Here is a 60,787-nt window from a genome sequence, read left to right as displayed (position 1 = left end):
CTTCCATCTATGGGGTCACACAGAGTCGGACACGACTGAAGTGACTTAGCAGTAGCAGCAGCAGCCCTATCCCAGGAGGCGTCTTCTAGTCCTAATGTTCTAAGGAGCAAGGAGGCCATTAGTTAATAAAAATGCGATCACAAATACTGGAAAGATAATCTTATGTGCCAGTCACAGGCTTGACAGCACAAATATGTCCCTTGCGTTATTATACATTAAATTGGCAAAGTCAGAGAATAAAGCAAAATAAATACAAACTGCAGCAAGAAGTATAAAGGCAGCAAGAAGGAAAGGAAATGAGGTGTTTGCGGAGGAGGGGAGACCTTACTCTGTAGGTTGTGAGTGTTAGTCGCTCCACCCTGTCCGACTTTTTGCTACCCCATAGATTGTAGCCCATCAGGCTCCTCTGTCCGTGGGCTTCTCCAGGCAAGAATACTGGAGTGGGTTGACATTCCCTTCTCCAGGGGATCTTCTTGAACCAGGAATGGAACCCTGGTCCCCAGCATTGCAGGCTGATCTTTACCATCTGAGACACCAAGGAAACCCATACTTTATAGGCTGGTTACATAAAAACCCTTGAGTGTGTTGAGAGAGAGGAGTGTGGGGGGGTGCAACATTTAAGCTGAGAGCTGGAGCCCATACAATGAGAAAGAACAGACCTTTCAAAAAGAGAAAGCAGGAGAGACTGTGCCAAGGCCCTGAGAAAGGAAGGCTTGTTTATACTGGAGGAACTGGAAAAAGACTGGTGTGGCTGGACAGTGGTGAGAAAGCGAGAGAATGGCGCTTAGATCTCAAATCACAGGATGGGATGAGGGTCCTGGTTAACACATCCACGTCCACGAGAGAGGAGTAGGCTGCCTGGGAAGACCCTAGTGCCCAGGCAGGAGGAGAACCGCAAGTGAAGGCGAAGCCTGCTGGGGGCACTCACGAGCAGTCCCGAGGCCGTCCTCCACCAGGGCACCTACCCCCATAGCACCGCTAATCAGCCCTTCAGCCTCGTCTGGGGACGCGAGCCCCAGCCTTCGAACAGGGTCCCAGACCTATTCCTAAGTAGAAAACGCCTTTCTCCCACCCCTCGGCTCCCTTCTACCCACCAGCGGGTGGTTGGCCCAGTAACCCCGCCATCTGCAGTTGGATGCTCTGCCCTGGGATACCTTCCAGTTCTTCCAGGGTCCTCTCTATCCTGGGGCCTCCTCGCTTGCCCCATCACAGAACCCCATCCTCCACTTTCCTCATCCAAAGTTGGGCGTCCTCCCAACCCTGCCTCCCTCCAACACACACACAGACATCTGGGATTTGGAGGCGAGCCTGGGCCCATCTCTACCTATGGAGAACTGGGTTTCCTAGAAGCAGCGCCCTGTTCGGGCTTCTCCTGGTACATTTGCAGCCACTCACCGACCAATGAAAATCGGGAACAACCTCAGGTTTTCTTTCAGTGGAAGGTCTTGCTGGGACCTATAGCCAATGGAAAAAGGGAGAAAGCAGCCCCAGAAATGCTGGGAAAACTCAGGGCATGCAATCACAAACTGCTGGACTTGGCGCCTGCAAGCGTGAGTAGAGCCTGGGGGACACTCGTCCCTGGATCCTTTGGAATCTTCTGGAATCCTGGCACACCCTGGCGGGGATAACCTTGGAGTCTCAGGGCACTGACAGAGGTGGATTCACTTGAAGACCAAGACCCTCCCGAAGGCAGATGTAGGGGGAAAAGATGAGCCCACCATGGAATACTTTCTCCCTGGTGCCCTGCTCCCCAACACTCACACATCAGACAATTGAAGATGCTTGGGCCAGTGGGGTCCCCAGGAGGAACCTGCCTGGCACCAGGGAAAGCAGAACCACAGTGTCGGTGCAGAATCGCCAGACCCAGAGCCTGAAACCTGGCCTCCCTGCAGTCTTGCCAGCCACAGACTGTTCATTTTATTTTATGTGCAGAGCAGCATATGGGATCTTAGTTCTCCCACCAAGGATCAAACCTGTGCCTCCTGCGTTGGGAACCTGGAGCCCTAACCACTGGGCAGTCAGAGAAATCCCAACCCACTACCCTAGAGCGGTTGGTGGTGGCCACCTTCTCCAGCAGGGTTTTCCGGTCCTAAGAAAGCCTGTGGACCCATCCCTCCCTCTTATGGTTCCTTCATCTCCTTGTCCTGATCAGCCCTCTGCTTAGAGGGCTGTGTCTGCTGGGCAGGGAAGGCAGGGGAGGGGAGGGTGGGGGCTTGGGGGGCAAGTAGTTCTGCAGCTCTTAATTCTCTGCAAGGCAGGCGATACACCTGGCTCTGGGCTCGTGGACCCTGGAGGCTCCTCTAGGCCCTAGCAGTCTCCCTCCAGGCTCTACTCGGGGTGCTTATTACCTCCTGGGGGTTGGGAGGCAAGAATGAAGGGGTGATGGAAGCAGCCTGTCTGGGGGAAGGCAGCACCCCGAAGCAGGGGTCAAGGCACCAAGGCTGGTCTGCAGCTCTTGTCAGCTGTGTGACCCAATCTGGACAGGTTACTGGTGCTCACCAACACTGCAAACAAGGGTGATAATAATAATATTAACCTGCTTGAAATGTTATGAAAATTGAGAAGATGGACCTAAAGTGCTTAAATAGTGCAGCTCCAGGTAGCATTCCACAACCATCAGCTATGATAGTAAAGGTCATTGTTACAGTCTGGACTCCTTGGAAGAACCAGATGCGTTTCACTGACAGTTTACTCAACCCAAGCTCCCATGTCTCCAGTGTCCTACGCTGTGTTTCAAAGAAAGACTGGCTCCCAAGAATAAAAAGTGAAAAAATATTTCTTCCCATGTTATCGCCACCCCAGTATGAAGAAATCCAAATGGAAAAATTGCCCACCTCCTACTGTTCCTAACAAATCATTATTTTCAGTCTTTCATATTACTCCTGGCTTATATGCATGGAATTTTGTATTTTTATTACTTATTATATAAGTATTTCCCTGGCTGCATGTAAGTGTACTGCCTAGTATTAATAACAATCATTTTAATGAATGCATAATATTCCACTAAGTTGATATGATTGCTTCACTACATCCTTATTGTTCATCTCCTAAGATGTTCACAAACTTTCATTAGTAATGCTGCTATGTAATCTTTGTTAATAGAACTTTTAAAGTAAAAGTTTAACTTATTTTAGGAAGTTCCCTGGTAGGCTAGTAGGGCTTCCCAGGTGGCTCAGTGATAAAAAAAAATCTGACTACCAATGCAGGGGATGCAGGAGACACAGGTTCGATCCCTGGGTTGGGAAGATCCCCTGGAGTAGGAAATAGCAACCCACTCCAGTATTCTTGTCTGGGAAATCCCATGGACAGAGGAGCCTGACGGGCTAAAGTCCATGGGGTTGCAAAGAGTCGGACATGACCAAGCATGCATGCCCACACTCTACGCACTGGTGGGCTAGTGGTTAGGATTCCAGGCTTTCACTGACATGGCCCAGGTTCAATCCCTGGTAGGGGAAACTGAGGTCCTGAAAACCAGGTGGAGCAGCCAAAAGTAATAATTATTATTATTTTAATATTTTAAAGTTTATTTCTCCAAAAGCCATGAAAATCCAATCACCAAGACTCACCTCATATATATATTTTTTTAAAGTAGTTTTTCACATAAAAGTTAAAATACACAAATATGAACGTTATTTGTAATCCCATCAGTCAGAGATGCCTTAGAAGCATATCCTTCCAAACTTTTTTGAATATAAATATATATCGATGTATAACCTGAAAGTCACTAGGATTATTTTATTAGGCTCAGGAGGTTGGGGAGAGCCTGGCTGAATAAATTCTATCTTTATGCTTTGAGGATGGTTAAAAACACGATCCACAGGCACTAAGGGTTTTTCTAGAGATCTTCTGGCATTCAGATTAGAAGCCCTTAGAACCTGGGACATAGGAATCTTCAAAAGACCTGAGAGAATAATCTTCATCTGTGGATAAACACCGACTCAAGATAAATTCATCTTTAAGCACCAGGAAACCAAAGGAGATGACCCCACTTGCTCTATGAACTTGCTTGCAATCCTGCTCACTTACGAGATCTCTAGACAGAATCTCTGCTTCCTCTCACAAGACTTACAATCTAGGGGAAAGGAACTATTTATTTTCCAGGCAGGAGCCCCCCAGTCTTTACAGATAGGTTTGGGGATCTTAAGCCCAACCCCACGAGGCTGTTCACTTTGTCTGCACTCCCTGTGAGAACAATCTTCAGGGAATTCAAAGAAGCTAAAAATGGACTTGCCGAAATCCTTGTGCTGTTACACTCATAGTTACGGTTTATTACAGTGAAAGGATACAGACTGAAATTAGCAAAGGAAAAGGGTAGAGAGGATGGAACCCGGGAGATACCAGGCAGAAGCTTCCAGTTTCCTGTCCAGCTGTCCTGTTCCCATTGCACAGACAGTGCTCAATTCTCCCAGCACCAACATGTGACAGTATGTGTGAGGTGTTGCCAAGGGAGGCACACCAAGATTTTGGTATCCCAAGTTTTTACAGAGGGCTCAATCACGTGGGCATGCAGGGTCTGTATAACTGAACTGAACTCTTTAGTCTCCAGCCCCAGACACCCAACTGGCACAGAATGACCCAAAGGCTTCATCACACAAAGCTACTCTTGTCAGGCAGGAAACTCTAAGAGCTCAGACTTCATTTCTCAGCCACTGGTCAAGGGCCATTTCTGAAGTCCCTTAGAATATATGAAGTTTGGGCACTTAAGTCCTGCTGGGTTAACCTTTCCCTGAGACTTACTTGTTTACATGTCACCTTTTATGATTAGCTCCATTTTTACCGAGTGAGTTGTTTTTCCCCAGCTGGGGTGGAGGGTGTCATACCTGCTGGGGGTTTGCAGAGTTCTATGTATTAACAGACTCCCAATAGTCACGTTAGTGGCCATAGTCCATAGGGTGGCAAAGAGTCGGACACGACAGAAGCGACTTTGCATGCCTACATGCAAGGCTGATTCTCCAACTAGATTGTAAACTTTCAAAGGAAATGAACTGGACTGTGTCTGCTTTTTACATAGCTTTTGATGCCTGTATGCTATGGTCTGCATATTTGTATCCCCTCAAAATGCATATGCTGGGACTTCTCTGATGGGCCAGTGGTTAAGAGTCTGCAGGCCAATGCACAGGACAAAGGTTTGATTCCTGGTCCAGGAAGATTTCACATGCCTCAGAGCAACAAAGCCCATGTGCCACAGCTACTGAGCCTGTGTTCTAGAGTCGGTGCTCCACAACAAGAGAAACCATTGCAATGAGAAGCCTGGGGACCACAACTAAAGAGCAGCCCCTGCTCACTGCAATTAGAGAAAGCCCATGTGCAGCGAAAATAAACAAATAAAAAGCATAAATAAAAATGTTGGAACCTAATCTCCGATGTGATGGTATTGTGATGTCATTAGGTCATGAAGGTGGGGCCCTCGTGAACAGGGTTAGTGCCCTCATAAAAGAGGCCCCCGGAATCCCTCACTCCTCCCAGCATGTGAGGTTGCAGCCAGAGCTGCTTATGAACCAGGAGATAGGCTTTCAGTAGACACCAAATCTGTTGGTATAACTTGATCCTGGACTTCTCAGCTTCCAGAAATCTAAGAATCTTAATGAATATCTGTTGTTAATAAGACACCCAGTCTATGATATTTTGTTACAGCAGCCCAAATGGACTAAGACACCAGATCAGGCCTCAGTATGGTATGTGAAAGTCACTCAAAGTGTCCAACTCTTTGCAACCCCATGGACTATACATGTCCTTGGAATTCTCCAGACCAGAGAACTGGAGTGGGTATTTCCCCTCTCCAGGGGAGCTTCCCAATCCAGGGATCAAACCCAGGTCTCCCGCATTGCAGATTCTTTAGCAACTGAGCTACAAGGGAAGCCCAATATATGGTATGCTAGGTGCTCAACAAGGAGATACCAGGCAGAAGCTTCCAGTTTCCTGTCCAGCTGTCCTATTCCAATTGCACAGACAGTGCTCAATTCTCAATGTTCAATATGAGATAGTCAATGAATGCAAACATTCCCTTCTTCTCTGGGTCTTTTTTACACCTCTTTGCTGAGGCCAGGCCAATGCTTTATAGATAGATGGGGAGAGAGAGAGAGTGCTCTGCAGAGAAATGAACTATAGCAATGAATAATCAGCACAGGACTTTTGTAAAGACTAAAGCTTTATTCCAATCAGGGGTCATTTACTTTTAGAAGCTATTTCTCTGAGTCCTTTGTGAAGCAGACAGCCTCATTGATGCTCGAAGTGATGTAATCTATGTTGTAGGAATTGATACAGGTGAAGTTGATCCGACCATTCTTGGGGATATAGATATGCTTTTCACTGATCAGGTATTCCACCTGTTGGGCTGGTGACGACCATAGGGTCTCAGATCCTAGGGTGGTCCCATCCTGCTCCCCTCTAACCCAGGGTGAATTATGGACAGTAGGAAGTGTCAGTATTTCTGGGGAGCCACAAGAGTCCCAAAGCAGCTCCACTTTCCTCAGGAAAGAATCAAAGTCTGAGGTGAAGCTAGGGACGGGTTACTTGGTCCATGAAGTTTATGCTCAAATACAAGCCCAAATCCAAGGTCAGAAACGAGAGAGCTGTCCCTTCCTAGGTACTTACAGTTGAGTCCAAGATAGCTGTGGGACCCTTTCTGCTCAGTGATGTGATCCCAGGAGCCAGGGGTTCCCAGAAGCCGGAGCTTCTCCTTCACCTTTTCCTTGGTCATCATGACGTTCTCTACAACCCCTTCCAGACTCTGTCTCCTGCCAAGGGAAGGACAGCAAGAAATGGAGAGCATAAGGTCTCCCCAGGCTCTCAACCTCTTCATTGCCTTTCCCCTCTTCTCCCTTCAAGAGTAAGCATCCATCTGGGATAGTTATAAACAGGAGGGTGTTTCAGCCCATATTAATGTAAGCAAGGGAAGCAGACTCTCCGGCCGACTTTGCCAGAGAAGCAGGTCCTTGGTGCTTCCTCATCTCCTCTTGCCAACTGAGAGCATTCAAACAATTCAATAATAAGCTGACCTGTGCCCCCAAAGAGCATCCCATTACCCACTCCCCCAACCTTCAGCATTGCCACTGGGGCTCCTCAGTGAAAGAGGCAACGTGGGCAGGAAGGGAAGTAGCCGGGGCATCCTGTGAGTCAGCGGGTCTGTGGGAATGCGGAGCCTCTGCCCACCCGTCCTGCTCCTCTCCCCGCCTTACCATTCTCCCTGCATAGCAGGGTTACAGAGGACAGAGGTGATGATGCGAGCGCCTGTGGTGGGAGGGTTTAGCCACAGGGCCTGCGCAAAGTTCATCAGCTGGGAGAGGACGCGCAGCAGGAGCTGGTTGTTGAGCGCCACCACCACGAGAGTACCCACTCCTTCGTCTGCAGCGATGGGACAGACGGCCTGTTTCAGCACTCCCACCGTTCCTGGGCAGTGCCCTCAGTCTCTGCCTCCAGCCTTGCAGAGGGGAGGGCTGGACGACAGGGCCCTCCACCCAGCCGCACCAAGAAGGCCCCATCCAGGGCCCAGGAAGTAGGTGCAGGCTCTTCTTGCCAAGAAAAGTAGCTGCAAGTAAGAGTCTTAAAGGTGGAAGGCAGCCCCTCCCTGTGGTCCAGTGGTTAAGAATCCGCCTGCCAATGCAGGGGACACGGGTTCAATTCCTGGTCCAGGAAGATTCCACATGCCACGGAGCAACTAAGCCCCTGCACCACAACTACTGAGCTTGGACTCTAAAGCCCGGGAACCACAACTACTGAGCCCCTGTGCCCTAGAGTCAATGCTCTGCAACAAGGGAAACCACCGCAGTGAGAAGCCCGTGTACTGCAATTAGAGAAAGCCCAAGCACAGCAACAGAGACCCAGCACAGCCAAAACTAAATAGATTGCAAAAAGTTGTTTTTTTTTTTTTTTTTAAGGTGAAAGGGCTTGAAACATCGCTAAGTCCCAGCCCCTCATCTTCCAGTTGAAGAAACAGAAGCCTCAGGGGTATGAGATGATTTAACCAGAGTCATCTTTAGCAGCTGAGCTGAGACCATACCACAGACCCTGACGTGTAGCTCAGTACCCTTCCCTCTGCCTCCAAGGCGCCCTGGGGTGCTCTGGGGCTCTGGGCTCTCTCCAGAGGGCAGGAGACGTCAAACGTGTCCTGTGCCCCAGGTGTGGCGCCATCAGGCCCTCCCTGCTCCCCCTGCCCATGATGTACCATAAATGCCAAAATTCTTGGATAGAGACTGGCTGCAGAAAAACTCGAAGCCTTGAGACACAAAGTAGTGTAAGAATCTAGCATCTTCCTCCAGGTCACCAGTGGATAAACCTTGATAGGGAATGTCAAAAAATGGAAATATCTCCTTGCTCTGTAGGATAAAAAGAGAACGAGAAGTGGGAGGGACTCCTGGAGGCATGGGAGGTGCTGAGACAGAGGAGAGCCGGGCGGGAGGTGCACTCACCTTCATCAGGGTCATCAACTGTGTCCACTGACTCGGGGTCAGCTGACAGTTGCCCATACTCCCGATCACAAAGACGCAGCCGTGCGGGGCATGCTGCAGGGAAAGACTCCTGTCGGTGCCTCCCAGACCACACAGGTCGTGACAGGGGGACGCTGGGAGAAGCCATCCTCCACGTGGGTTCCTACTAAAGGGCTGTGAATCTGAGCCTATAAAAGGTCTTGGATGACCAGAGTCGGGGTAGAGGGGGTGATTAGGAGAAAAGGGAAGCTGTAAACCAGGTCTGGGGAGACACTGCTGAGAGCGGGGGAACCTTTACCTTCACCACATCGAGGAACATGTTGGGGTCCAAGCACAGATGCACAGAGTCCCAGAAGGTGTGTTCATAAACTGTAAAGCCCATGTCCTGGAAGATGAGTCCATGAGGTTCTGTGGGAACACAGCACCCCCTGCCACCAGCTGGCACACGAGAAGTGGAGAGATGGGAGGCAGACACACCAGAGAATGGGGTCTGGGGGCAGGGGAGGGGGATGAGTTGCCAAAGGGAGGACAGGAACAGGAAAAGGACAAGAATACCTCGGCCCAGTGACCATTTTTCCCAGGACAGAGTGAGGAGGGAGAGCGGTGAAGACTGCAGGTAGTGGGGTGGGAATTAAGAACAGGGCGGGGCCAGGGGCTGCCACTCACCTTTTTGAGAAGAAACGATGTAAACTACCTGAGAATTCTGACACCAAGATTTGAGGAACTGAGCCCCGAGTTGGAAAGCGCCACTGTCCCCCACGGTTTGCACACCCCCTGCCTGCCAGCAAAAAAAAAAAAGGTGCCAGTGTCTCCCAACATTGGGGAAGGAGGACCTTGCTCTAGGAGGTCAAGGCCACGTGCTCCCACACGTGCACCTCCACTGACTCATCCATCCGGCTTTACTGAGCCCCTACTAGGTGCCAGACACTGTGGTGGGCACTTGGGATACGTAAGGGAATGGAATGAACCCCCTCCACCCCTTGCGGTGCTCACGTTCATACCAGGCATGGGCAGCCTTTGTCTGCAAAGGACCAGACAGTCAATATTTTATGCTAAAATGGCAACCCACACTCCAGTATTCTTGCCTGGAGAATTCCATGGACAAAGGAGCCTGGTGGGCTACAGTCCATGGGGTCCCAAAGAGTTGGACACGACTGAGCTACGAACACTTGATTGCTCGCTCACTCAGGTTGTAGAACTACTCAACGCTGCCTTTAGCATAGAAGGCCGCTCTTGACAAGACAAGTAAATGATTGTGACCATGTTCCAATAACATTTTTCTGGACACTGAAATTTGAATTTCATGTCATTTTCATGGGTCCCCAAATATCACCCCTCTTTGATTTTTCAACCATTAAAAATCATAAAACCATTAAAAAAAAAAAAAAGAGTGATGGTGATATCAGCACCACTTGAGATTTGGATCATTCCCTTCTTGAAAGAGCTGGCACCGCAGCAGTGGGGGCTGGTGTGGAGACCCCCGGCTTTGGGTCTTGATCCCGGCTCTGTCCTCCAATGCAAGGACTTGGGACACTCTGAACCTTGCAGGGCCCCTCTAAACTCTTTTCATGTTTGCGATTGTACAATCCCAGACCCCCAGTCTCTACTCCTCGTGTCTCAGTGAGCGAGAGAAGGGCCCTGCTTCTCACCCTGTTCTCCACAATGACTTGGCTGTTCTTTCCAAAGAGGAGGTTCAGGGAAGCCTGGACGAATGATTTCATGCCCATCACCGGCGTGTACTCATAGTTCAGGGAGGGATCTTGGGCAATCTGCATTCGAGTCTTGCGCACCACGGAGGACACCCAGGGTCTGCCTTTGCTGGTCATGCAGACTGTGACGGGAAGGGCAGAGGGGTCTCTGGAGGCCCACCGCGGTGCCTGCAAGCTTGTGGGCTCTGCAGACAGCCCACGAATCTGTCCTGGTTCTCCTGGGGCTTTGGGAAGTTGCCTAGGAAAAGACAACTTTCCTTTTCTTCCCCCAACCCCTTTATAAAAAACGATGTGTTGTTAGTGGGTATGTCTAATTTTCATCTTTTTGGAAAAGACAACAGAAACCTATGCCATTTTAAAGGGCAAAGATGATAGACAATGGGAGAGTTATAGGTTGGGCTTCCCTGGTGGTTCAGACGGTAAAGAATCTGCCTGCAATGCAGGAGACCCAGGTTCAATCCCCTGGGTCGGGAAGATCCCCTGGAGAAAGAAATGGCAACTCACTTCAGTATTGTTGCCTGGAGAATCCCACGGACAGAGGGGCCTGGTGGGCTATAGTCCATGGGGTTGCAAAGAGTCAGACATGACCGAGTGACTAACACTTTCGCTTTTCATGTGGGACTGAACAAAGGTGACATTGACTTTCACCTTGGCAAGGGCTGGCTGCATCCCAGAACAGTTTAGGAGCCATTCTTGGTTCAGGAGCAGAGGAGGGAGAAGGGGAGAATGAAGAGGCTGTAGGAAAGGCAGTGTCCTCACAGGCTCCAGCACAGAGCTGGGGGAAAGGATACATGGGTGCTATGTTGATTCAGTCGTGTCCAACTTTTTGAGACCCTATGGACAGTAGCCCGCCAGGTTCCTTTGTCCATGGAATGCTCCAAGCAAGAATACTGGAGTGGGTTGCCATGCCCTTCTCCAGGAGATCTTCCCAACGCAAGGATCGAATGAACCCTGGTCACTTACGTCTCCTGTATTGGCAGGTGGGTTCTTTAGTGCCACCTGGGAAGCCCGGGAGAGGATACAGCCCTTATCAAATGCCAGGAACCCGCAGAGAAGGGCAGAGGGCCCAGACCCACCCACGAGGTTTTCTGCTCCTTTCCCCTCTAGGCAATTCTGTTCACAGGAACAGATCTCTCTGTCTAGGGAGGTTTGTGCTCTCTCGACCCCTCTGTGGCAGTGGGAATACTGCCCTCCTAGAGGCAGTCATGGCACCCTGCGTCTCACACCCCTAAACAACGAGGCTTCTACCTTTATAGGCCAGGAACATCTTGTTAGGGTTATCATCTTGCTTGTAGGTCTTGAGCAAGCTGCCCTCTAGCTTTTGGGCCATGGGCACATCTGTGAACACAGACAGAGTAGGCATCGCTGAGGGAAAATAGAACCAGGACTGTGCTTCTGCTCCTGCCTGCAGCCAGCCTCCAAGTCTGGGCCACCCAAATCTGCCTCTTTCCAGAATCTTGGCGGCAACCGGTCACCAGAGCAACAGAACCCCATCATTCACTGTGTCTGTGGTGGCCCTCCTCAAGGGCTATGGGAGTATTCCAAGATGCTTGGGAAGGACCCTCTGAGAGACTGGCTGGAGGAGGTCACAGTGAGGACCTAGAATTCCCAGGCGTTTCTCCCTAACTCACTGCCTCCTCTAGTCACCTAATCCACCAATACATTTTTTTTTGGGGGGGTGGGGGAGCTGCACAGCATGTGGGATCTTAGTTTCCTGACCAGGGATCGAACCAGTGACCCTTGAAGTGGAAGCACAGAATCTTAACCACTGGACCGCTCATCTAAAATAACAGATCAGCCCCTTAGAAGACGTGGAAACACAGGCAGCCATGAGCCCAGACAGGACTTCCTCTGCAGATGTGAAACCTCAGACCCAGCAGTAATGTGAGTCGAGGGATACATTTAAAAAGCTTCTACTTTCATTTTACTCAGGGGTCCAGGTGTTTAAAAGAAAAGAAAAACAACACTGCTTTCTTCCACAATTATTTTCAAGAGTCCTATTTCTAGAAAGAGTGTAATTTGCCACTCCTGCTGTTGTCTTAGTCAGTCATGTCCGACTCTTTGCGACCCAATAGACTGTACCACACCAGGCTCCTCTGTCCATGGGATTCTCCAGGGAAGAATACTGGAGTAGGTTGCCATTTTCTCCTCCAGGGATCTTCCTGACCCAGGGATGGAATCTGAGGCTGCATTGCAGGTGGATTCTTTACCACTGAGTCACCAGGGATGCCCATTAAGACAATCCTATTTCTCTGTTATTTACAGTGAAGTCTTCTACATTTGCTAACTCTTTCAGTGGTGTCCCAGCAGCAAGTGTAGAAGGCAGAGATCAAGGGCAGAAAGAGTTGGCCTCTGTAGGATGTCCTATATATATATATATATTTTTTTTTTTTTTCAAATGACTCTGTGATTGTTACAGATATAGTTGGTGTCTCACCCAGATACCTTTACCAGCCCTGCTGGTGGATAAGGATTTTCTTTCTCATCTGCCTTCCAGATTGTTCTTGGCAACAGGACACCACCTGGCAGGTTACACTCCCACCGGCAGCAGCAGCCAATTACTACCTGATCTTGCATACAAAAAGCCAGCCGTGGGACTTCCCTGGCGGTCCAGTGGTTAAGATCTCAAGTTTCCACTGCAGAGAGCACAGGTTAGATCCCTGGTGGGGGAATTAAGATTCCCACATGCCTCGGTGTGACCAAAAAGATTAAAAAATAATAATAATTTAATTTAAAAAGTCATTCCTCTTGACTTGGGGGATGCACGTGGCTCATCTTGCACTTCAGGGCCCATCCCCTAATCAGGCCATGGCTAGACTTGACCCAGGTTCCCTTGTGTGGCCCCCTCCTCTTTACAATCTTGCTTCCTTCACTTCCTTGTGGGTTCCTCCTACAGAGCACTCCCTCTGCAAACCACATGCCCCAAATCCTTGTCTCAGCCTGTGTTTCCAGGGAACCTGCCTTGAGACAAATGATTGTGCAAGTTATCCCTATTACTGCAGAAACCTTTGGAAGCATTTATTTTTGGCTATGCTGGGTCTTCATTGCTGTGCTTGGGCTTTCTCGTGTGGTGAGCTGGGCTACTCTCGAGTCGTGGTGCATGAGCTTCTCATTGCGGTGTCTTCTCCTGTTGCGGACCACAGGCTCTAGGGCATGCAGGCTTCATTATTTGCATCACGGGGGCCTAGCAGTTGTGGCTCCAGGGCTCTAGAGCATGGGCTCAGTAATTGTGGCACACGGGCTGAGTGGCCTCTTGGCATGTGGAATCTTCCTGGGCCAGGGATTGAACCCGTGTCCCCTGCATTGGCAGACAGATTCTTAACCACTGGACCATCCAGGAAGTCCTGTAGCAACCTTTAAAACTTAAATATATATAGAACACAGATGTCTACAAGCAACCTACAACCACAGTTAACCTTTTGATATACCCTTTCTGGTTTCTTCTCTAAGATGTTTATATTTTAAGATGATGGATATCAAAAGCACCATGTCATTTTTCATCATACTTTTTTCACTTCACATCTTGGTTGTGAGGATTTAATATCTGTGCCAATGAGAACTTTTTATGCGACAAGAAACAACAACAACAACAACAAAAATCATCTCAAACTAGCATGAACAGGAGAAGGAATTCATTGCCTCTATAAGTGGGCAGGCTCGGGTACATCTGACTTCAAGCATCGTTCAGACCATAGCATAACAACTCGTCAGGGTTCCAGCTTCATTTCCTGTGGTTCCCTTGGCTCTCCTTTTCTGGAGGCTTCCACTTTGTTCTTGGGGTGACTCTGGGCATGGGAGCAAAAGCGAACATAGCACTGACGCAAAGGATACACATTTGAACAATTTCCATTGCAGCTCTATTTGCAAATAAGCTAAATGCTGATGACTGAAGGAGTGTTTACACTGGAATATCCATATAATAGAATTCTGTGCAGCAGTTAAAGGCAGCCCTACAGATACAAATGTGTAATAATATCCAAGATACATCATTAGGAACAATGGAGGTACACATGGAGAGCAAAGTAGAGACCACTCCGGGAGAAATAAAAGATCATTTGCATGTATATGCACAGAGAAGCTCTGGAGGGGTACAAGAAACAGGTAACTGTGATCACATCTGGAAAGTGGAACAGGCTGGCCAGTGGACAAGAACAGGGACTAATGCTGACTTGCTTTCCATGGCACCCTACTTCATCCCTTGGAAATGTTATACCACACGCAGATGACTGTTCATTTAGAAAGTGTTTATGTTTTCAAACAATAGCTGCGTCACTATCCAGAGGAATAGAGAGCATCTCTCCTCTTGGCTCCTTGCAAGAACCAGTAAGTTTCCCTCCCAGAACCCCCCACCTCCTTTCTCTCGACTGCACCAAGTCAGTCACTGGCCCATCCCTGACGTTATCATGGCCGAGGATGGGACACTCTGGTGAGTGTAACCCAACCACTTAGAGCTGAGGGGTGTGTTCTTCCCTCCCAAACTGCACAGCTAAGAACGGACAGAACCAGGCGAGCATGCTCAGTCGTGTCCGACCCTTTGCGACCCCATGAACTGTAGCCCGCCAGATTCCTCTGTCCACGGGATTCTCCAGGCAAGAATACTAGAGTGGATTGCCATTTCTTTCTCCAGGGGATCTTCCTGACTCAGAGATCAAACCCATGCCTAGAAGAGTTCCCTAAAAGAGTTTCCACAAATTGTCAGAAATGAGAGAGGGGAGAAGGGGTGCTGGGAGGGAAGTCAGAGTGTGTTCACAGAATTATCCAAGTCTTAAGAATCCCCATCTTGGAAATTCCCTGGCAGTCCAGTGGTTAGGGCTCCAAGCTTTCCCTGCTAAGGGCCTGGGTTCAATCCCTGGTCAGGGAACTAAGATCCCATAAGCCATGAGGTATGGCAAAAAAAAAAAAAAGAAAAAGAAAAAGAGTCTCTCTCTCTTTTTCTTTTTTTTTAAAATTATTTATTTGGCCACATCAAGTTTTGGTTGCAGCACACAGGATCTTTAGTTGCTACATGTGGGATCTAGTTCCCTGACAAGGGATGGAACCTAGGCCCCCAGCACTGGGAGCATAGAGTCTTAGCCAACTGGACTACCACGAAGTCCCAAGAAGAAACACCATTTTTAATAGTTATTTTTTTTTAAAGACTATTTATTTATTTTTTGGCTGCACTGAGTCTTAGTTGCAGCATGTAGGATCCTGGGGACTGAACCCTAGACTCCTGTGTTGGGAGCTTGGAGTCTTAACTACTGGACCACAAGGGAAATCCCAAGAAGAGCTGCCATCTTTAACGGCTATTTTTATGTTCGTTGGCCTTGTGCTTCCAAACCTGTCCAACATCCGTATCCCAGCAGAGGCAGTGGGGAAGTCTCCTCTCTGGACTCTCGCAGACTACAGAGAGTGACAGCCAGCAGGGAGTAATGGAGGGGGTGGTTGGCTTGTGCCTTGAGGCTCTACCCTGAAGGTGATCAGCCAATAACTGGGGACAGAGTGCTCGTGGCCCAAGTTCCATCCCTCACCAGCCCAGGTGCAGATGTGGTTACATAAACTAGAATATCCTGTCTTTTCCACAGAGCACAGGACCACAGGCCTGTCTTAGTCTTTACCAGCTGTTTCTGGCCATTCCTGGGGTGTTCTCAAGTGACTCGGGGCTCACCCTCACATTCATCCAGTCCTACCCCCTCATTGACACTTGTTTCTTAGCCTGTCATTGGCTCCAGCACTTCCACATTGCACAGGGACTGGCAACCACGCTGACAATCACGCAGTATCAGTGTGGATGCCAAGGGTTCATTCTTCTGAAGCCTCTCAAGCCACAACACCCACCTACCAAAGCAGCTGGCACACGCCTGTCACCCTCAGTGTCTACTGAAAATCCTTCATTCCGTTTTTACCTGCCTCCCTTCTTGGCCACAGAACCAAGACCCTAACTAGAGCCTCGTGGTGTTTGAACGGAGGAGAGTCTTTGGTCCTAGGCAGCCTGGCTTTCCATCTTACTTCTTCCCCTTAGTACCTACAGGGCCTTCGGTAAGTAATTTAAAATCTCTCCATCTCAGTGTATGCATTTTTTTTTAAAATTTGGCTCCACTGAATCTTAGTTGCAGAACGTGGGATCTTTAATCTTTGTTGGGGCATGCCAGATCTTTTCATTGTGGCACATGGGATCCAGTTCCCCAACCAGGGATCAAATCTAGGCCCCTTGCATTGGAAGTCTCAGCCACTGGACCACTAGGGACGTCCCAGTATATTTATTTTTAAATCAGGAAAACAAACATTATAGAATTGCGTGACATTTATTATGGAAAGGGATTTGTCCCCTGGGCCATCACAAGGAGAGAAGAACTATAAACATAAGACCTAATGCAAGAATTTCTGATTATAGAGTTTATACTATAGAATTCTTGGGAGGTCTCTTGAAATAAAATGGACATTTGAACAAACTAGGGCTTTGACATTTCCCCCCAGAAAATTGCAGATTCCGGTAACCACACACACAGAAGCTAGCTGCTAAAGCAGAACAGCCCCCTTTACCAACCCACTCCCCAAGCAATTTTTACTTAGCCACTCTCAGGCTCTGCCAGGGAGACCAAAGGATAAAGGAAATTCCTGATAGGATGCTGGGGGAAAAGGACGCCCTCATTAACTGACCTCAAACACTCACTCTAGTGCCAGGACACTTTATGTCCGTGTCCACACAGTTGTGGGGTGTGCTGCTCTGGGACCAGGGACTGCTGTACGTCACTTCCCTTCCCTGCTTTTCTAAATGGGGGCCTTATAGCAGTTTTCCTCCAGGCACAGAACACTGGGTGTACTGAGGAGTGGGTAAATTCATTTTGGGTATGTAAGCTACAGCATCATACGTAGCTACTTTCAGATGAAGTAAAGGCACCTCACCCAGAGATCCTAAACTCCACATTGGATGTTGGATGTGACCTGAGTTGTTCCCTTTGGGGAGAAGAACATGAGTTTCTTTGATGCAGAAAAACTGCATCATGTGAGGTGAGACCATTCCTGGAATTACATGTTGGAGGAAAAGAACACTAGCTGATAAGCTGCCAAAAGGAAGGTAGTGGTTTTTCACAAAGTTCGCCCAGAAACCCTCTTCCTACTCCTTCCAGTAAGGAACCCCACTCAGCTCCCCAGCCTCGGTTCCCAAATCCTGGGGGCTGCTCTGAGAAGAGGCTTGTGACTGAGCCTGGCCTATTGGAGTCCCATTAGAACTGGCAGAGAAGAGCCTTTTGTTACCCTCTAGTCACGGAGTTCTCAGAAAATGACCTCAAAGTTTGAACCTACTGGCCCCTGACATGTAGGAAACCCTGACAAATGCTGCCAATCGAATGAAAAGAGAAGCATGTTACTGGCCTCCAGCCTCTCCTTCCTCTCAGTATCAATCTGGATTTCCGGTTGCAAGCGACAGAAATTGACTCTTGACCGAAGCATAAAAGGCGGGTTTATTGAAAGGATATCTGGTAATTCACATGCTGGATGGGGAGGCTGGAGATCTGGGGCCAGGAACACGACCACGATCAGACCACAGAAGGAAGGAGGTGAACTGCCAAACAACAGACGAACAACACACAGTGCTCTGCCTAATTCCACCCTCACGTCCCTCTGTTTGCCCCGCTGCCCCTGCAGGTCCCAGGACCAGGTCTTGGCCTCGACTATCCTTCCACCCTAACTTCACAGTGTTCCGGAAGCACAGACCCAGGATCCTGTTCTGATTGGCTGAGCCCACTCACGTGACCCACTGGCCCCACCCTATTTTCCCGCCAAGGGGTTCAGTTCCGTTCAGTCGCTGAGTCGTGTCAGACTCTGCCACCCCATGGACTGCAGCACGCCAGGCTTCCCTGTCCATCACCAACTCCCAGAGCTTGCTCAAACTCATGTCCGTCGAGTTGATGATGCCATCCAACCATCTCATCCTCTGTGAGAGAAGCGAAAGTCTGTTGGTTTCAGCTTCACTCCTGAGAGGCGGCGGGCTCTGCCTCCTGCCAGACTATGAAAGTGGAGACTTCTCTAAACCTTAGAATTGAAGTGAAGTGAACTCGCTCAGTCGTGTGCGACTCTTTGTGACCTCATGGACTGTACAGACCATAGAATTCTCCAGGCCAGATTACTGGAGTGGGTAGCCTTTCCCTTCTCCAGGGGATCTTCCCAACCCAGGGATGGAACCCAAGTCTCCTGCATTGCAGGCGGATTCCTTACCAGCTGAGCCACAAGAGCAGCCCCAAGAAGAGAAAAAGGTGGCCAAAAAAGACAGAGTGTCGCAATTATATCGCACTTTCTCCTTTCTCTTTAAATATCCACCTTCCCCCCTAGTAGTCTCAACTACCGATCTTACTTCTGCTCACAAGGACAATAAAAGTAATTGGAAGAGGCTCTCACATGTTACCATCATAGCTACCAATCTCCTTCCATGGATACTCACCCACAACTTAGCACCGTGCTTGAGCTCACCTCTCCTGAGCCCCTGTCGCCTCCAAGCCTTCCCTTCCTGCCCTGGGTCCCGGCTCCATGGCCCCTGCTGTTGGGCTTTCTCTGCCTTTTTCTCCATCTCCCCTCTCTATTAGAACATCCTCTGGAGCATACAAACAGGCGCGAAACTTGAATCTTGAACACAAATACTCCCATGACCTCACATCCCCTCTCCAGCTCTTACCCCATGTGTCCTGCAGGGCTCAGCCAAGGAAACAGGACTTCTGGGAGTGATATGGGTGTTACAGGAACTAGAGCTTGCAGGAGTGGAAGAGAATCTGGGGGAGTGAAGGTCCAGAGGGAGCTGGAGAATGAGAAGAATTATGTAGCAGGCTGCCTGAAGCCCCTGTATGTGAACATCTTAGAACGTACAGGGAAATTCGAGAAACCAGACACATCCAGCTGTGTGGGGGGCTAGAAGGGAGGGTGCATGGAGGGGTCTATGAGAAGATGTGCAGTTTAACCCCGTGTGGGGCGGCAGCCAAGTGTCTTGTCATGGCGTTGGGTGCTGCGTCACTCAGCAGGGCATCAGTCTGTGAGCAGAGCTGGACATGAGCGGAGGAGAGTCTGAAGACAAGTCGGATCCCACCTGGCGCCTCTGCTTCCGTATCTCACCCTGAAATCCTTCAGGTATTAGTGAACGCTGCTTCATTTCCAGCTCTCAGATCTGAGGCAGTTTCCTCTTTTGGCCAACGCTCACCTGGAATCTAACAAGGATCCTGGGAAACAGGGGTCCCGGATTTAAACCAGGTGACAACAGGGTCATCGACCACACCATGTTCTCTGATCTTCAGCGCCACAGCTATTGAAGCAGCATGTGTAGTCTATCTCCCTCTTCACTTTCCAAGGTATGCTGAACCCACTCTGATCAGCACTTCATCACCTCCGTCAAAGCTGACTTTGAGGGCTTCTCTGGTGGCTCAATGGTAAAGAATCCGCCTGCCAATGCAGAGGACACAGGTTCCATCCCTGATCTGGGAAGATCCCACCTGCCTCAGAGCAACTAAGCCTGTATGCTATAACTGCTGAGCCTGTGCTCTACAGCCCGGGAACCGCTACTACTGAAGCCCTTCCGCCCTACAGCCCTTGCTCCACAAGAAGAGAAGCCACCAAAAAGAGAAGCAATATGGATGAGCCAGACTACTCACGGCTAGAGGAAAGCCCGCCCAGCACCCAAGACCCAGCACAGCAGAAAATCAATCAATCAATCAAAATTATTTTTAAAAAGCCGCTCTTATCAAGGTCACAAATGACAGATCTCTGTTCTGTCTAATCTAAGAGCGCATTCTCAGCACATGCACAGAGAAGGCCCTCCATGTGAGGGAAGGACCAAAGGAGAGAGAGATGCCAGTTGGAATCCATCTTGACTGAGAGATGCTCACCCACACCAGGACCAAATCTGGAGACGATTGGCCAGAGACAACCCAGAAAATTGCCCCCATATAAGCAACCTAAGCCACTCCTGTGGCAGGTAACTCACTCCGAGTCTGCCCGTATGTTCTTCCACACGTACACTGCCTCTAATAAATGCTTTTATCTTTTTCACAGTTTTGGTCTCTTTGCTGAACTCTTTCTTCAAAGAAGACAAGAATCGACATTTTTTTTTTCTTCCAGCCTTTCACTGCCAAAATCCATCTATCAAACTTACTGCTGGGCTGCACCTGAAGGCCTGAAAACCCTGTACTTGCCCAGCCTCAAAACCAAAGAAAGAGCCCGGAGTTGGCAAAAGAGACATCAGCAGCGTAACGGATGAGGGACCTTACATGTCTGAAGTGAGGTCCTGGAGCGACACCCCACGGTGTGGGGCAGACAGCGGGTAAGACAAGGTAGCAGTCTTTGCTCCCAAGGTGATAGAGAGATTGCAGTTCCAGGGGAAGCTGACATCAGGTTGGCTTATCAGTTATTGCAGAAACCAGCAAAAGAGCGTGCCCCCCCACTACCACCACTGGCCCCTTTGATGCACTATCATAGCTGAAATAGTTCTGATCTAGAGATTAGAACTATCACTATCTGGGGCTGAGGCAGACACATAGGCATTTACTGATGAGGCTCCATGATTAAGAGGGAAGGTCAGTCAAGGGTGCAGTCTACAGGTGAAGCAAGTACTGGTCAAGGAGGGGAAGTACAGAGAGCAAGAGAACAGCCATCTTTGGTGGCCTGACAATACACCTATACATCCAACTCGGCTTCTTTCCTAAACTTTAGACTCAGGAATCCAAATACCTACTTATTATTCCAATAAATCTTGAACAGACTTTTCAAATGTATGGTGTTCAAAAGCTAACTGGTAGTTTCACATCCTCCATTATTTCCCCCCGTTTTAGTAAGTGGCAAGTCCCTTCTCCCAGGTTCTCAGGCCAAAACATCCATCCCAGACTTTCTTTTTCTCTTTCACTCTACACCCAAGTCATCTGCAAACCCTGTAAGTTTTACTTTGTAACATATTTAGAGCCTGTTCACTTTAAATTTATTATTTAATTTATTGCTGGGAGGGATGGATGTGTGCATGAGCAGAGGATACAGTCTGTGTGAAGGTACAGTGACAAAGAAAGTTGAGTTCTTTAGTCAATTTAAGTGTGGTTGTGGGACTTCCCTGGCAGTCAGTGGTTATGACTCTACACTTCCACTGCAAAGAGCCCGGTTCAATCTCTGATTGGGGAACTAAGATCCCAGAAGCTGCACCCCCAAAAAAATTTTTTTTAAGTTCAAAAAAAATTAAATCTGTTTGGAATAAAAGTGTATAGGAGAGGGGAGTGGTACAAAATCAGATTGGGACGGTAGGCACTTGTCCATCTGATGCTAAGCCCTTGCATTAAGGGGTCTGAATTCTGCCCCAAGCACTTGAAGATCATCGAATGATTTTAAGAAAGGGAATGACACTGTCAGATTTATGTTTTAGAAAAGTCTCTCTGAGGGCTGTGGAGGATGAACTGGAGAGGAGCCAGAACTAGGCAAGAAGGCCACGTGAAGACTATTTTAGTTAATTCGGTTAAGAAGTGATGAAGGCCTGAGATATGGCTGTGGGTACCGGGTAAACTTGCCAGATGTCCTCCATAAAAATACCAGGCACCACACCAAGCCTGGAGGGAGATGTCAGTTCTGCAAAATATCTGCTTAATGTAAACAATATCTTATGTATCAGTGCTAATGTCTGCTTACTTGTGTCCAAGTTTTCTACCTTCTTTTATTATTAAGAAACAGACCTTTTTCATTACAACGACTTGCAAGAAATGGTAAAGGAAGGCAAAGGCAAAGATTTTTAAAAATATTTCACTCTCTGAGGTCAGATGGGCAATGCCAGAGCAGGGGAAACCAACTAGCCAGCAAGCCTACTGAAGGGATGGGCATGAGGGTGGGTTGGGAAGGAAGAACTAGTTTGCTTTTAAGATGAGTTCTTCCCTCTGGGTGTTTGTTGCAGTGAAAAGGAAAAAAGAGGAATGAGTTTTTCTCTTTCCCTTTCCTGAGGACAAAGAGTATAAAGAGAACAGTGAGCAGGCCTGAACATTCCTAGTTTTTTTTTTCCTTTAACTGATCCTAACTCTGAATGTCTGTGACTAAGTTTGCATTTCTGCCCCCTAACTCTGCAGGAGCTACACTTCACACCTATTTTCCTTTGACTCTGTGCTAAATACATCCCCTATCTGGTGTTTACCCCTACAACACCCTTCCCCTTGGAGTTACACGTATCACAAGGCCGCAGAGCCACCCAACAGCCAGACTCAATTACTGGGTTACTGACGCCAGTTTATGACTGTCTTTGAAACAATGCAAGAGGAAGGAATCAAGATCCTATCAGCTTCGGTCCTCATCTCTGACTCCTGACAGCCAGCCCTTGCCTTATAAAAGCCCCTAGAGCTCCTTCTCATGGAGGTGGAGACGCAGTTCTTGAGGTTTGACCGCACTGTGTTCCCCTCTCCACCCGCTGAGAATAAAAGCCACCTTTCTATTTCCTCCAGTCTCTGTCTCTGTATTTTTCTCTTGGCTTCGGTGGGCAGAGTAGGCCAAGGTTTTGGCCAGCAACATCTTGACAACTGCAGTGATGTTTGCCATCAGCCCCGTATGTTTCTCTTTCCCCCAAGATGGTCAGAATGTCTCCATTGGGAAAAGCAGTTGCCTGTGGTTCTGGGACAGCATTCCAACGTCAATTAGATTCAGACCTGGGCCCAAGGGGAGCCCTCAGGGGAAGGGCTTGAGCACGTGATCCACTGACCGGGAGAGAAAACAGAGACACAGCAGGTGGCGCCCAGCTGATGCAAAGTTCTCCCATTCCCAGCAATCTCATCTCAGGGAAGAAGTGGCCCATCCGCTCTCCCTCCTGGGAATACCAACAGCATAAGCTGGAAGACTTCATCTAGTTTCTTGCTGAAGAGGCTTTGAGAACCGTGTTTCCTGTGTTACAAAGTGTGTCTCCTCCCTAGTGAAGTCACTTAGTCGTGTCCGACTCTTTGCGACCTCATGGACTGTAGCCCACCTGGCTCCTCTGTCCATGGGATTTTCCAGGCAAGAATACTGGAGTGGGTTGCCATTTCCTTCTCCAGGGGATCTTCCCAACCCAGGGATCGAACCCAGGTCTTCCACATTGTAGGCAGATGCTTTACCTCTGAGCCACCAGGGAAGCCTAGTCACTGTTTGGCTCCTCCCTAGCAACTCAGGAAAACTGTAGCGAAATGGGTTCTTTAGTTCCTAATTTTCTTAAAAGATGGGGGAGGAGTCACAGAATGGCTGGTCATTCTCTTAGGCGTGAAGGACGGAGGCTGGGATGCTCTTCCTGGACCAAGCAGACAAGAGGCTCCCAGAGTCCTTTGGAGAAGAGCAGACCACAGCAGATCTTAGGACCTTCCAGAGCTCAGAGTCCCATTGTATTCTGGTCTCTGATAGGAAATTTTTAAAAACAGGACCAGAGATGGATTCGTTTTTTGTTGTGTAACAAATTACCACAAAGCAGCTCAGAACAACACACTTCTTTTTCTTTTTTCTTTCTTTTTTTGAGGGGAGCCACAACTTACCACATGCAGGATCTTAGTTCCCCCCGACTATGGATCAAAACCGTGCCCCTTGCAGTGGAAGCATGAAGTCTTAACAACTGGACTGCTACGGAAGTCCCAGCACACATTTATTATCTCAGTTTCCATGGGTCAGGGATCTGGGTCTCCTGCTCAGGGTCTCAGCAGGCTACAGTGACGGTATTGGCCAGGGATGCAGTCTCATCTAAGACACAGGGTCCTCTTCCAGGCTCACAGGGAACCCATTTCCTTGTAGCTGTAGAACTCATGGTGGTGGGCTTCCTCGAGGCCAGCAGGAGTGTCTCTCTTCTATCTCTGACCTTCTCTTAAAGGGCTTACCTGATTAAGTCAGGCCCACCCAAGGTCATCTCCCTTTCTGTGAAGTCAAATGATTAGGGACCTTAATTACATCTTCAAAATCCCTTCCCATCTGCCATATAATATAACATAATCACAACAATCACATCCCATCACCTTTGCCATTTTCTGTTTGTTAGAAGCAAGTTATGCCTCCACCCACATTCACGGGGGAGGGATTATGCAAGGACATGGGTGTTTGGAGGTCATCAGAAGCTTCTGGAGAGAACAGTCCTTCCATGAGAGGTGATTGGGTTGGATGATAATTTCGCAAGATCAGAACTCTGCAGAGTTTACAAGGATCTCTCACTGTAATGGGGTGAACAGTGACCCCCCTCCCCCAACGAAAGATACGCCACCCAGAACCTCAGAATGCGACCTTATTTGGAAGAAGGGTCTTTGCTGACATAATTAAGGCAAAGATCTTGAGATGAGATCATCCTGGTTTAGAACAGGCCCCAAATCCAAGTCTGATCTGTCTCTTACAAAGTCAGATCTGTGTCTTTAAAAGAGAGAAGGAGAGGCCACACAAGGACACAGGGAAAGTGATATCAGAAGTAGACATCAAAATGATGTGTCTGTAAATCAACAAAAGCCAAGAATTGCTGCAGCCCGGAGCCTGGAACAGAGTCTCCTAGGGGGTTCTCTAGAAGGAACTAGTCCTGTCTACTTGATTTCAGATGTCTGGCCTCCAGAACTGAAAGAAAATAAATCTCTGTTGTCTTAAGTGACCATGGTTGTGGTCATATGTTGTGGTAGTCTCGGGAAATGAACACACTCATGGATCATTGTCCCCGTATGAATCAATGTCAAGGAGATGGACTTGGGGGCCACAGGCATGATACAAACTCAGACTTTATGGAGATGCCAGTTCCCGGAGATCAGAAGTGCCCTAGGGGTGCCAAAGCAAGAGAACATTGTCAGCCAAGCCATATTCATTACAGAAGGTAGGAGATGCCCATTCATTGTTCTATCTTGTAGTCTCCCTTCACTGATGAATGTGTTTGATTCAGTTGATGTTTAAAAAAAAAAAGGCTAAAATACCTGCAGCTTAAACAAGATAGAAGTTTATTTCCCTTTAAGAGTTGGTGATGGACAGGGAAGCCTTGCGTGCTACAGTCCATGGAGTCACAAAGAGTCAGACACGACTGAGTGACTAAACTGAACTGAAGAGTCCTAAACATAAGCTTTGGTTTTTCCAGTGGTCATGTATGGATGTGAGAGTTGGACTGTGAAGAAGGCTGAGCGCCGAAGAATTGATGCTTTTGAAATGTGCTGTTGGAGAAGACTCTTGAGAGTCCCTTGGACTGCAAGGAGATCCAACCAGTCCATTCTGAAGGAGATCAGCGCTGGGATTTCTTTGGAAGGAATGATGCTAAGCTGAAACTCCAGTACTTTGGCCACCTCATGCAAAGAGTTGACTCATTGGAAAAGACTTTGATGCTGGGAGGGATTGGGGGCAGGAGGAGAAGGGGACGACAGAGGATGAGATGGCTGGATGGATCACTGACTCGATGGACGTGAGTCTGAGTGAACTCCGGAAGTTGGTAATGGACAGGGAGGCCTGGCGTGCTGCGATTCATGGTGTCGCGAAGAGTCGGACACGACTGAGTGACTGAACTGAACTGAAACATAAGCAATTTAGGACTAAAATGGTAACTTCACACTGTGGGACCCACAGGCTCCCCCTGACTGGTTCTTCTGTCATCAGCAATATATGGTTTCCATCTCATGACCCAACACGGCTACTTCAGTCCTTACCATCACACCTGCATTCCAGCCAGTTGGAAAGGGGCAATCAAATGTGGAGGATATACCTTTTCCCTTTAAGACCCAGAAGCTTCACACTTCATTCGACTAGAATTTAGTCACTAGTCACAGCAGGCTGCAGGGGAAGCTCCAATGTGTTTTTAGGCAGGCCATGTGCCTGGTAAAACTTAGGCATTCTGTTACTCAAGGAAGGAAAGGAGAATGGACAGCAAATTCTGCCAACAGGAGAAAACAAACACAAGGTCTGACTTGATGAGGCCTGTCATCAGTCATTTCCGACTCTTTGCAGCCCCGTGGCCTGTAGCCCACCAGGCCCTTTTGTCCATGGGATTCTCCAGGCAAGAATACTGGAGTGGGTTGCCATTTCCTCCTCCAGGGGATCTTCCCCAATCAGGGATTGAACCCCTGTGTCTCTTGCATCTCCTGCACTGGCAGGGACGTTCTTTACCTTTGTGCCACCTGGGAATCTCCTGACTTGATGAATCACCTCTCAAATCTGGGACCTAGAGAAAAGGCTTAGAAGCACCCCACCGCCCTTCATTATAGATGAAATAGCCTGCGAAAAGTGGGTTCGAAACAGCAGGAATAAGATGAGCATGCAGAGGCTGGAGTGAGAGTGTTCCTCCTTCCCCATCACACCCTCAGCTGTGGGTTGAATTGTGCCCCCCAAAAAGATATGCTGAAGTCCTAACCCCCAGAACTTGGGCATGTGACTTTATTTGGAGGTAGGGTCTTTGCACATGTAATCAAGTTAAAATGAAGTCACACAGAATCAAGCTGGACCCCAATCCAATGGCTGGTGTCCTTTCAAGAGGAGGGAACTTTGGTCACAGACACTCACAGTGGGAGAAGGCCAGGTGAAGATGGAGGCAGATGTCGCCCTGCAGCAGCTACAAGCCAAACAACACCTAGGAAGCTGGAGGCAAAAAGGGCCTTTCCCCAGGGCCTTACCTTGCTCTTGGACCTCTAGCCTCTAGAACTGTGATGATACTTTTCTGTTTGGGATAATTCGTTATGGAAGGTTTAACAAACTAAAATACTATCTCCCTCTTCTGGCTCTTTAGGGCCCCGTCCTCATGAAGATACCATAAGGCACTGACACCTGGAAGCGTCCTCACTCTTAAATCTTCCATCCATCATTTTTTTTTTTCTTTTTGGCCACACCACACAGCATGTGAGATCTCAGTTCCTCGTTCAGTTCAGTTCAGTCGCTCAGTCGTGTCTGACTCTTTGCGACCCCATGGACTGTAGCACACTAGGCTTCCCTGTCCATCACCGACTCCTGGAGCTTGCTCAAACTCATGTCCATTGAGTCGGCGATTCCAACCATCTCCTCCTCTGTCATTCCTAAACCAGGGATCAAACCTAGGCCCCCTGCAGTGGAAGCTCAGAGTCCTAACCACTGGGCAGCCAGGGAAGTCCCTCTCTGTCCTTAAAATTAGCTCATTATAGAGACTTCCCTGGTAGTCCAGTGGCTAAGGCTCTGCACTCCCAGTGCAGGATTCCCGGGCTTGATCCCTGGTCAGGGAACTAGATCCCATATGCCACAGCTAAGACTCAGTGCAGCCAAATAAGTAAATAAAACTGTTTTTTTTTTTAATTAGATCATTATAAATGCTGCAACCCAAAGATAAGGTGAGCCAAACCATGACCAAACGGTCAGGCACAGGCTAGACCAGGGTCCGAACGTGAAAAGAGGGCCAGAGGGGGAGGTATACAGTGACATGGGTGTGACACCAGCGGGATCGCTGACACCTGAGGTGGGGATGAACCTGCAGAAGGAAGACCAGGCAGGACACACCCACAGTGACCAAAGGTCAGTGAGTCCAGGATCTGGGCTGTTGATGGAAGCAGGACCAAACAAGGGCTGAAGCCAGGAGCCCTGGGACTGAAGCCAGGAGCCCTGGGACTAGTCGGAGCCCCACACTCAAATGACACCCCTTACAACTGGAAGGACCCTTTCAGTTTCCAAACCTTTTCACATACAGTCTCTCATCTGAGCTTCAAAACCAGTCTGCAAGAATTGAGTAGAGCAATTATATCATCTCCATTTGATTCACTGGCCAAGAGAGAGGCTAAGTCACTTGTTCTGTGTGACTGATGGTGAGCAGTCAGCGCAAAGAAAGTGAACTTGGGAGTCTGGTAGGCTGGGTTAAAAGCAGCACAGCAAGCTCTTTGATTTCTACACAGCTGTATTTTTTCCTTTGTTGTCACTGCAAGGTAACATTTGGAGAGCACCGCTTGCCAAGGTTGGTATATTTATTGGTACTCCTAAAAAAGGTCACTTCCATCCTTATTTGTTTTTTCCAGCTCCAAATGCCATGCAATTTATACTGAAAACCCAGTATTGACAAGTAATCTTGGCTACTTACAATTCATCTTGCTAGAGATCAGTTTCTTCATTTTATCAGGAAAGTGAAGTTGCTCAGTCATGTCCAACTCTTTGTGACCCCATGGACTGTAGCCTACCAGGCTCTTCCATCCATGGGATTTTCCAGGCAAGAATACTGGGGTGGGTTGCCATTTCCTGCTCCAAGGGATCTTCCCGACCCAGGGATCAAACCCAGGTCTCCTGCATTATAGGCAGACGCTTGACTGTCTGAGCCACCAGGGAAGTCTCATTTTATCAAAGGACTGGGCTAAACCATTTCCAGTTGAGTTATTTCAAATCCTAAAAGATGATGCTGTTAAAATGCTGCACTCAATATGCCATCAAATTTGGAAAACTCAGCAGTGGTCACAGGACTGGAAAGGGCATTTTTCATTTCAATCCCAAAGAAAGGCAATGCCATAGAATGCTCAAACTACTGCACAATTGCACTCATCTCACTTGCTAGCAAAGTTATGCTCAAAATTCTCCAACTGAGGCTTCAACAGTACACGAACCAAGAACTTTCAGATGTTCAAGTTGGATTTAGAAAAGGCAGAGGAACCAGAGATCAAATTGCCAACATCTTTTGGATCACAGAAAAGCAAGAGAATTCCAGAAAAACATCTACTTCTACCAAAGCCTTTGACTGTATGGATCAAAACAAACTGTGGAAAATTCTTAAAGAGATGGGAATACCAGACCACCTTACCTGCCTCCTGAGAAATCTGTATGCAGGTCAAGAAGCAACAGTTAGAAATGGACATGGAACAACAGACTGGTTCCAAATTGGGAAAGGAGTACATCAAGGCTGTATACTGTCACCTTGCTTATTTAACTTATATGCAGAGTACACCATGCAAATTGCTGGGCTGGATGAAACACAAGCTAGAATCAAGATTGCCAGGAGAAATATCAATAACCTCAGATACGCAGAGACACCACCCTTATGGCAGAAAGCGAAGAGGAACTGAAGAGCTTCTTGATGAAAGTGAAAGAGGAGAGTGAAAAGGCTGGCTTAAAACTCAAAATTCAAAAAACAAAGATCCACCACTTCATAGCAAATAGATGGGGAAACAATGGAAACAGTGAGAGACTTTATTTTCTTGGGCTCCAAAATCACTGCAGATGGTGACTGCAGCCATGAAATTAAAAGGCGCTTGCTCCTTGGAAGAAAAGCTATGACCAACCTAGGCAGCATATTAAAAAGCAGAGACATTACTTTGCCAACAAATGTCCCTCTAGTCGAAGCTATGGTTTTTCCAGTAATCATGTACAATGTGGGAGTTGGACTACAAAGAAAGCTGAGCGCAGAAGAATTGATGCTTTTAAACAGTGGTGTTGGAGAAGACTCTTGAGAGTCCCTTGGACTGTAAGGAGATCAAACCAGCCAATCCTAAAGGAAAGCAGTCCTGAATATTCATTGGAAGGACTGATGCTGAAGCTGAAACTCCAATACTTTGGCCACCTGATGCAAAGAACAGACTCATTGGAATAAGATCCTGATGCTGGGAAAGACCGAAGGTGGGAGGAGAAGGGGATGAGGATGAGATGGTTGGATGGCATCACCAACTCGACGGACATGAGTTTGAGCAAGCTCTGGGAGTTGGTGATGGACAGGGAAGCCTGGTGTGCTGAAGTTCATAGGGTTGTAAAGAGTCGGACACGACTGAGCAACTCAAGTGAACTGAAACCATATCCATTTATTGAAACTTATTTATTTGGGGCCACACCACGGGCATGCGAGATCTTACTTCCCTGACCAGGGATCCAATCAGGGCCCCCTGCAGTGGAAGTGCGCAGTCTTAACCACCAGACTGCCAGGGAATTCCCCTGACCAAACCGCTTCTAGGGTCGCTTCAAGTTTTTCCAGCTCAGGCCAGCTTGTAAACTCGGTCTACACCTGTTGTACTTCAAACAGCCATCAGGGGGCGCTTCGCACCGCTTATGCCTTGAACGGAGCACAGCTGCTTGCAGAAACGCTGAAGAGGCAAAGCTCTGCCTAGGGCTTCCCAGAGGTTGATGAGAGCCAGCCATCTCAGTCACCTTCATTCCCCTTCTAAAGGGAAGAATGAAGAGAAAAATTTATCCTCCATTTACTTTATAGAGGCTTCTCTGGTGGCTCAGAGGGTAAAGCGTCTGCCTGCAATGCAGAAGACCCAGGTTCAATCCCTGGGTGGGGAAGATCCCCTGGAGAAGGAAATGGCAACCCACTCCAGCATTCTTGCCTGGAGAATCCCATGGACAGAGGAGCCTGGTGGGCTACAGTCCACGGGGTGGCAAAGAGTCGGACAGGACTGAGAGACTTCATTTTCACTTTCTTTCACTTTATAGATGGGGAAACTGAGGAATGTTGATTTTCTTTCATCCCATAATAGGATGAACTATGAAAAAGCCGATGGCTTTCTGGAGTTGCTGCTAATTAAACAGCTTCACATCACACCTCAACTGCTCACTAGCTGGCCTAAGGCAGACTATCCCCAGGGCGTTTGGCAGGGGGCTAGGGAGGCCATTGGCAGGTCTGTACAGACTCTGCCAACTCCTGCTTCTCCGCTGGACAGACAGACAAACACAGACATACTGCCCCTGCCCAGGCATCTGAGAAGGGAGCCTAGATCTCTGGCTTTTAGGATGGAACCATAAAGGGCACCATTTCCATGGCCTTTACCTGTGCCCGCAGGCCGAGAGAAAGAAACTGCTAGATGCCGTAAAGGCTGAGGAATGAAGCTGGTGTGGAATGTTCGCCCCGTGACTGCCCACGAGGACCACAGACTGCACTTACCACTGTTCCCCAGAACAGGGATCCCCAGTCTCTGGTATCTAAGGTCTGACGGTCTGAGGTGGAGCTGATGTACTAATAATGGAAATAAAGTGTACAATACATGTAATGCACCTGAGTCTTCCCAAAATAACCAACACACACACACACACCCCACCACCACTCCGTGCTTTGTGAAAAAGTGGTCTTCCATGAAACCAGTTCCTGGTGCCAAAACGGTTAGGGACTGCTGCCGCTAGTGGTAAGGAACCCGCCTGCCAATGCAGGAGACATAAGAGACGTGGGTTCGATCCTTGGGTTGGGAAGATCTGCCGGAGGAAAGCATGGCAACCCACTCCAGTATTCTTGCCTGGAGAATCCCATGGACAGAGGAACGTGGTGGGCTACAGTCCATGGGGTCGCAAAGAGTCGGACACGATTGAAGCAACTTAGCACACGAGCACACCACAGAAGAACCTACCATGGGAGAGTCCTAGGAAAGCGTGTTATCAACAACACCCTCCCCCTAACTCTGCCTACTCCTCAGCGGTCTCAGAGGTTGCAGAAGGCAGGTTCCCTCTGAAAAAGCCAGTCACTCCTCATCCCGTGTCCTCCCACCTTGTCACTTCTGCTCAGGCAGAGCCAATGGTTCCATGGACCCTTTTTCCCTCGCTGGTCCCAGGTGGTGCCGTGGTAAAGCATCCACCTGCCATTGCAAGAGATGCAAGAGATGCAGGTTCGATCCCTGAGTCAGAAAGATCACCTGGAGGAGGAAAGAGCAAACCACTCCAGTATTCCTGCCTAGAAAATTCCAGAGGAGCCTGGAGGGCTATACAGTTCATGGGGTCGCAAAGAGTCAGGCACCACTGAGCACACACCACCACTAGCACCATCTGCAAGTCTTCACATCTGTAGGTTCAGAGGATGGTTGTTTGTCTTCCCCAGTTCAAGTGCTCTGGGCCCGTGCTACAGAGAGCAACCCACTCAACATCCAAGGGTATAAATCTCCCTCGGCCTGACACCTGACAGCAAGTTGCTGGAGAAATGACCGGAGCGGCTGGCTGCCTCTCCACCTGTCAGACACCGTGGTGACAATTGGCAGACGGAGTCCACAGCTCCAGCGCAAGTCTAAACACTCCAGAGGAACCTGACAGCTGGCACATGGGTGCCTATCGAGTAAGACTCGAGCCCTGTGAGCTCCTGGATGCCGTTCAAGGACCATTCTACAAACCAGAACACCCTCCCGCCCCCAGATCATTCTTCTCCCCCGCCTAGCACCCTGGCACTGACTGGATAACTTCCCTCAGCGATGTTGGGAAAATATCCAGAGATGGGGAGAGAGAAGAGGCCCTCTTACTTATGCTCAGGCTAAAGCGAGACTTCCTTCTCTGCTAAAGGTTCAACAGTTGAGTCTTTGCCAAGAAACCTTCCACACCTCAGACACCAGAGACCTCGTACTGCTGAGTGAAGAAGGAGAAAGTCATCTTTGGTATGCAAACATCCTAAGAAATAAAATCTGGACTCCTAGACAGAAGAAAGCAGCTAAGGCCAGGTCCAGTTCACAGGGAACACCCATATGTGGAAATCCACTGAGCTTATCCTCAGGGCTGATCAAAGTTTTATAACCCTGGAGCCCCTGAAGGTAGCCAACGCATTGTATGCTGCCGTCACCCAGCTCGTTCAACTTTTACTGATTTACTGGCTCTCCCGTAAATCAGCTTGGACAATGGTCTCTGCTCACGGAGTCTAAATAAGAACTCACAAAATGACCCGGGGGGTTTCCATAGAAATTTTCTTTCCCTAGGAAACTGCCTGATAAGATTCATAAAATTGGAATAAGGGGGGGAAAATATTATCAAGGAGCTCAAACTTGTAACTCCAGTTTTAGTTCAAGAAGATAATACAGATTTCTGCTGCCCAGGAAAGGGAGTGGGAAGGTAGAGGTTAATAGAGGTTATGGAAAGGATAAGAAATGTCAGAATATATTTATAACCCAAGAACATCTGCCCAACACAAACAATGGTCTGTGCCGCCACACACACGTACAACACCGGACAAAACTGGTTCCTGGTGGCAGCGGGATGTTATGAATCCACCTCTGGCTTGTAGCGCAAGAGCTCCATGTGCCCTGATCCCTGGCACAGCAAACCCCACCCTCCTATGGGCACTTCAGTGAATCCCGAGGGCAGAACGGCCTCCAGGGTGGGAAGATCGGAGTGTCAAAGGCTCAAACTCTGCCTCCTTCACCCCAAAAGACTTTTCATTCTTTGTTTCATGAGGATCAAGAAGAAAGGGACAAGGATTAGGCCTAATTTATTGCCTCTGTCACAGAGTCAGCTCTATGAAAGGAGTAAGTGGATTACGCAGAGAAAACAAAGGGAGAGAAAGAGGGCGATGGATAAACTGCATTCAGTAACATTTATTAATTTGATTTCAAAAGGAAAAAGGACCCATTCTAATGGTTCACCTTCCCACGAAACCAGGAGCGCCCCCCCACCCCCCACCCCAAACTCTGAAGTAAAGTCCTGAAACTGCTGTGAGGTAGTTGTGTCTACAGTGAGGAAGCCAGGGACAGAAGCCCAAACCGTGACCTTCCCCAGCTTCCTCTTCTCAGCCTGGGCCTCCAGCACCCCGGTGGGTTCCTCAGGGTCTGGGCGGCAGAAGGAACAGAATGAAGGTGCCCGCCTTGCTCCTGCGCACACAGCACCCGAGTGGGACAGGTGCGGGTGCCGGGGCTAAACGCAGCCCAGCTCCTGCCCGGGCACCTGGGCATGGGAAGCAGGACGCGCGAGCTGCTGAGGTAGCGGTGAAGTTCAGGGCTGGGGTGTAGAAAACTTCTCTCAGAAAGAAAGAGAGCCGGCGAAAACCCACTTGGTAAGGATTTCCCCTCTCCAGTCAGCCCCCCCCCCACCCCACCCCCGCCACGTCCCAGGACCCAGTCGTCAGGCTGGGGAGGGCAGAGTTTTCCAGCTTGGAAACTCCACGGGGCTCATTCTGAACCGAGGCCGGCCAGAGGCTTTCCAAAGGTTCCGGATCAATGGAGCTGTTTCTTCAAGGCCTAAGAAAGTCCGCAGGAAGCCCTGAAAAAACGGAGATAACAGTACCTTGGGGTGAGGGGGCAAAGGGTGGGAACGAGGCGGAGGGGGAGGGGGGCGTTGGTCAGGGACCTTGGGAAGCCCCTCTGGGATCCACCGAGCCATAAAGCCCACCCCCAACTCCAACCCGACCCGCTTCCTACTGGGGAAGAATTCGCACTCACAGCTTCCTCAGCCCGGCTAGCCTTCATTCCGGAAGCGAATCCTCACCTTCAGGGCTATCAGACTTTTCAAAGAAACCAGAACTAAGCCCGACGGCTTGGGGACGGGCGCGGGGGTGGGGTGGGGATGGGGGGTTGCCCTCTAGTCTTCTCGGCAAGTCAAAGCCAGCCCGCGTGATGGTAAGAAATTTGGGCAGAGAAAGAACTAAGCTAGCAAACCCAAACTAGAGCTGACCGGTCGAGCCGGGGGCCTTCCGCACCGCGGCACCTTCGGGCGCACTGTTGTTCCTGGGCTGGAGAACCACCCGGCCGCCTCCTTTGCTTCCACCGCCCCCCTCGCCCCGCCCTGGCAGGGTGGGTAGGAAACGGGAAAGGAAAGGGCTCTGGGTTCCACTTTGATTCCCTACTCTGTGCCCCCCTTCTCTTGATTGCAAAAACCCTCCCCAGCCCCAGCTTCTCCTCCCGAACCCCGAACTCAAAAAAAATTGACCAGCGGAGATACAGAAAGCTTCCTGATCCCTTCGCCTCGATTACCTACCCGTCGAGCTGTGGGGGCTGCCTGGGGCCAGCGGGGCTGGTCAGGGCCGTGGGGGCGCCGGAGGGAGCTCGGGGCGGGGAGGCAGCGGCGAGGTGCTCCTCCGGCCGGCAGCGACACAGCAGGCGGCGGAAGGCGCTCCGAAAGTCCGGGCTGCGGCAGTAGATGAGCGGGTTGAAGGCAGAGTTGGCATAGCCCAGCCAGTTAAGGGCGAGAAAAGTGGGGCCGGACACCAGAGAGGGGCCCCCGAGGGCGCGCACCACGTTGACCACAAAGAAAGGCAACCAGCAGAGAGTGAAGGTTCCCATGATGAGCCCCAAGGTGCGCAGGGCGCGGTGTTCCCGCAGAGGCAGAAGGCGCGCCGGCCGCCGGCCGTAGGAGGGCACCCCCGCGGGCGAGGCGCACGGCCCCGCCGGGCCAGGGGACCCGGAGCGAGAAGGAGCCGGCGGAGACTCCTCTGGCGGGAAGCGACCCAGCTCCCGGCGCAGCAAGCGCAGCTGGCGCGTGGCCACCACGAAAACTCGTGCGTAGACGAAGAGCATCACCAGGAGCGGAAGATAGAACGAGACCGAGGAGGAGAGCAGCGCGTAGGGCATGTTGGAGGCGAAGGTGCAGCAGCGCGGGTTGGAGTGGCAACGCTGCGCCTCGGCATCGGCCCCGATGCGCCACCATTTGCTCATGATGGGCGCAAACGACACCGCGGTGGACACGACCCACACCAGGACCACGGCTGCTAGGGCGCGGCGTTTGGTGACTAGCGCGCCGTAGCGCAGCGGGTTGGTCACGGCCAGGTAGCGGTCCACCGCCAGGGCGCACAGGGTTTCGATGCTGGCAGTCACACACAGCACGTCCACCGAGGTCCACAGCTCGCAACCGGTGACGCCCAGGGGCCAGTGGCCGGTCAGCGCCAACGTGGCCCCCGGGGGCACGACCAGGAGCCCCACCACCAGGTCAGCTGTGGCCAGCGAAGTCACGAACACGTTGGTCATGGTCTGGAGTCTCGGCGTCCGGGCGATGGCCACGATTACCAGCAGGTTGCCTCCCACGGTGGCCAGCACCGCTAGCGCCAACAGCGCCCCCGCCAGCGCCACAGCCCAGGGCACCCCTGGCAGCCCACTCGCGTTGGCAGTATTGGGTGCAAGGGTGGGGATATCTGGCCACGGGGTCAGAGAGCTGTTCCCGGGAGGCCACGGAGCCATCCCCGCGTCGCGCGTGGGGCGGGAAGGAATGAGGGAAAGGGTCTCCCAGCTCACCATGCTCAGCGGCGGGGGCATCGGGGCGTGGGAGCGATTTCCCTGGCCTGGGCCATCTTCCCCAGTTGACCGGCCGAGAACGCACAGTCTCCCCGCCACCCCCACCCCTTGGGTGCCACGGCTGGGGAGGGGATGGGAGTTGGGGAGTGGCGGCTCTTAAAGGGGCCGCGGCCAATAGGCTCCACGCTGGGCCTCCGGAGCGGGAATCGAGCCGTGGGGACTGAAGGCAGATGGACGCCCGCCTTTCCTATTAGTCAAACCCCCAGTAAGAGTAAAGTCACGCCGTGTTTTCTGCTAAGACGTGCCCCTCTCCTGCAGTGACAGCTCCCCGCTCTCTGGCGGCACTGGCTTTCTGGATCTCTGTACCAATTTCCCGGGAAGGTCCGGGAGCATCGCTCGGGGAAGGAAGAGCCCCCGCCCCGTTACCGCGTTGGAGGGAAAGGTAACCCCCTGGAGGCAAAGGAAAGGACCCACAGCAGCCCTTCCTCCACGCAGGCATCCTCCCCTGAGACTCTGTAAGTCATAGAGGACACCGGCTTCTTCTGTCTTCTCCCAAGGCCTCCTTCCATGAGATCTGGCCTCTACCCTTCTATTCACTTACCTCCCCTATCATTCTAGTCTTACTTTTCTTTCTCTTTCTTTTTTCCCTTTTCAGCTACTGAAAAAAAAAAAAAAAAAAACCTTCCATTTTCCAGGAGTCTTTATGATTGCCTGCTCATTTGAGTTTGGATTTGACCTTTGAACTGAGCCCAGGATGCTACGAGTTTCCATTTCTCTGTTTTCCCCACTCCATGTTGCCCCTTCCCCACACTTTCCACGGAGAAAACTTCTAGATGGACCCCTTCTCTTAAAACGCTTCTCTTATAATGACTGTGCTGAAAATGAATGAATGGGGATTTCTCTGGTGGTACAGTGGATACCCTGGTAGCTCAGATGGTAAAGAATCTGCCTGCAATGCGGGAGTCCCGCGTTCGATCTCTGGGTCAGGAAGATCCCCTGGAGAAGGAAATGGCAACCCACTCCAGTATTCTTGCCTGGAAAATCCCATGGACAGAGGAGTCTGGTGGGCTACAGTCCATCCGGTCACAAAGAGTTGGACATGACTGAGGGACTAACACACACAGTGGATAAGAATCTGCCTACCAATGCAAGGTACGCAAGTTCGATCCCTGGTCCGGGCAGATTTCCGCATGCAGGCAACTAAACCCCTGGGCTGCAACTTTTGAGCCCACGCTCTGGAGTCCATGAGAGACAGCTAATGAGCCCCTGTGGTGCAACGACTGAGCCTAAGTACTGCACCAAGCCACCATAATGAGGAGCCTGTGCACAACAAGGAACAGTAGCTCATGCTCACCACAACTAGAGAAAGCCCAGCAGCAATGAAGACTCAGCACAGCCATAAGTAAAGAATGAAGGTGACTTCCTCGGTGGTCCAGTGGCTAAGACTCCACACTCCCAATGGAAGGGAGCCCGGGTTCGATCCCTGATCAGGGAACTAGATCCCACCTGCCACGACTGAGACCCAGGGAAGACATAAAAAGAACCAATGGCTTCCAGGTTGAGTCTTTTCCACCATCACTCCCACCTCTCCACAAATCTTCCATCACCGTGGCAAAGTCTTCTCTACTTCCCTGAAGATTTTATTCATGAACTTTTAAAAATTAGAAGACACTGAGGTGAGGACTTCACACATGGCATCTCAGAGTGTGTGGCACCACAGGCCTGGCACTTGAATGCCTGCTGGAGTCTCTCCTACAATGACATCAGAGGTTCCCCGCACCTAAGAAGCCCAGGGCCTCCTCCCCCACTTGGTTCTCATCCAAGCTCTGTCTCTAAGCCAGTTCCTCTCAAACTGGGTGTGGGGAGATAAAGCTGAAAAACACACCCCTAGGTTAAAGTTGAAGGGCAGGAAGATCTGATACCCTTATTAAATCCTACCAGAACCTGATCCTCGAGCCATCTTGCTTCCTCTCCCGAAACAATGGGAGAAAGGGGGGAAAATATCATGGAAAAAGCCTCCAGGGCCATGCCTTAGCAAGTCTCTTTTGAAGAGCTCTATATTTCAACAGTACCCTGTCGAGTCACTGGTCTCAGCAATCCCTCTGGGAGGCTGAGCCAGGGGCTGGGAGTTGGAGAGACTGGAGGCGAAGTGAAGACCTAAAATTATCCCCAAGGAAAAAGAACCCGTGTCATCTCCCAGGGACCCCATGCTCACCCGCAAGCAGGACTGGTCAGTGGCTCCCAAGCAAATGCCTTCCGTGCCCAGGCTGTACCCCCGGCAGGCCCAGCCTCTCCCCCTCACCCCTCGCACCATCCTGCTGAGCAGCGCAGGTCCCACTTGGCCGGAGTCTTGACCTCTTGACCAAGGCCTCTTGCTGACCGTCAGGGTAGTCCCCCCCAAGTCAGGTTTTGCAACACCCCAGAGTGTTGCCAGTTATCTCCAAGGGGTGTCAGAAGATTCTCAAAGAGTAACCTCTAAAACAAATCCCAACCATTCAGCAAGGTTTGGGGTGTTTTCTTTTTTGTTTTCAGGACATCTGAGTTGGTTGGGGGGAAAGGAGAGGGGTGCCAGGAAGTCAAGTCACTTCAAAGGCTGCCATGGCTTTAGGGGTGACCTTGTTAATCTGAGGAAGTGTGTTCCAATGTTTACGTTCAAGAAAGACAAGATTTCCCAAACCACATGCGTGTGCCTGCCTTTGGGGAACGATTAGGCCTATAACCAACGGAGATTGTGGGGAGAGGAATTCTGGCCCCTGTTTTGAAGGCTTTTAGGCGCCAGCAGACAGCAGTGCCCAGCACCTGGAGAGCTTTTCCTCTGCTCTGGCCCATCCCCCCAACGTTCTCAGTCTGGCTGGCCCAACCCCCACCCCACCCACCATCCACCCCTGGCCTTGGGGCTCCCCCGCAGGAAGGAGTCCATCTTTCATCACTTGGGTCTCTTCTTCTTGTGCTTTTGTGTTTCTTCATTTTATGTTTTGAATCTGTAATGCATTCACGTTATTCAGCCATCAAAATACACGAAATCATTTACTAGAAAATTGCCATCTCAGTTTTCACCTCCCTAATAGTAGCCACCATTAGTCTCCGTTTATCTTTCTGCTAATATTTTACGTAAGGTCAATAAAAAATATATATGCCTTTGTTCTTTATTTTCCTTTCTTTTCGACCCAAATAGAGTAAAATATACCCACTGTCCTGAACCTTGCTTATCTTAATAATATATATCCGTGATTCTTCCATACCAATGTGCAGAAGCCTCCCATTTTCAGGATTCCATTGTGGGGATATACCATAATCTATGAAACCAGACAGCTACTGATAGACATCTCACTGACTTCCAATCATTCCTAATAGATGACGTTGCAGCGCATTGCTTGTAATCATGTCATTTCACACGTGTATAAGTATATTTGTAGAATAAATTCCTGTAGAATCACGTATCATGCAGTATACACATTTGCAAATTTAAAAGATACAGCCAAATTTCCCTCTCCAGGCGATGTACTCATTTACCTTCATGCCAGTGTTTCTGATGGCCTGCCAAGGGTGGGAGGCTAGTGACCCACTGCCGGGAAGTCATCCTAATTGCTGGCCGCAGGGGAGTTAGGCTGCCCAGTCTATAGGGGTCATCCAACTGTGGACAGAAGTGTGCATTGCCCAGTGAGAGTTTACCCTGGCCCTGGGCCCCCAGATGACCTTTGTCCTGTGCCCTTGGAGGCAGACTGGGAATGTGGGCCTCTGAAGCTACTGAGTTCAGGCTGCTGCTGTTTCTGTACTGGGGGCTCCGAGGATGCAACAGGTCATCCTATCGTGTCAGGGCCCAGTTGTGTGATGGTCTGTGATTTGGAGAACGCTGTCAGCAGAAGCAGAAGAGGCAGCCACTGCCTTGCTCTGTGGGCAAGAAGTTCTAATAGCAGGACGTGCTCTCTGCCCTTGTTGATTGTAGCTCATGGTCGATCCCCTGAGCACCACAGCTGGGTCCACATACGTGTGTGTCTGTGCATGTGTTTGTAAGGAGCCTAGCTCAGGAGGCTGAGCCTTGTGCTTTGTCCAAGACTACCTGTGTTCAAGCTTTCCCCCTCTGTCCTGTCTTTCTTCAAACATCATGTGTAAGTGTGACTTCTGAACAGCTGATTTTCTAATCTTTGCTTCTCCTTCGGTCACAATCAGTCTGGGAGGTTAGGATGATGGTGGCACCAAAGAAGAGCTAAAAGTTAGGGTCTGAAAGATCCAATCCAACACCAGCATTGGAAAGAATGAAAAAGTTGCGGTCTGGGGGACTTCCCGGGTGGTTCAGCAGTTAAGAGTCTGTGCTTCCACTGAAGGGGGTGAGGGTTTGCTCCCTGGTTGGGGAACTAAGATCCCACATGTCACGGGGCATGGCCAAAAACTAAAAAAAAAAAGAAAAAGCTGAAGTCCAGAGGGGAAACTGAGGCTGGACTGAGATCACACAGGAAAGGTTCACTCGGGCATCCCAGGGTCAGGAGAGTGAGGGAGGGAGAGAGCAGGTGAGGGCGCCCACCAACACCCAGATCCTGCAGTCACCCTGGAGACTGGCTGACTTCGGTGCAGCCCACGTCTCTGACTGGCCAAGGAGGCAACCAGGAAGAGGGCAGATCTGCTGTACTGCTTGGATCCGTAGTTTCTTCCATCTCTCCCCGAGAGGGAAAGCTCGAACAAGGCAAGAGCGTGCCTGGTACTCGGGCCACACATTCTCTGGCCTTTCTCTCACATCAGCCCATACTTTGCCTCCGGGAACAGGTGCTGAGTCAAAGGTGGCCGGTGCTTGGAAGGACAGGGAGCAAAACAAGAGGATGGCTTCTTCCCCAAACAGGAAACCCATGCCTCAAGTATGAGACCCTCCAATTAAGACAGAGCCTGGAGTTTTCTTTCCCATCTGGAAAGAGGAAGGAAGCTGAGCCTCACAAAGGTTCTGGGGTGGCCAAAGCCCATCAGAAAAGACCCCCGTCTGGGAGTGGTCAAGGTCCAGGTGTCAGTGGAGAGGCTATGACAAGGGAAAAATGTTTCTTGTTTTTAATAGGGAAATGCCACTTTTTTTTTTTTTTTCTCCAATCCCAAGGGGAGAGAAGGCATTTTGCTGCAACAGGTGGAGAAAGAGGAGGAAGAGGAGACAGCCTCCGGGCTGCCATGTGGACCCTGCTGGTGGGGATGCGACAGCCCAGGGCTCACTGGGCACTTTCCTCTCTGCCAGTCCCCACATGGCCATCTGATGCAAAGAACCAACTCATTGGGAAAGACCCTGATGCTGGGAAAGATTGAAGGCGGGAGGAGAAGGGGACGACAGAGGATGAGATGGTTGAATGGCATCACCGATGTGAGGGACATGAGTTTGAGTAGGCTCCAAGAGATGATGATGGACAGGGAAGCCTGGCGTATATAGTGCATGGGGTCACAAAGAGTCAGACATGAGTGAGCGACTGAACTGATACAAAGGTGATCAGGACCAGTCCAAGCTCCTGGCAGGAACTCCCATCCCATAGAGAAAGTTGGGGTTCACTTCGTTCCACAGAAGCAGCACTACCAGTGTTTGACCGGCAGTTTTGGACACAGACATCAAGCAGGTCAGCTTTGTCCCGTGGTGGAGAAGGGAAAGAAAGCAAGGAAGAGCATTCCTTGGGGAAACCAAGGTGATGCCATTGAGGACAGCCTGCTGTACCTCAACTCCCCGCTCCCCCACAACAGACAGGTTTTCCCACACTACTGGAAAGACAAAGGCATTTAACTCTTTCCTCCCAATCCTGGCCACACCTCCTGCCTCCCAGTGCCTGAGTCTGCCCCACCCTACCACCCCCTCACCCCTCACCCCCAGGGTTCCTAGGCTCCTGTGAAAATGCTGCTTCGTGGATGCTCTGCGGGAGGCAGGAAGCCAGAAGGAGGCTGGGGTGATCCTGTCTCCTTTACAAATCCCGCTATTGCGATTTAGTAGGAGACTGTCCGGGGTCACAAAGGAAATGACCAGCCTGGCTATCTCCTCTGGCCTTGGCTGGCAGCTTGTTCCACCTTCTCGGCTGGACAGGGTTTGGGAGCTGAGGGCAGGGAGGTGGAGGTGCAGGGCAGGCTGGAGACTGGGGCCAGCCATTAGCATTGACCTTCGCTTCCTGGAATCTGAGTTGCTCCCTGGTTCGTGGAAGGAGATGAAAGGGTTAATCCAGGGGTGTTGGAGGGTGTAGAAGAAGAATGGGTGAAGAAAGGGTGGAAATAGGAGCTGGTGGCATCCTGACAAACTGGGGTAAGGCTGGGCATCCTCCCTTCCTCCCCAAGCAGGAAGGTAGCTTTGTCTCTAGGGGCACAGTCTGTCTGCCAGCCCAAAATAAGGAGGATCTAGAAGGGATGCGGGACAGGGCGGCAAGAAAAAGAAAAGAATGTAAACTGTGCTGGGAATGTCAGCTCTCTCCTGGGGGCGGGGCGGGGGGGCGGGGGCTGTGGAAGACAGCCCTGGATTTCTAAAGAGCATCCATCTTTCCTTTTTGGCTAAAAAGCATCTTCCTCTCCCCTTGCCAAGGTTCAGAGCTCCTCAAGGAGAAAGGATCACCCCAGCGTCCTTAGGTACTCCAGCCTCCTACGAAGCAGCATTTTCACAGGAGCCCAGGAACTGGGCAGACTCAGGCACAGGGAGGCAGGAGGTGTGGCCAGGATTGGGAGGAGAGTTAAATTCCTTCCTCTTTCCAGTAGTGGGGAAGAACCTTTTTATTTCCTATTCCAAATGGTGCCACGGACACTCAAGGTTCAGGGCTTCCATGGCTCTCAAAGCCGAATCAGAGCCATAAAATACCAAAGAAATGACATGATCAAGGAAAAGAGTCCCAGCTAAAGGCACTGTGGTCTGCCTCCATTTCTTCATCCCCAGCTCCGGAAGAAGGAGGAGCTAGTGAATGGATCAGGATCTATTTCACATTGTGCCAAGGTCGGGGTCTGGGGACAGGAGGGATCCATCAGTTCTTGGGAACCAGATGGAGAAAGGCTCACATTCTTTGCATAGCCATCCACACGTGAAGGCAGGCGGCGCTGATATACACAGTCAGCAAAGCATAAGCTCAGATGGGAGAGCACACACACACAGGCACACACAGACGGGCACAAGTGTAACACACACATACACACACCTGCAAATAGGCACGCCCCATCGTGAGTCCTGCAACGCTGGAGATGTGAACACACAATCCACAGAAAGTCGATCAGACGTGCACCCTCCTGGCCTGCAGTGAGTCACTGCATCCATATTTTTGGTCACGTGCACCCAGCCTAGGTCCACCCGCCCATGGATGCATGCCTCCATCCCCAAACCGAAGCCCAGAGCCTGTGCTCCACGTGGGCAGGCTCCAGCTGATGAGCTGGGAACGAAACAGCAAACATCAAGGCTGCAAAAAGCTTCAGCCCCACGCAGAAGCGCAACCAGGTCAGAGGCCGGCACCCCCGACAGCATCGTCCCTACTCATCTCTCCGTAGTGGTGCTAATGGCACAGAACGCCAGGTTCCCAGTCTGTCGTGGGAAAGTCCTTTCAAAGCATGAAGGGCAGAGCAGCCTAAATTAAACCCAGCACCAGCCCAGCTTGCTCAGAGGGGACAAGTCCCTGACTGACCAACTGTCTGCTTTGCCTTGTCATTCATCCCAGGGAAACTGCTCAGGCCTGTCCTTTTTTTGGCAGATGATGGCTGAGAAAGAATGCCTGTGCAATGGCGTCCATTACTCATTCATCAATCAACACCTACTATATACAGCCCTGGACTGGGCCCCCAGGAGAGATGCTGGGAGACCCCAAGAGGTATCAGACACGGTGGCCGCCTTCACACAGAGTCCATTCTAGAAGGCAGGGCTTAAACACCAGAAAAGAAGTGCAGCTTGACAAGGACAGAGGAAGGGCTGTGAGAGCTGGGGTTTGCTGGATTCTGAGAAAGAAGAAATCACTTCCAGATGAGGGTGATTAGAAAGGAACTTCGTGAAGACAGGGATTGGATTGAGTGTGAACAAGTGATTAGGACTTGGAAAGGCATAGAAGAGGGACACGGTGTCCCAGATGTAGGACGGCCATAAGCAAGACAGGAGAGGTTCAGACTGGTGGCTTCTCGGAGCAGCCGTGCGCGCCTCGTTTAACACTGCGGGCACCCTGGAAAAGGGCCCCACGGGCATTTATTCATCGTTCTCAGCCTCACTTCCAGGTGCCTTCATTCCTTCACTCCTAGTTACACTCACAGAATTGATGTTCATTACACTTGGGCTCTTGTTTTAAATGTGACAAAAGGTAATATCTTCCTACTGAAAAGGTTTCTCTTTCCCAAGGCCAGAAATCCCACCAAGGTGTTCCTTGAACACTCTTTCCCCAACTGACTTGCTCTTAGCAACCTGGTCCACCATCATCTCCTCCCAGGGTAACTCTCTCACCTGATTCACCAGCCTAGGAAGAGGGTGGGAAGCCCCCCTTCCCCCAGCACAACTCCTGAGAGGTTGTAACACCCCGGGAAGAACAAAGCATCAAGAAATGTCGTTAGAGGGCGTTCCCTGGTGGTCCAGTGATTAAGAATCTGCCTGCTAATGCAGGCAACTGGGGTTCGATACCTGGTGAGGAATCTAAGATCCCACATGCCCTGGCATGCAACGGCTAAGCCTGTGGGTCACAGCTACTAAGCCCACACTCTAGAGCCCACGAACCATAACTACTGAGCCCCAGAACCACAACTACTGAAGCCCGAGCACCCTAGAGCCCTGCAAAAGGAGAAGCCACCGCCATGAGGAGCCTGCAAACTGCAGCTAGAATAGCTCCCACTCTCCACGACTAGAGAAAAGCTGCACGCGGCGGTGAAGACTCAGCGCAGGCAAAACTAAAAAGAGGGAAAAAAAGAAAGAAAGAAATGTTGTTAGAACCATTGCAGTGAACTGCTGCTTTAAGGATAGTACAGCATGTGGATTCGGGAGAGATAGAAAGATGCCCTCCTCCAAGGGAAAAAAAAATCCTGAAAATCCCATCACTATGAATACATGCTTTTGACTGATGGTCTTACCTCTTTATTAAAATGAAAGGACCCCAAAAGAGAAAGTCTCTTGGTCGATTTTACCTTAGGGCGATTGATTTTACAAGCTCCCCCCACCCTGAGAAGTTTGCCCAACGGGTAGAGCATGTTAGGAAACCTACATGCTCTTGGGGGAAATGGCAGGAATTTCTCTCTGTACAGCCCAGTCCCAAGTGTGGGCAGTGTTTGAGGGACTGAGCCCTTTGATAAGGGAGAGGTATGGTCCCTCTGAGCAACTTGGGTGGATGATGTCTCATGCGCTACGCATAACCAGTAAGATACTATGGACTGGATCAGGATTCTTTCATAAAAGTTTGAGACAAGGGTCATTTTTGGTAATATAAGGGATAGGTGACCTGAAATCTACTGACCGGTCATAACAGTGATTACATGTTAAATTAAAATAATAGACCTCTGCAGAGTGCAACTGTGAGGTGCTTCGATGGGTCACCTGTGTTCTTTAAAACACCCGCATCCCTCAGTGAAATCATTTCCCCCCATTCCAGTAAGTGGCAAATTGCTTCTGCCGGGTTCTCCAGCCAAAACTCTTGATCTCATCCTGGACCTCTCTCTTTCTCTCTTATACTCTACACAGGAGGCAACAACAAACCCTGTAAGTTTTACTTTGTAACATATTTATAGTCTGTTCACTTTAAATTTATTATTTATTGCTAGGAGGGAAGGATTTATGGGTGAGTAGAGGATGGGTGATAGAAGGTATAGTCTGAAAGTACAGAGACAAATAAAGAGGAGTTTTTTAGTGAATTTAAGTGTGGTTGGGGGAATTCCTTGGCGGTCCAGTGGTTAGGACTCTACTCTTTCACTGCAAAGGGCCTGAGTTCAACCTTTGGTCAGGGAACTAAGATCCCACAAGCCAATGCAAGGTAAAAAAAGAAAAAGAAATCGATACACAAAAATCTGTTGTATTCCTATACATTACCATTGATCAGTCCTTCCCAAAAATTGAAAAAAATAATTCCATCTCTAAGAGCATCAAAAAGAATAAAATATTTGGGAATAAATTTAACCAAAGAGACAAAAGACTAAAAGAAAACCCTAAATAAATGGGAAAATGTCCCATGCTCCTGAATTGGAAGACAATATTATTAAGATGATGATACAACTGTATGGCACAGAGAGCTCTACTCAATATTGTGTAATGACCTATATGGGGAAAGAGTCTAAAAAGAGTGTATATATGTACACGCATAACTGATTCGCTTTGCTGCACACGAGAAACTAACGCAATATTGGAAATCAACTATACTCCAATTAAAAAATAACAATAAGAGAAACTTTAAAAAGCTGATGATACAACCCCAAACAATATGCAAATTCAGTGTAATCCGTATCAAAATTCCAGTGGTGTTTTTTGCAGAGATAGAAAAACTCATCTTAAAATTAAAATAAAATCCTTTGTATGAATTTTTTTGCAGTCTCAAGGGGCTGCAAATAGCAAAAAAAAAAACAATCTTGAGAAAGAAGAACAAAGTTAGGGGACTCATTCTCAATTTTAAAACTTACTACGAAGCCACAGTAATGAAAACAGCACGGTGCCTGGTATAAGGATAAATGTATAGATCAAGGATTTATCAAATTGAGAACTCAGAAATAAACCCTGACATAGTCAACTGATTGTCAAAAAGGTAACACAGTCATTCAATAGGAAAAAATTCTCTTTAACGAATGGTGCTGGGAAAACTAGATATCCACGTGCAAAAGCATGAAGCTGGACCCTTACCTTCACCCTTAAAATCAAACAGAGACCAGACTTGAAAGTTCATTCCCTAAGCAGACAACACCGGTTTTGTCAGAAAAACAAAGTTTAATTTAGCTTATTTTGCAAGACAAGCAAGACTAACTTGCCCTGGATCACTTCTTGCTTATGCCTCTGAAAATCATAAGTGAAACTTAAAGTCTTCCCCGAACTGATATGAAGTAACCATTCCCTATCATTTAAGAAAACTCTATAACCAAGCACTGTGAAGAATAAACAGTCACTGCCTCCCTACTGTATAAACTGCCATACAATGACATATCTCTGCCCCTCATTCCATGCTACATTTGAATGCTCCCAGTTCAAAAACTCTCTTTTTCTGGTTTGTGCACAATGAACTTTTATTAATTACTGCCTTTGTGATTCACTGTTTTCAGTTCTGCTATTTCTGAACTTCGGACACACTACAAAGAAAAATTAACTAAAAATGGATTGAAGACCTAAATTTAAGACATAAAACTACAAAACTTCCAAGGAAACATAGGGGAAACTCTTTGTGACCTAGATTTGGCAACAATTTCCTAAATATGACACCAAAAACACAGGCTTCAAATGGAAAAGTAGATAAGTTGAACTTCATTAACATTAAAAACTTTGTGTATCAAAAAACACTATTGAGAAAATGAAGTGACGATCCTCAGGATGGGAGAAATATTTGTAAATCATATCTAGTAAGAGTTTAACAACCTGAATATATTTTTTAAAACTCCTGCATCTCAACAACAAAAGATAAACAACACAGTTTTAAAATGGGCAAAGGACCTGAATAGATGTTTGTCTGAAGAAGATATACAAATAGCCAATAAGCACAGCAAAAGACAACATCATAAGTCATCAGTAACATGTTATGAGATGTGACTTCACACCTACTAGAATGGCTATACTTTTTAAAGTGGAAAATAACAAGTGTCGGACGGGATATGGAGAAATTGAAATCCTTCTGCGTTTCTGCTGCTGCTGCTAAGTCACTTCAGTCATGTCCGACTCTGCGACCCCATAGACGGCAGCCCACCAGGCTCCCCCATCCCTGGGATTCTCTGCGTTTCTGGTGGGGATGTAAAATGGTGCAGCAGCAGTCCTCAGAAAGTGAAACATAGAGCTGCCATATGACCCAGCAATTCCTCTCTTAGATATGCATCCGAAAGAATTGAAAACAGGGACTCAAACAGATACTTGCACACCAGTGTTCATCGCAGCTTTATTCACAATAGCCAAAGGTGTAAACAACTCCAGTGTCCATCGACAGGTGGACATCAATGGATAAACAAAACTTGGTATATCCATTCAATGGAATACTATTCAGCCTTAAAAAGGAATGACATTCTGATACAGGCTGAAACCTGGATGAAACTTAAAAACGTCATCCAAGCAAAATAAACCAGAAACAAAAAGACAAATATGGTAGGATTTCACTTACGTGAAATATCTAAAATAGGTAGATTCACAGAAACAAAAGTTAGATTAGAAATTACCAGGGTAAGGGAAAGGAAGAGTTATTGCTTATGGGTACAGAATTTCTGTTTGGGATGATGAAAAAAATTTTAGAAATAGTGGCGATGATTGCATAACATTGAGAACGTAATCACATAATTGCACATCTAAAATGGTTAATGTGGCAAATTTTATTTATAGATGTTTTACAACCATAAATATATCTTTAAAAATTCAGGAAGAAATACGAGACAATCCAAGAAATTTGAACACTGACAGCATGTTTGATAATACTGAGTTATTGTTGACTTTTTAAAGAATGACGATGTTATTGTTGTGTTTTTAAGATAAGAAGCCCTTCTCCTTTGGTAACAGAGACTATATAATTACAGAGGAAACGGTAGGATGGCTAGGAGAGAGCTTTAAAATCATCCAGTGGGTGAAAAGAGGCAGGGCATTGACCATTCCGGAAGCTGGGTGATGGGAACACGGGAGGGGAAACACTATTCCCTTTACTTTTGTATGTGTTTGAAACAAGACAAAAAGTAAAAAGACCCCAGTCATTGTGTTGTTACAATTGAGCTTAAAAGGAAAAGGTGTTTGTTAATTCCAGCCCAGCAGCTTTATGTGGGAATGGCCATGATGTTGGTGGTACAGGAGAGCCGCCTGGCCCCTCTGGGCTGGGCAGACAGAAGGTGGGATCCCAGGAGAAACAGGGAAAGGGCCAGGACCCTACACCGCAGGTAAAATACTGGCTTCCTGCCAGCTTTACACCTTTGACAGAAGACACACCCACCTAGCTCCTCTCCCCCTACCCCTGGGGACTGGCTGCAAGAGTTTGTTTCACTCTCTCTCACTTCTAAAGATGACCTCTGTTTACTGCACCCCACACTCACCTTCCTTGTAAACTAAGCAGGGAGGCTTACACACCATGGAAAGCTCAGGGCGATTTCCAGTTCTTTGGGTTTTTAATATTTTCTGTATGCCAGGCACTTTGCTATGTGCTTAGGAAACGAAAAGATAGTTAAGATGTGCTTTGTGGAAAAAAGAAAAACAAAAGTGCGCTTTCTACCCTTCAAGGGGCTTACAGTCCAGGACATCAAAAAACTTATCCCTAAGCTAAAAAAAAAAAAAATTGTTATGTATGAATCCTCTCTCTTGGAACCAGGACTCCGAGAGGCCCACGTTTGAACAATCTATCTGGAGTCTTCAAGGCAGGCAGCCTTGCCCCAAGTCTGTCACAGCAGACTAGCGTGAGTCCAGCCTCAGGAATGCAAGTCCAATGGACCGTTCTGTTTTCTTGCTTGCTTCCAAATCCCCTCTTTCCTGTCTGCTCCCTTCCCCGCCATGTCCCCAGTGTCGTAAGTACATTTTGTAAAAATAGAGCGAGAAACAGAAAGTTCCCCCCTGACAACCCCGCAGCCTGTCCCTACCACTTCCCCAATTTCACGCCGGCAGACGATGGTGTCCAAGCTCTGTCCTGCTGGGGAGGTCATCCCCAGGGACCGCCCCCTCTCAGTTCCATGTTGGTTCCCACGGGTGAAGGAGGAGGCCTGAGAGCCGAAAGGGAGCATGAGATCTAGGTGTGATCTGGCTGGTCCTCCTCTGGAGGCCTGTGTGAGTGCTGTGAGAAAGCTGGTGAGTGGGAAGGCGGAAGGGAGCCACCTGCAATGCCAGCAACTGCCCAGACGTGGGTGGGGAGCCTTTTCTGGGGGCCTCTGGCTAAGATGCCCAACTTGTAGGGAGTGTGGAAGGGACCAGAAGCCCAGCCCAAGGATCTAGGAGGGCCACGAGGGGCAAGAGCTATGAAAAACACACACAGAGAGAAGAATTCTGATAAAGGCAGCCGCTCAGCCCCACGGTGTGCTGGGCTCTGGGTACACGCACGTCCACCCAGGTCTTGCTTGACCCATTATGCATCACTTAGGACTCATTTCTTACTTGAGCTTCTTTGCTTGGTTTGGCTTACTCTCCGCTCACATGCCTGGACTCACATCTCCCTGCCCGCACCCTTCCCCCGTCCCCCCACAGATGAGAAAATGATTTCACTGCCATGATACCATTTAAGACCAAAGGCAGGAGCCCCAAGAGCCAGCAAGGCATTCCAGGATGCTCTGATAGGAGTGAGGAATTCCTGGGCTTGCAGGCAACAGGAAGTGCACACAGATGCCATCTGTGGTCACCAGGGAAACACGACAGGGCCGGAGCAGGGGTGTCTTTTGAGCCACTTCTAGCATCTCTCTCCGGAGAAGGCAATGGCACCCCACTCCAGTACTCTTGCCTGGAAAATCCCATGGACGGAGGAGCCTGGTAGGCTGCAGTCTATGGGGTCGCTACGAGTCAGACACGACTGAGCGACTTCACTTTCACTTTTCACTTTCATGCATTGGAGAAGGAAATGGCAATCCACTCCAGTGTTCTTGCCTGGAGAATCCCAGGGACGGGGGAGCCTGGTGGGCTGCCGTCTATGGGGTCGCACAGAGTTGGACACGACTAAAGCAATTTAGCAGCAGCAGCAGTATCTGTCTCTCTCTTAATGTCGCTCAGTCTGTGTCCGATTCTTTGTGACCCCATGAATTATAGCCCTCCAGGCTTCTCTGTCCATGGAATTCTCCAGGCAAGGATACTGGAGTGGGTTGCCATTCTCTTCTCCAGGGGATCTTCCCAACACAGGGATCGAACCCTGGTCTCCTGCATTGCATGGCAGGTTCTTTACCGTCTGAGTCCCCAGGGAAAACCTCTAGCATTTGGAATCCTCTTTCCAGGCTGCAGGAAGGGCAGTCCCTCCAAAGTCATCCTGCCAGGCCCTCCACCACCTCCTCAATATAAAAATGAAATGCTGGACTCCCCTGGTGATTCAGTGATTAAGAATTTGTCTGCCAATGCAGGGGACGTGGGTTCCATCCCTGATCTAGGAAGATCGCACATGCCTTGGAGCAACGAAGCCCGTGTACCACACCTACTGACCCTGTGCTCTGGGGCCCACGAGCCACAACAAGAGAAGCCACCGCAGTGAGAACCCCGAGCGCTGCAACGACGAGCAATGAAGATCCAGCACGGCCAGAAAAAAAAAGTAGAGACTCTGCCTCTTCCAAGTGCTTCCGGCCTGGAAACCAGAGTCACAGGCTCCTGCTTTTCATTGCACTGTTCCCATTTCCCCTGGCCCCAACCCAAGCCCTCCACCCCGTCATGAGCCATTGAGTACCGGAAGAGGAACTGCCACAGAATGGACTGCCTAGTGGCCCCAAGGGTTCCAAAGCAGAGCCTGGCGGAGGCCGGAGGAAGACTCTCCTGACATCATCAGTTTTCAGGAGACCTTGGGCGCTTCCTGCCCTGCTCTGGGTAATGGGATCAGCAGCTGGTGCTGGGAGGTGAGGAAGCCTCTGAGATCTAAGCTGCGATTTTGGATTCCTGATGCACCCTGGAGACAAGGTGCCAGCTGGGAGCCAGGAGGCCCTGAGAAGAGTAAGATGAGAATAATCATCTCAGTCTGTTCTGGCTGCAAAACAACCGAGTGCCCAGTAGGTTCAGAACACCTTCCTGGGCCTGGTGAGAAAAGCAAAAAGGCAGAAGCCATAATAATGCCATCACCAAGCTCTGTGTATTGCAGATTATTGAATACATAGCTGAGAAATAGGAATGCTCACCAACTCCCATATTAATGAAGGGAAAATAATTTGATACAGTTCAAGTAGGGTATATACCCAGGGGCCAGTGAAGTATAGGAGCTAATCCAGGAAGACTGTTCAGAGGAGATGTTATCTCTACTTTCAGGAAAGGGCTGGTCAGGGTTTGATCCTTCCTTTATTTCATCCTGGTCTCATACAGTATCTTATATAGGGTAGAGTAATTCCTCACAGTTTCTTCTTCTTTTTTTTAAGATTCCTTTAGTCATTCTAGGGCTTGTGCTTCTTCATGTAAATATTAGAATATGCTTATCTATGTCTACAGAATATCTTCTTGGGATTTTGATAGGAATTACATTAAACCTATAAATTGGGGAAGAATTGACATGTTTACTATGCTGTGTCTTCCAGTCCATGAATGCAGTATATGTCTCCATTTATTTACGTCTTCTTTGCTTGACTTTATCAGTGTCAGTAATTTTCAGCATACAGATCCTATGCATGTTTTGTTAAATATGTAACTAGGTATCTCATTTTCTTTGAAACAATTAGTTTCTGCCTATTTGCTGTTGCTATATAGAAATGCAGTTGTTTATGCATCGATCTTGTATCCTGTGACCTTGCAGAACTTACATAGCAGTTACAGGAGCTCTTCTGTAGAGTCTTTGGGATTTTTTTTATAAACAATTGTAACATTTGCAAATAAGGACAGTTTTACTTCTTCCTTTCCACTCTGTATGCCTTTTTACTTCTTGTTCTTGCTTTACAGTGACTAGAACTTCCAGCACTGTATAAATAAGAGTAGTGAAAGCAAGTCTTCCTCAATGACTCAGTGTGAAAAGAGTCTGCCTGCAATGCAGGAGACCCAGGAGACTCGAATTCGATCCCTGGAAGAGGAAACGGCAACCCACTCCAGTATTCTTGCCTGAAAAAAAAAAAAAAAATTCCATGCACAGAGAAGCCTGGCAGCTTACAGCCCAAAGGGTCAAAAAGAGCTGGACTCGACTGAGCAAGCACGCATACAGTGAGAGCAGATATTCCTGCCTTGTTCCCAAACTTAGGGAGAAAGCATTCTGTCTTTCACCATCAATTATGAAGTTAGCAATAGACTTTTTGCAGATGTTCTTTATCAAACTGAGGTTAGTTCCCCTTTCTTCCTAGCTTGCTGAGAGTCTTAAATCATGAACAGATGTTGGATTTTGTCAAATGTTTTTTCTGTACTAGTTGATATGATTATGATTATCTTCATGAAGGACTTCCCTTGTGGCTCAGCTGGTAAAGAATCCACCTGCAATGCGGGAGACTTGGGTTCAGTCTCAGGGTTTGGACGATCCCCTGGAGAAGGGGAAGGCTACCCACTCCAGTACTCTGGCCTGGAGAATTCCATTCAGGTATGACCTAAATCAAATCCCTTACGATTATACAGTGGAAGTGAGAAATAGATTCAAGGGATTAGATCTCATAGACAGAGTGCCTGAAGAACTATCAACAGAGGTTTATGACATTGTACAGGAGGCGTTGATCATGACCATCCCCAAGAAAAAGAAATGCAAAAAGGCAATGGTTGTCTGAGGAGGCCTTACAAATAGCTGAGAAAAGAAGAGAAGTGAAAGACAAAGGAGAAAAAGAAAGATATACCCATCTGAAGGCAGAGTTCCAAAGAACAGCAAGGAGAGATAAGAAAGTCTTCCTCAGTGATCAATGCAAAGAAATAGAGGAAAACAATAGAATGGGAAAGACTAGAGATCTCTTCAAGAAAATTAGAGATACCAAGGGAACATGCACAGATGGGCACAATAAGGATAGAAATGGTATGGACCTATCAGAACCAGAAGATATTAAGAAGAGGTGGCAAGAATATGCAGAAGAACTATACAAAAAAGATTTTCATGACCCAGATAACCACTATGGTGTGATTACTCACCTAGAGCCAGACATCCTGGAATGTGAAGTCAGGTGGGCCTTAGGAAGCATCTCTACGAACAAAGCTAGAGGAGGCAATGGAATTCCCGTTGAGCTATTTCAAATCCTAAAAGATGATGCTGTGAAAGTGCTGCACTCAATATGCCAGCATATTTGGAAAACTCATCAGTGGCCCCAGGAATGGAAAATGTCAGTTTTCATTCCAATCCCAAAGAAAGGCAATGCCAAAGAAAGCTCAAACTACCACACAATTGCACTCATCTCACATGCTAGCAAAGTAATGCTCAAAATTCTCCAAGTGAGGCTTCAACAGTACCGTGAACCAAGAACTTCCAGATGTTCAAGTTGGATTTAGAAAAGGCAGAGGAATCAGAGATCAAATTGCAAACATCTGTTGGATCATAGAAAAAGCAATAGAGTTCGAGAAAAACATCTGCTTCTGCTTTATTGACCACACTAAAGCCTTTGACTGTGTGGATCACAACAAACTGTGGAAAAGTCTTAAAGAGAATGGTGGTCTTATCAGACCACCAGACCACCTTATCTACCTCCTGAGAAATCTGTATGCAGGTCAAGGAGCAACAGTTAGAACTGGACATGAAACAATAGACTGGTTCCAAATTGGGAAAGGAGTAAGTACATTAATGCTGTATATTGTCACCCTGCTTATTTAACTTATATGCAGAGTACATCATGCGAAATGCTGGGCTGGATGAAGCAGAAGCTGGAATCAAGATTGCCGGGAGAAATATCAATAACCTCAGATATGCAGATGACACCACCCTTATGGCAGAAAATGAAGAGGAACTAAAGAGCCTCTTGATGAAAGTGAAAGAGGAGAGCGAAAAAGCTGGCTTAAAACTCAACATTCAGAAAACTAAGATCATGGCATCCGGTCCCATCACTTCATGGCAAATAGATGGGGAAACAATGGAAACAGTGACAGACTTTATTTTCTTGGGCTCCAAAATCACTGCAGATGGTGACTGCAACCATGAAATTAAAAGACACTTGCTCCTTATAAGAAAAGTTATGACCAACCTAGACAGCATATTAAAAAGCAGAGACATTACTTTGCCGACAAAGGTCCATCTAGTCAAAGCTATGGTTTTTCCAGTAGTCATGTATGGATGTGAGAGTTGGACTATAAAGAAAGCTGAGTGCCAAAGAATTGATGCTTTTGAACTGTGGTGTTGGAGAAGACTCTTGAGAGTCCCTTGGACAGCAAGGAGATCCAACCAGTCCATCCTAAAAGAAATCAGTCCTGAATATTCATTGGAAGGACTGATGCTGAAGCTGAAATTCCAATACTTTGGCCACCTGATGTGAAGAACTGACTCATTAGAAAAGACCCTGATGCTGGGAAAGATTGAAGCCGGGAGGAGAAGGGGATGACAGAGGATGAGATGGTTGGATGGCATCACTGACTCAATGGACATGAGTTTTAACAAGCTCCAGGAGTTGGTGATGGACAGGGAGGCCTGGCGTGCCGCAGTCCATGGAGTCGCAAAGAGTCCAACACAGCTCTATAGCTTGATTATATTTAGCTTATTGCTATGATAGACTTTTTTAAACTCAACTTTATTAACCACTTGATATCCATGGAATTTTGAATAATGAATCAGACTACATATCTGGAATAAATCCTATGTGGTCCCTGTATATAATCCTTCTCATATTTATAATTATTTTAGAACAATTAATTAAATTTGCTAATATTTTATTGAGGATTTTGAGAGTTATTGGTCTAAGTTCATGAAAGATATTGGTTCATAGTTGCTTTCTTTAGTACTATCTTTATCTGGTTTTGATATCAAAATAATACTGGCCTAAAAATAAGTTGGGAAGTGTTCCCTCCTCGTTCATTTTCTGGAAGAATTTGTATAAAATTGGTGTCTAGTCTTCAGGTTTTGGAGTGAACCCATTTGAGCCAGGAGATTTCTCCTTGGGGAGGGGAGAATCTGTTCTATCTTGATAATAACTTGTTTGTGCACTAGAGTCAGAAAGGCAGTGGCCAAGTTACAGACTCTAGAATTGCAGAAGGCCTTGGAAATCATCAGGTCCCACATCCCTCATTACACAGGAAGAAACTGAGACTTGGGGTAAGAGAAAGGACTTGCACATAGTCACAGAGCAGGTTAGCAGCAGAAATGAGAAGAGCCTGTGTGCCAGGATGCTCTGTCCAGCTTCCTCTGCTCCTAAGTTAATGGTAGCGGCTCAAGAAGTGGAGACTTTTAAGTTTCAGACACTCCAGCATCCATTGCCCACTCGCTCTCTCGGCGATCAGAGACTTCCCTGTATACAAGAGCTTGGTAAGAAGGTTCCCCAAGCCCCTTCCAGCCCACAGTTAGAACCAGAAAGGGCAGAGGTCAAGAGCAGAGCTGGCAACCTAGGACCAAGGGCACAGAGAGACAAACCTTTGGCAACTGAAGTCTCCCAAGAGAAAAGCAACCACAGGGTTGATCAGCCTGGGACCCAGCTCTCTCTGTTGGTCTGCTGTGCACTGGGGTTCGATCCCTGGTCAGAGAACTAAGATCCTGCAAGCTGTGCAGTGAGGCAGAAAGAAATGTTTGTAATAAATCGATAAGTAAAATTAAATTTAAAAAAAGAAGAAGAAGAAGAAAGAAGGGGGGGCACATCTCCCAACTGGCTCAGCAAACAGTAGAAAGTTAGGTCTTCTGGCTCACACCCCTCTGCTACCAGCCAGAGGCCACTGTTCAAACTGCAGATAAGAAGGTAGAAGGAGGGGACTTCCCTGGTGGGCCACTGGTTAAGAATCTGCCTGCCAATATGCAGGGGACACAGGTTCAATCCCTGGTCCAGGAACTAAGACCCCACATGCTGTGGGATAACTAATCCTGTGCACCATAACTACTGAAGCCCACACACCCTAGAGCCCATACTCCGCAACAAGAGAAGCCACTGCAGTGAGAAGCCTGCTCGCCACAACTAGAGAAAGCCTGTGCACTGCGACAAAGACCCAGCATGGTGAAAAGCAAACAAGTAAATAAGAGCAATCCTTAAAAGAAAAGAAGCCAGAAGGAAGGAATGGGCAGATCGTACCTTCACACTAACACATTCCTGCAGCCAAATCCCCATCACGGCTACAGGGTCATCCAGTTGAACCTTCTGCAGTGGAAATATTACATATCAGTGCTATTCAATGAGATAGCCGCCAGTCACAAGTGGGGAATAAACACTGGAAATGTGAGTGGTGCAAAGAAGGAACTACATTTTTAGTCTTATTAAATTTTTAAATTAATTTAATTTAAATAGTTATGGGTGACTAGTGGCTACCGTATTGGATAGAGTAGATCTAGTAGAACCTCTGCAAGTGCACTCATGAACAAACTTAAAAAGCAGGGGGAAAGCAAAATCATAATCTATAATAAAGGAAAGAAGTGCTAAGAGACAGCAAGTCACTTAAAATTGAGCTAAATACCTCTCCCCTCAGATTTGCCCCAGTATTACCCAATGCTCTGGTTTCATCTTATTTGGAGGTCTATGCATGCTAGTTTCTTAAAATTTCACCTTTGGCAATACAATAGGAGGAGCCGATAACAGCCTTCAGGGACCCAGATGGAAGTTGCTAAGCAAGTGAAGAATTAGTGTAGGAGTTTGTTTTGCTCTCTGCTAAATCTCCAGTGCCTAGACTATCTCCCCCCTGGCAAAGAACTCTCTCAGTAAAAACTTGAGTGGGGACCTCCCTGGTGGTCCAGTGGTTAAAAATCCACCTGCCAAGGCAGGGGACGTGGGTTCGATCCCTGGTCCAGGAAGATGCCACCTGCCACGGAGCAACTCAGCCCATGGGCCACAAGTACTGAACCTGTGCTCTAGAGCCCAGGAAGTCTCAGCTACTGAACCCACACTTTCTAGAGCACTCTCTCTGCAACTAGAGAAGCCTCCACAATGAGAAGCCCATGAACTGCAAGTAGAGAGTAGCCCCGATCACTTCAACTAGAGAAAGCCTGCCTGAAGTAACGAAGACCCAGTGCAGCCATAATAAATAAATAAGTAAAAAATCATATGCTTTTAAAAAATTGAGTGAACTTAGAGTAGGTCGCACAGAGTCGGAAACGACTGAAGTGACTTAGCAGCAGCGACTGAGCGACTTCACTTTCACTTTTCACTTTCATGCATTGGAGAAGGAAATGGCAACCCACTCCAGTGTTCTTGCCTGGAGAATCCCAGGGACGGGGGAGCCTGGTGGGCTGCCGTCTATGGGGTCGCACAGAGTCGGACACGACTGAAGCGACTTAGCAGCAGCAGCAGCAGCAAAGTAGGACAGACTGCCAAAGAAACTGGTCTAATTAAAAAAGACATCAGGAGGACCACTAGAGGGCGCGCCAGCCCAGCAGCCGCGAAGCTGCGGACCAGCAGCGAGTAAATTGCTCACCGCGTGGGAGACTCCGGGTTCTCAGCGCTTTCCACGCTCCGGAGTTGCTTCAAAAGGGTCAATTCAGCCACCTCGCTTCCATCACGCAATGGGTCTTCCTTTCCTTTTTATTCATCCCCACGTTTTCTCGTATTTGCAACCAGCCCACTGACTCCAAGATCAGGATGGCCAGCTACTGATGGACAGTGAAACGCCCCCAGTCCCTGGAATGCTTAATAAATGTCACATTTTGCCCCTCAAATAAAGGAAATGGAAAGTCAAGGCAGAGCCCAGGTCTGGAAATCAAGAGGTTAGCTTCTAGACAGCTCTTTACACTCACTGGAAGTCCACCGAGTCCCAAAAATTGTGCTGCCCGTTTTAACCCAGGTGGCTAGTGTTGCTTCCATTTTGTTGCTGTGGTTTGGTCACTAAGTCTGACTCTTTGTGACCCCATGTGACTCCAGGCTCCTCTGTCCATGGAATTCTGCAGGAAAGAATACTGGAGTGGGTTGCCGTTCCCTTTTCCAAGGGATCTTCCCCATTCAGGGATCAAATGGGATCTCCTGCATTGTGGGCAGATTCTTTGCCATCTGAGCTACCAGGACAGCCATTCTACATATAAGAAAGTTGTACTTCCGGACTTCCCGGATGGAACAGTGGATAGGAATCCACCTAGCCTATCCAGAGGACCCCGGTTCGATCCCTGGTCCAGGAAGGTCCCACAGGCTGCAGAGAAACTAAGTCCCTGCACCTCTACTACTGAGCCGGCATGCCGTAGAGCTGGTCCTCCGCAACAAGAGAAGCCACCACAACGAGAAGTCCTCCAACTGCGACTACAGCGTGGCCCCTGCTCGCCGCAACTAGAGAAAGCCCAGGCAAAAGCAATGGAGGTCTAGTGCACCCCAAAATAAAATAAATAAAATTAAAATTTATAAAAAGATGCTACAGAAAATTGCATTTCAGAGTGACTGACACAGGTCACATAGATCATAAGCGGATTGTGAGCCCATGATATTTTCTTTACAAAACTTGTAGAATTAACACTATGCCATCAACTTTGAGTTCGAAGATGTTGCTGCTGAAAGCACTGCTTTCTGTGGGGTCTACTGAGTTAGGAAGCATGAATGTCGAGTCCAGGGAGGGGGAGGAGAGGCAGTTATGTTGGATCCCTTCCCGTGGGTGCTGGAGGGAGGCACAGTCACCACCCAGAAAAGCACGGTGAACCCACCCTGGGCAGAAGTCTTCAAGGTTCCTTTCTGATATGGACTGAATGTGTCTGGTCCCAAATTCATGTGTGATGGTAACTCCCCCCCGTGGAGTGATGGGAGGTATTTAGTGGTATTTAGTGATTAGACCTTTGGGAGGTTATAGTTAGGCTTAGTTGGGGTCATAGGGTGTCCTGGAGAAGGCAATGGCACCCCACTCCAGTACTCTTGCCTGGAAAATCCCGTGGACGGAGGAGCCTGGTAAGCTGCAATCCATGGGGTTGCTACAAGTCGGACACGACTGAGCGCGCGACTTTGACTTTTCACTTTCATGCATTGGAGAAGGAAATGGCAACCCACTCCAGTGTTCTTGCCTGGAGAATCCCAGGGATGGGGGAGCCTGGTGCTGCCGTCTATGGGGTCGCACAGAGTCAGACACGACTGAAGTGACTTAGCAGCAGCAGCAGAAGGGTGTCCCACCCCCACCGTGATGGGAATGGTGTCCTTATAAGGAGAAAGGAGAGACAGAGTTCTCTTTCCCCACACCATGTGATAATGTTACTCAGTCCAAGTTCGCTTTGCTTGCCGCAAGTTAAGTCAATGAATCAGAGATGAGATGTTGGGATCCGGAAGGGACTTTATTTCGGAGCCAACTGACCGAGAAGACAGCAGGCTAGCGCCTCAAAATAACCAATTAGCCAACTAGTGGGAGCCTGGATGTGAGATTCTTTTATGTATTAGAGATGGCAGGAGGTGAAGAAATGAAGCCTCAGACAGGGGGGATATGTTAGTTTCATTTCCTACCAGTCATTTCATGGGTGATGTGAAATGGAATATTCCCTGTCACATCCACAAACAAAGATGTCACATCTATCTGATTCTGGCCTCCCCAAATGTGAATTTCTGAGTCTCACTGGTAAGCAGTGGGCACCAGGCCCAGCGCCATTTGCCACACAAAGGATTCAAGAATGTCACAGTCCATCACCGGTGGGCGGGGTCAGGTTATCTCCCTGAGGCAGGCCATTATGTATGCTTATAATAACAAAAAGAGTTAAAGTCCTGGAAGCAGATCCAGTGCAAATTCAAAATTAGCGCTTCCTGGTTGAAGGAACACACTGAGCCAGCAGCTGTCTGCAAACCAGGAAGCCAGGTCTCACCCGGAGCTTTGTCTGCCGGCACCCTGATCTTGGACACCCAGCCCCCGGAAATGAGAAGTCAATATCTGCTGCTTAAATACCACCCTTGCCTCCACTGTAGCCTTTCCTGTTCTCTGGGATGGTTCCCCCCTCCTCACGTCAAGACCAGCTCCTCAGCTCCTGTGGAGTTCGGGGATCACAGGGGTGGTGGTGAACTGTATGGGCTTTGGACTAAGCGGGTTATAAAAACATCTAGATGTGGGCCATGGTGTGGGGCTGTCTAGGACCCCAGCCTCACACGCCTCATGTGTGAATTAGTAACACTTGTCCTGCAAGGCCATGGGACCACGTACCTGTCTCATCAGCGTCAGATCTCTCTCACTCAG

The 60,787-nt window shown here is 48.7% G+C and overlaps 2 protein-coding genes and 1 non-coding gene across 4 annotated transcripts; 1 reads left to right on the top strand and 2 right to left on the bottom strand.

The window, feature by feature from the left end:
- Positions 1-6,143: 6,143 nt before the first annotated feature.
- Positions 6,144-12,153, bottom strand: GOT1L1 (glutamic-oxaloacetic transaminase 1 like 1). Its single transcript, XM_006050960.3, has 9 exons — positions 11,384-12,153; positions 10,076-10,257; positions 9,093-9,204; positions 8,725-8,834; positions 8,409-8,501; positions 8,165-8,315; positions 7,179-7,344; positions 6,595-6,737; positions 6,144-6,334 (listed from the first exon to the last, which is right to left on the bottom strand). The coding sequence occupies exons 1-9, from the start codon at positions 11,496-11,498 to the stop codon at positions 6,183-6,185; spliced, it is 1,224 nt and encodes a 407-aa protein (XP_006051022.3). The 5' UTR covers positions 11,499-12,153; the 3' UTR covers positions 6,144-6,182.
- Positions 12,154-30,211: 18,058 nt separating this feature from the next.
- On the top strand, positions 30,212-30,283 carry TRNAC-GCA. The gene has a single exon. It is a non-coding gene; the product is annotated as a tRNA-Cys (tRNA).
- Positions 30,284-31,700: 1,417 nt separating this feature from the next.
- Positions 31,701-36,891, bottom strand: ADRB3 (adrenoceptor beta 3). 2 transcript variants are annotated; one of them, XM_006050961.4, is made up of 3 exons: positions 34,652-36,890; positions 34,117-34,178; positions 31,703-33,937 (listed from the first exon to the last, which is right to left on the bottom strand). In XM_006050961.4, the coding sequence occupies exons 1-2, from the start codon at positions 35,920-35,922 to the stop codon at positions 34,133-34,135; spliced, it is 1,317 nt and encodes a 438-aa protein (XP_006051023.4). In that variant the 5' UTR covers positions 35,923-36,890; the 3' UTR covers positions 31,703-33,937; positions 34,117-34,132. The 2 variants fall into 2 exon arrangements, with proteins under 2 accessions (XP_006051024.4, XP_006051023.4); XM_006050962.4 differs by lacking the exon at positions 34,117-34,178 and having other exon boundaries at positions 31,701-33,937; positions 34,652-36,891.
- Positions 36,892-60,787: the final 23,896 nt, after the last annotated feature.

The sequence above is a fragment of the Bubalus bubalis genome, chromosome 1 (genome assembly GCF_019923935.1).
Source record: "Bubalus bubalis isolate 160015118507 breed Murrah chromosome 1, NDDB_SH_1, whole genome shotgun sequence".
Lineage (NCBI taxonomy): Eukaryota > Metazoa > Chordata > Mammalia > Artiodactyla > Bovidae > Bubalus > Bubalus bubalis.
The sequence above is the reverse complement of the archived record's forward strand: the minus strand, read 5'-3'. Positions and strand labels throughout refer to the sequence as shown.

Bases quoted from the DNA above. Each gene is read 5' to 3' on its own strand.
- GOT1L1 (XM_006050960.3), bottom strand. From the start codon at position 11,498: ATGCCTACTCTGTCTGTGTTCACAGATGTGCCCATGGCCCAAAAGCTA. The intron at 8,316-8,408 runs GTGAGTGCACCT...TTTATCCTACAG, and splicing joins AGTTGATGACCCTGATGAAG to AGCAAGGAGATATTTCCATT. The intron at 6,335-6,594 runs GTAAGTACCTAG...GGTCGTCACCAG, and splicing joins CAGCTATCTTGGACTCAACT to CCCAACAGGTGGAATACCTG.
- ADRB3 (XM_006050961.4), bottom strand. From the start codon at position 35,922: ATGCCCCCGCCGCTGAGCATGGTGAGCTGGGAGACCCTTTCCCTCATT. The intron at 34,179-34,651 runs GTAGGTAATCGA...TTCTTTGAAAAG, and splicing joins CAGCCCCCACAGCTCGACGG to TCTGATAGCCCTGAAGGTGA.